Genomic DNA, 72089 nt, shown 5'->3' on the forward strand with positions numbered 1-72089 from the left:
AATATGTAGTACATATTAATATTAATTTGTGCTAATTAATATTAATAGATCTATTTAAGAAAGAAAAGAAAAAAACTATAGTTTACTAAGAATTTTGGTAAATTTCATCTCTTACTAAATTAAAAAGGGTGTCCAATAGCCATGCCGTATTACTTAAAAATAAAAGGCTCATCTCCCTGCACAGTAATGTACTTTGTTCCATCCTTGATTTCACAGGCTAAACTGATTAGCAGCTCACCAAGAACTGTGAGAATTATTCAAAAGAACTAGAAAAGGGAAAATGGGATGTTGTGAGAAAGTCACATAAAGAACAGTGAATTATACTTAGGTACTTTCCCTCCTAGAGCTATAAAACGAAAAACAAAATCCACTGCTTTTTCTCTTAGCTCAATGAGAGGGATACTTTATCAAACATTTCTGAAAGTAAAGCATCCCACCGGTTTTATTTTATTAAACAGGGAACAAAACATATTGCTTTATTAGAGTCGTTTCAAGCTTCAAAGCTATGGACCATCAACAGAGAAATCAAAGACCAAAAAAAAAAAAAAAATCACAACTGCCACAACTTCCCCCCCATCAAAATATAATTGACTATAATTAACATAAAATTGGAAGATGACTGGTAGAAATATGACTAAACTGCATGCCAAAGTGATTACATATTTAATAAATAATAACCATGCTATCATATTATGATCATTGAACCATTTACATTTCTCATTATATAATAACACTTAATTGTTGGGAAATAACTTCTGGGTAGTTTAAGAACTCTCCGTGAATCATAAACTCCATCTAAGCAACTTCTCCCATCAGTTTTGCTATATGAGACTCGTACCTCAATCATCCTTTTATTCAGTTGGGTTGCAAATGCGAGTTCAAGCAGAGATGAGTTCAGTCTCATTTTTTTTCCTGAGGAAATGAGTTCTGAGCAGATCACAGAGTTGGGCTTTGGAATCACTGGCCAGATTACATTTCCCAGGGGCAAATCCAATGCACTCCCACAACCTTGGCCCTGACCTCTATCTCCAGAGTCCCACCCTGGTGAGCCTGAAACCCTGAATGTGAATTGATCTCTCATATTTTGAGCTCCTCTCTGCCAGGTACATGTGGGTTTTTGAATTCAGCACATAAAGAAATAAGCAGCTTTCACTGTTCACATATCTCCCTTTAGTCTTGATATAGTCAGTCACCAGGATATGGTTAAACTACTTATTGTGGGATAAACAATACAATGTTGTGATTAAGAATATAGGCTCTGAATTCACATAAACATTAAAATCCCCTCTGTCACTTAATAGCTATGGCACATGTAGCAAATACATTAATGTCTCCATACTCAGTTTTTCATTTTCTAAAGTCAGAATAAGGAAGATCATCTTTTTAAAAGACCTCTTTGCCATATTTCCCAACCATTCACCCTGGTATTATCTGCTTCAAATTTTTAATGGGTTCACAAATATAAATGATGGGAAATGAAAATAGAGGTAAAGAGGAGGAGAGAAATCATCCCCTCAATACCATAAATTCTCCCTTAGACTCCAAAAATGAACAAATGGGATGACACAATTTCTGCTGAATTTGGTTGCCCCCACTATTCCTATCTTATATGTCTTCTGTGTTGTGCTTTCTCTAAATTTTGCCTGTGATTCATGGTTTTCATTCCTGTACCTACCATGGCCTGTTAAAATACCATGCATACACATTCACAAACTGAATTAATTTGAGACTATATCGATGACCTGCCATAAGCCAATCTACAGACATCCCAACTTCTCTAGGGGACCAACACTCTCAAATGCCTTGTGAAGCTGAACCCTAAAATTCACCATGAGGCTGAGGAGGTATTTTGATTCAGTCTGTGAACAACAGCACCCGGTTCAGGTATCTCAATGATCCTTGCCAGGAGTAGCTTCAGTGGTCAACTGAGATATCACCCAGGGGGCCCTGATGAGCCTTGGGTGATGCTATCCTGTTAGCCTCGTGGACTATTTCAAATGCAGCCACAACAAAGGGTAAGTAACAAACATACTCCCAAATTACAACTGTGTCTAACATTAGGCCCATGTCAAACTGTCTCACACAATACATAAATCTTCAGACTCTAGAAAATAGTGAATCACACACTTCAGGAACAAATGACACATTCAGCACAGTAACAATGCCTTCAGTTTCTAAAGTTTTTCATGGTAACGCAATTTTCTGAATCTCCTTTGATTATTCCCTTTCCTTGAGATGACATGTGATAAGAACTTCCAAATTCATGATTTCCTTAGTTAATTCCCAATCCAACCTGGAAATAAAAAATGATAATAACAATCAAACACAGAAACAGACACTTAATATCATCTCAGTTCAAGGCAGTCAGCATTACCAGCTCCTGGTGCAAGGTTGACAATAATTTGCTTTGTTCCAGATTTTGCTTCAATAAAACAGGACCATAAGCAGTTAACTATGCTATTTGACCTCTCAGGCTGTTCATTTTGGCCCTGTATTCTTTTCAGTATCATGCTGTTAAATAAAATTTATGGGAGACTATTGTTTTGGACTAGCCTTCTGCATTAGACCCCAGTAGACAGGACAAACCAGAATGGAGTCATTCATACCAGGTGGTATCTAATCTCTGTAATCACACAGTAATCATACTGAATTCAGAAAGGGATCAATTAAAAAATAATAATAAAAAGGAAACTCTCAGCAACCAATCAAAAGGGGTCCAGTTCTCCCTAGCCAGCCTATTTTTGCCTGTTTTAACCCTATAAGGATAGCAACTTTGAAATCCTCTTGTTTTTCCTATTTCTTTCTTCAGTCCTTTTCTGTCTAGAAGGCCAAACTCTCTTGCCCCATTTCATCGAACACTCCTTCTATTTTATAGAACTAGGTGTTACACAATTCTTGAATGGCAAATAATAGTTTGTTAAAAATCTTAAAACTAAATTTGTTGTTATTTTGTCCTTTTGACAACTGTGATGTGTGAAAATAATAAATTCATTATTTCAACCATTGCATGTTTAATGACACTAAAGTAAATAAAGAAATGAGAAAATCTTGAACAAGGAGCATGTTTGTTACAAAAATAGAAACTGGGTGAAGAGTGCTTTTCCTCAGTTAAGTGTTCACAGCTCTCAACAGAAGTGGTTAAGACAAAACACTGGGCCACTTTATGTCTTCTAGCTACCCCTGGGTATGTAAATGTTTTTTAACCCAGAGCCTGACTTGGAAATAATTAACACAAAAATACAACTTCTGTCAGTAGGAAAGGCTTGGAAGCTTATGGTGCAAAAATTAAATGAAATGGAATAATGATAAAGATAAAATGCCTTATCTCTTACTACCAACCAAAAACAAATTTATAAATTGTGAGGGGAAATGTCCAGGTGAGAAATCGTGATAATTAGGGTAACGCTTATCCCAGCTCTGCACATAGCATTTCATACAATAACAGGGAGCAACAAACGCAAGTGAGAAATGTTTGCTGTAGAGGAAGAAGGGCATTCAGCAGAAAGGTTGTTGCCAGAAGAAACACCACACAGGAAACACCACACGGTGAGTCTGAAACACATTTGCTTCCCTGTCTTCTTCTCCCCATTCCCGCCATCTCCCACTTCCACCTCTAGAGTATGAAGACACGAATTGGTGTGAACATACTTTGTATACAACCAGAGATATGAAAAATTGTGCTCTATATGTGTAATAAGAATTGTAATGCATTTCGCTGTCATATATAAATAAAAAATTTTAAAAAATAGAGCCAACATCTATGTCAGCTTTTGTTTTCATTTTGTGTAATAAAAGCCAAAAAATAGTGAAAATGATTATGATGCAAAAGTGTCTAGTTTTGACCAGAAATGACATTACTCTCCTTTTTCCAACTGGATCTGGTTCAGCAAGCAAGAAGGAAGCGACATGAGCTTAATTGAAATATAAAGTGAGGAAAGGGTATAATGGTACCTTTTCTTTTCAATGACGACAACATTTACATTTTTCTTTCTCTTTTTTTAACTCAAAACAGCTAACATTTCAGCAAACAAGCTGCTTCTTGTTTTTGTCCAACCATCTTGAAAAGCAGTGCAGAGCAGACGTTGCTTTCTGAATGAAATATGGTAGATTGGAAAATGTTTGCCATCCACAGGTGCATTCCCAAACTACCCTTATACAGATTTACTTAGACTGGAGTTAATTTTAAATTCTCATCCTCTCTACTCTGCTACAATAATTGACTCAGAATCTTCTATATCACCAAATCATTGCCTTGTTTACAAGTCAGTCATCATTTAAAGCTCCGTTAACTCTGACAGGCCATGAAGGAAGCCCTAGTGTCTTCCCCATTAACCTTTGAAGAGGCAGTAACTTAGTGCCTCCCATCTATTAGGTTGTAGTTCAGGATGTCCACACCCGTACTCCAGTCTTAGCCACTTACATCTATACAGTCTTAGACAGGCCTATCCCTCAAATCTTCACCTATAAAATTAAGAATATTGTTGTGTGGATTAATTGTTTGTAGACTTCTTTAAGAGTTAGTTTTAAGCACTTGAAGTATAGTGATCAAGAACATAGACAAGTCCTTGCCCAGTAAACTTAGATTCTAATAAACAAAGAAATGAAAAAGATAATGTTCATGGTATGTGTTATGAGTCAAATAAAGGGAGTGGTATGTTACAAAGTGAATAGGTGAGGGGGATATTGTGGATGACATGGTCAGAGATGGCCTCTCAAAGGGGGTGACAATTGAGACCTGGCACAAAGGGGTGACGGAAGCCAACCAAACCTGGACTGGAGTAGAGCATTCTAGACACATGGCTCAGAAGAGTTGAAGGCTCTAGGGGTTGTGGAAGCTTGCATTTTAGAAAAACAGGAAAGCCCCCAAGCAGAGTTATCAGTCAAGTGAAGCAGCAGACCCAGAGAATATAAACTGAGCTGCCTGTAGACTCTGTTTGGAGAGCTTGGAGAGTATATGGGTGTCTTCTATTGCTTCTCAAATCTGCACACCACCCCTGTTCTTCCTGCTCTGTGACCAGGAGACTGGCTTCTATTCCATGAAAGAACCCTTGAATTGGTCAGTATATGCTACCCACAAGAGTTCAGAGTTGAAGGACAATAAGGAGGAGTTCTATTCTGCCAGCTGGTTTCTTGCTAGGTAGCTTTCTTCTACAAAAGCCACAGCTCCATTAGTGTCCCTCTTCATACAGCTATGGTCTCCAGATTCTTGTAAAGTCCTCCTTTCCTTAAATTTTCAGGCATCAAGGTAGAAATGGCTTCTTACCTTTGCTGGCCTCAGTACCACACCACAGGTTTCCATAACCCTGCCTACAGGGTTCAGTCTCTTTACTATTCAGCCCTTTACTATTTTAGCCCTTTACTATTCAGAATGACTGTGCCAACCTTTTTCTTGTAGAGCCCTGAATGATGGGGACAATGGAGTAGTGATCTCTGGTTAAATGCTGAAGGACATAACATATGTAAAATGATGAAGAGTGTGTTTAGTAAGCACACTGTATATATTAACCCTCATTATGATCATTCTGTTTAGGAAAAAGGACTCACTCATCAGTGCATTTGAATGTTGATTAGCATTATCAGAGCTGCACTAAGTAACCCTGTTTTTGCTTTCTTGGCTAATGATCAACAAACAGTGGCCAGAACAAGATATGGATCTGTGGCCTTGGGACAGCAAAAAATGAACATGTTCAAATAGAATACTTGATTATGTGCTTCATACTGTTCACATAAAAATGCAGAATGACATATCATGAATATGTGAGTGAGACTGATTAAGAAGCTCAGATTTAGGTTAAGAAAATGTATAATTCCATGTAAAAATTATGAGATGATAAAGAACACAATGATATAAGATTAGTTTTGGTCTTGTTAAGCATGGCCTCAATGAATTGTATAAACATAAAGCATCTGTTAACTGAAAAACTGTAACATGTTCACAAAATGTACAGTGAGAATGGTTGAATTTATTGTACCTAAAATGTTGCTTGCAATATTGAGTTCTTATTTTTTCTCCTAAAAGGAGGATATATTGAAAAGTGTACAAAAAAATATCAGACCTGAATACATACCATTCATTTGATAAATACATGAAGCTTCTCTCAAGACTATTTAAGTGAAATTTCTGATTTCTTCATCATAAAATATAAAGAGGAAGACATTTAATAAACTATATAAACATAAAATATATGTAGGCACTCTTCTCCAAGACTCTAGTAATTTTTTCTCATAGATTTGCCTCTAAAAATTATAAATTTTATGATCACCTGGGAAAACTGCAGCAGAAGTTTGAGCAAGAATCTGGTATTTATGATCATTAGAAACAATTTCAGCACTCACTTTTCCTTCCACAGGAGTTTGGGTCACTGTATAATCACAGAAAAATAATCAGCTGGTAAAATGGATGCTTGACAATTTTCCTTTGACTTTGCCACGTGTAGGGAAACTTAATAGTTTTCACCTAATTGAATTATTCAGTCTCAAAATTAATATTTTACCAAGTATAAAGTTAAAAATTATGTGGCAGAATTGAACTGTATACCACTTTTTACCAAGTCCTTGAATTCAAGCTTTATCATTCTTTCCTCTTACCTTAAGGGAATAATGTTTTGTTTATAAAACACAAGCTGCCTTTGGGAATGAATTTGGTGAAGCCAGTAAGCAAGGTTATTGGAAACTTCTGTCAAATGTTAAGCATGAAAAGAGCTGTTCCAGGGAAGAATGGCTGAGTTAGATAGTGTTAGGGAAAGAGAAAAGGTTTAATTTTTATTATTGGTATGGGGGCTCAAGAATTTTAGGCCTAAACCTTCCAATAAATCACTTTGTTTTTATTCTAACTGTAATGGCTATTGATTGAAGTTCTGAAGAATAAAACTACTATGTGTTCATTCTACCAGAATCTGTTTGAAGAAATCCTGGATTTCCCTGTTTATAAAACTTCCTTCCTCAGGCTGATCTTCACTCCCAGCCTGATCAGTTGCTTATCCATTATCTATTTACTTAGTAAATATATATTTATAGAATTCTCAAGTGCTAGAAATAATTTCAAATAAAAGGATATGAAAATTTATTAAACAGACATGGTTTTCCCATGAATAGTATTAACACCTCTAACTGTATGGTACTCACTTAGTATTCACAGGCTAAACAAAACAACCATCTCATTACAGTCCCATTAAGATTCTGCAAAAGAGATGAAAACAGGGTTCCTCATCCTTGCCACACCTTTATTTAACCTGGTATTTATACCAAGTGTCAAGGAGACCATCAAGATCAAAAAGAATTGAGAATGCCATGATATTAATATCAGATTTGATCTATTGAAAATTTGCCTTACCTGGGAGGTTAAATCAATTGCAGCACAGCAGGAAGATTCTTCACAAAAGGAATGGGAGAGGCAATTTTTTCTGGGCAAGGGCAGTAGTACTCGTGCACTGTTTGCCGCAGGTAAACATATCACGTCTCTTTAAGAATGTACTAAATCTTTCATTATTCTCTAAATACTTTCTAGAGTATTTGCTTTCTTTAACTTTTTTTTAAGCTACTTCATTTTTTTGCAAAGCACTTGTGCCATCCAGGGTTAACTTTTCAGCAAATGACAATTCTTAATGACCCACTTTCTAAATGGAAAATGAAAAAAGAGAAAAAAAATCTCACAACAAATCCTCAAAGCACAGAAGCAATGGCACTTCTAAAAGTAAGCTCCCATTCAGCTTCAGGGTATCCTAAATACTCACAGATCTCCGTCTTCTTATGGATTTAACAACTGTGCTTTAATCTGCTTAAGTTCTGGTACTCATATCTTCCACAATTCCTTTTGATAAAACTAAATAAGCTTATAGAGACAGTGCTGTCCCTGAGATTGCAAATTAAGGAGTTACCAATCAAAAGAGGAAGATAAAGAAGATTTGTGACAACAGCAATGCTTTTAAAAGGCAATTCTGGACTTGTTCTAAGTCAGAGATTGAATATCAAGAAAGAGAAATAAGAAAACCTTCACATTTCCATCCCAGGTACAGAGACTAGAAAGTGGGGGTTTGGAACAAATGAAGGTGACAGTTACCCTGGTGTCCTAGCTCTGCCCCCAGCCAGAGCAGGGCACCTTCAGACATAGTCCCTTCCCTATTTTTCCTCTAATGAGGTTTCCCACCAGTCTTATCTGTTTGATCACTGCCTCCTTTATCCTCAAAGCATTTCTAGTCAGAAGATATATTTTGACTGAACGTTTTAGAACACTGGAAAATATTTACATTGATAAATCAAAATTCACATTATTTTCATTCAAAGACACATGACAGCTATTATAAAGTCAAGTGTACTTTATTAAAATAATTTCTAATAATTTAATCTGTATTTCTGCAAAACAGGACTTTATTTTTAAATATGTTAAAAGTCATATTAAAGCAATAAATTGCATTAAAATGAAAACATCATAATGCTCCAAAATTTGTTGCTCAAAATTCCTTATTGTTCTGTGCATCATCCCAAGCTTTTAAAAAAATAGTTCATCAAAAAAAAAAAAAAAAAGAAACAAGTCCAGCAAGCTTTGGAAAGTCAGTGCTGAAACTGAAGGAAGCAAGCTATAGTACAGAAGCTTTATTCTCTTTCCAAGATGCTCAAATCTGGGCCAGTCAGGGTTTAGAAAACCATGGTAGCCTCTTGGTGCAAATGAATAATGTACTTTGGCATGTGGCTCAAGTTGTTTGAATATTGCACAGTCCACTGATAACAGTGGAAGACAATTTATGGACAGGTAAGAGGAGTGACTATTTGGAACTTTATGCATATTCCAATCTGATATATATATCTCCAGATATATATCAGAGAATCTTAAATGAGTTTTTATAAGTATTTATTACATTCTAATTGCCCAGGACTTTGAAAGGCCTCTGTTGTTCTGTCCAATCAGGTAGCCACTCACCACATGTGGCCATTTAAACATAAACTTAAATGAATTGGCAGGGCGTGGTGGCCCATGGCTGTAATCCCAGCAACTTGGGAGGCTGACACAGGAGGATCATGAGTTCAAAGCCAGCCTCAGCAAAAGCGAGACCCTAAGCAACTCAGTGAGATCCTGACTCTAAATAAAATACAAAATAGGGCTGGACATGTGGCTCAGTGGTCAAGTACCCCTGAGTTCAATCCCTGGTACCAAAAAATTTCTTTTTTTAATGAATTGAAGGGCCCATTGGTCACATGCAGCTAGTGGCTTTCATATTAGCATCAATTTAGAGCACTATTATCATCACAGACAGTTATAGGGTGTCTCTGTCATCTTGTGACTCAAATAACATCTGGGTATGTATTAAAATTTTAAAGTTGCAGAAGTAGATTCTGAGGTGATTTGTATTCACATTGAAATTTCAGACATGATGATTTTTCTTGAGAATCCTGCTTTGGTTCAGAAATTCAGAAGGAAGTCTTGAGACTCCACATTTCTAATTGACACATTTCTAATTCCACATTTCTAGTAGACACCAGGGTTGCTGGCCCATGGACCACACTTGGAGTAGCAAAGATGCAGAGGAAACAAAAATAGTTCCAAACATGTAGACCCACCTAAGGTATAAGAGCTGATTTACATCAGTGAAATAGCCTTCCTGAAAGAAACAGAAGGAAATTTCGAAACCTCTTGTTTTTATTGTCCTTGAAATTTGAAAGAGCATTATAGCTATATATCAGAACAGTCTGGGATAAGAAGAAATTGTTCCCAGATGGAAATTATGTTTCCAAATATTGATCAATAAATAAAAACCGTGAGCAGCAAATACTCCTATTGCTACAGAAAATAGGAGTATAATCCCAAGAACTAGTCAGAACACTTAGAAGAAAATACGAAAGGAACCAATATTGTAATATTAGATAATAGGAAGACAAATGTTCTCCTTTGGTTCTATTAGAATTCCAAAAGTAAAAGTTTGGTGAAGAATAGCTCTCTGTGGAAGATGAAGAAGTAGCAAAGAAAGTGGAATGAGCCTGCATGGTGGCCCACACCTATAATCCTCAGGGACTTGAGAGGCAGAGACAGGAGGATGGCAAGTTCAAGTCCAGCCTGGGAAACTTAGTGAGACCCTGTCTCCAATTAAAATAAAAAGGGCTGGGGATGAAGCTCAGTGATAAAGGGTACCTGGGTTCAATTCCCAGTAAGGCAAAAAAAAAAAAAAAAGAAGAAGAAGAAGAAGAGGAAGAGGAAGAAAATTAAGGGAAGTTCACTAGCTGAAAAGAGCTAAGAATCTAAATTGAAAGAGGCTACCTGAATATCAATAAAAACAGCAACAACAACAGGCAAGACCTGTTGTCCTGTTGTCAAGACAATTACAAGAAGGAAAAAATCAAAAACAAAACAACTAACTAAAACCAACCATACAGAAAACTAACCAACACATGAAAGAAAAGAGAGATGAAGGTCATAATTATTCTTCACAATTCTAATTTTCAAAAACAAACTGTTCAACATCTCTTAAGTTGACTATCAGTTTGAACTGAAGAAATCTCTTCCCAGGCCAGCTATCACTACTCTTTGAAGGCAATAAAGATACTTTCATATCCAAAAACTTGGAAAATATCTTCCCCATCTATTTTTTTATTCCAAATGAGATACTAAAGCAAACTACAAAATAAATTAAAATATAAGGATTGTTGCTGAACAGTATAATCTGCAGTACTTAATATCATTGCCTAAGTAGTTGTTAGTTTAATCATAACAGCCACAGAATATAAATTCTCAAGATATGTAGCATTCAACCTGAAAGTGCAAAGATAGGAAAGAAAAAAGAGAAAGTATGGGAAGGAAGAATATATATTTTCTCATATTAAACAGAAGTTTCAGCCTGTGATTAATTGAAGACATAAGTTCTAGTACATTTTATTTAATTTTACAGTAATATAAAAATAGTTATACCTAAATCATCTTAAAGGTAGCAAGAAATATTAAACAATATATCAGAATATGAGAGGTACAGTCGTTGGAGATAAAAGGAAAATACTTTTTTAGAAATCCCTAGGCAAAAACTTTAGAAATACATGCTTTAGGAAGGTGCTATGGTCATTCCTGTAGTTATTTGTAAACTATTGCTTTTCTCTGTGATAAGGTGTATAGTCCACTCCCCTGGGTGCATTTCACTCCACAGTGTTAGTTTAGAAATTCTCAGCAGATCTGCTATGTCATCGTTAGCCATCCACTTGGCATTCATTCCTCTAACCCCTGTGGTTCTGAAGAAGTTGCCCACTGCCCTCCCTGCACCGGCTGCAGGAAAGGACCTGTTTTTGGCTTATGCTAAACAATTCACTCTACTCACCCAGTTATTTCTACATGTTCAGATTCAGAGTATACTGAAGGCCTTGCTTGGTAATCATGAAACAGAAATGTTCACTACCTTCCTCTGAATTGTGTCCTACAATTTACCGAAACTACAAAACCTTCTTCAGTAATTGTACCATTAGATGAATAGAGCCAGGGAAAGGGCAAGGAGCTGTGGCCAAAGTCACTGAATTGCTAAACTTCTGGACTTGCTGTTGTATGAACCCATCAACTTTCTCGACCTTTGAGCACTTTGAAATGAGTTTTCTTTTGATTGTTCTGAAAGGGATCCTATCTGATGCATTCTCTTTCTGTTACCCTTTTAAAGTCTGATCTTCAAAGAACACTCTTTAGGTGTTACAAAGCTCTTGATAGGTTGGATCCACTCAGAATGGCTTTTTTTCAATCTGGTGCCCAGATGGGGAAGAACATTTGTAGATTGAGGGTCCCAGGGAATGATTTCAATTTGCTTAAGCTTCAAGTTTTCAATACATGGAAATTTACTGACTGTGTAATCTGTGAATGCCACCAAAGACATCTTTGCGACATCCCAAGACTCCTAGAAATGTGTACATCAGAACATTTTTTTATGTGTGTGGATGAAAATCCTGGAAAATACTTTTTCATAGTAAGACTATCTTAAATCTTAAATAATAAAATTAAGTAGAAATAAACACAGCCGCAGTCAGCCTTCAAAAACAAAAAGTGAAAGTAAAAAGTTTAATATAACCACTTTATATATTGAGGGGGATAGTATGTAAAACATTTTTGTAGATTTCTCTATTTTTCAAATAATTTAGTCATTAAAATTAAGATCTATGTTTGCTTGAATCCTAAATACGATGTTACTTTGGTTTTTCTCTGTATCCAGAGCCACATTCCCTAGCATTAAAAGAATAACTTAGTTCGTCAGATGACTGTCTCTAGGGCAGACTCATGTAACTTCGTCCACTTGGGCTGGTAATTTTGCTACAACAAAGTTGCCATAGACTGGGTAGTTTATAAACAACAGAAATTTACCACTCATGGTTCTGGCGGCTGGGAGGTCCAAGATCAAGGCACCAACAGATTTGGGGTCTGGTAAGGGCTCACTCTCTGCTTCATGGATGGCACCTCATTGCTTTCTCCTCAGATGGCAAAAGAGACAAACAGCTCCCTGAAGACTATTCTATAAAGACACTAATCTCATTCATGGGGTCTTTACCCTCAAGACCTGGTTACATCCCAAAGTCTCCATTTCTCAATGCCTACATATTTGGGATTTGATTTCAACATGAATTTTGCAGAGACACAAACACTCATACCAGAGCAGGTGACACACCCAAGCTTGACCATTAAAATGCAAAGAGAACCACTTTGCCAGACTCTGCATTTCTCTCTCCTATATCCTGGATTAGATAATCTTCCACCTACCTGATAATTGGTCCCAAGATAGTTAGATTTGCAAAATGTCCAAAATTCTCAACTAGAGATGGATCCTTGATAGAAACTGCCACCGCTGTGCAGTGGTTCCCCTAATTAAGGAGAACTAGAAAAAAAGAAAACCATTTGTGTGGAAAAGTAATATATGGCAAGGAAATAGCAGTGCAGAATAAAGAAACCTGAATTTTTGCCCCAGGCATCCCTATTTTATTCTTTCAAAGCAAGTTACAGAATTTCTCTTCAAATTACTGCCATGCATTCAGAATTTTAAGGGTCAAATGCAATAACATATATGTGGTTTTTAATACTATATGTATTCCTACTTCAGGTAAGTGACTTCTGTCTCCATCATTTGATTAGGGCTCATAACTACATTATTTTTTGTTGATATGTTACCTGCACCCTCAAATCATTTGCATAAGGATGGTTTTAAGTGTAGAAAGGATTCATTGGAGACATTTTAAGAATTTACTTTCTTCTATAGACTGTGATCTTTATAAGTGTAGAAATTAGTATCAGATAGTCTATGAAGGATTTTCCCACCTAATAATTCTATGATGCATGAGGGGAGAAGTTTCTGAACCTAGGAACTGGACTCTGAATTGTATCTCAAAAAGCAAAGTTGACAGTGCAGTAAGTGCCTAAGGATGAACCTCTTTTGCATGGTTTCTGAACTGTTATTCTCACACTCAAGGCTCCATAATAACCAGGAACTTGCAAAGTATAAAATACTTATGGAATGTGGTCAAGTGCATGTGACTGTTTCCTAAAATAGCTAATGCTCTGCATGTAATTTCTTCAGGTAGAGCTATCAGATATATTCCATGTGGTACACAGTAAGGCAACTTTTCCTGAATATAATCTGTATTCTGCCATTTTTTTGAGTTTTTAACAAGAGCCTTTACAATTCAAGGGTGTGGAGAATTGACAGATTTTTGCACATTTTAGTGCTTTTTCACAATGTTTGCTATGTTCAGCAGAATATAAGCTTTCAGATTTAAAATAGGTTTTCTAGCTTATTCCACTGTGCAAATCAGTACATTAAGCAAGCCTAGCAGAAAACCATAAGCAGGCAGACAGAAAAGCTGTGAGAAGCTTTCCTATCAAATGTGATGGGAAATAAGATTTAAATATTGGTTTGCCCACAAGGGTATGAACCAACAGTCACAGTCCAGATACTAAAAAAAATAAAATAAAATAAAAATCACAAAGCAAGGTCGCCAAAGACACATAATAGATTATGAAATTTGGAAGAAAGCACTTAAAATAATCAACACTAAAACATACTGCATTAAGTCTGCTGAATTAAACACACTGTGTTAAAACACGCCACTAATGGAAGACAAACTGTTTTAACAAACAAACCCATGTAGTGTCTTGCTTCATGGTAGTCCAGGCAGTGTTCCTGGATGGCAGGCAGCTCTCTTCCATGCAGGGATCCTGAATTCCAGGATTCTTCCACTGAGGATACTGCCATCATCTAGAGAATTGCCATTGTCCTTTTCAGATAAACTGTCCTATCAAGTCCAGAAGTAAGTGGCTTCTATGGTTCAGATCTGGAATGACCTTCAGTGACTCATGTATTGAAGGTCTGGTCCCTAATGCAGCAATGTTCAAAGATGGGATTTTGAGGAAGTGATTGTATCATGAAGGCCTCGACCTCATCAGTGTATTAATCTGCTAACAGATTAATAATCTGAGTTTATTAGTGGGAAGTGGCGAAAACTTTAGGAGGCAGAGCCTAGTTGGAGAAAGTTGAGATATGCTCTGGAAGTGTATTTCTTGTCCCTTTGTTCCTTATACTTTCTCCCTCTCTCTCTCTCTCTCTCTCTCTCTCTCTCTCTCTCTCTCTCTCTCTCTCTCTCTCTCCCAGCTGTCATGAGCTGAGCAGCTCTCCACCACCATACCCTTCCACCATGATATTCTGCCTTACCTCAGGCCCAAAACAATGGAGCCAGTCAGCTATAGACTGAAGCCTCTGAAACTGTGAGCCTTTACAATACATCATTCTTCCTTTAAGCTGTGCATGTCAGGCATTTTGGTCACAGCAACAAAAAGCTAACAGAGAGGCAGAGGGGTAAAGACATGGAGGAGGCCCATCCCCTGGGAAAAGGGCCCCACCCTGGAGGAGCGGTCTTTCCACACTAATTTCACTAAAGGGACAGCACTGACTGCAAAGCCAGGGCAAAAAATGGTCTTGGTATGTACACAAGAAGAAAAGGGATTTGGTGCCCAACAAATAACACAAAATAGAGAGTATATAATATTCATCACCTCCCCCAACATTCATGCTCTTATAGCCATTCTAAGAAATTGAATTATTGGCAAGATAGACTAATTATGATACAAAGCAACAAAAGGGTAAAGACAATTACAATTTATCATTTTGCTGTCCCATCAAAAAGACATCAGTTTGAGAACACAAGTAGCAACAAATTTCAGGATACTGATTTTGTGGCCTGAAGGCACCATCACCCAAACATGACATCAATGCGATTTAAAAGAATTGAGAAACTTAATGGAAAAATAGAGAAGAGAAAGTGAATTGTCCTAAGACTTGAAAGTATGATTTATTATTAAAAATATGAGATTAAGTGATAACCTCGGTGTATTTCAATTTCTCATCTTTAAAGAGGTACTGAACACATCTCACCCTAACTACTTTCAGGATTTCTATGGTAGTCAGACATAAAATGAGATAAAACAGAGAGAATTCTTTGATGTTATGTGACTGTCTATACTAATTCTTTTATTTTACTTAGTTTTTAAAATTCTATATATGAATAAAATTTTATGATCTATAAATTCAATATGAAAATTCTTTTTCTAATTTAGCAAACTATTTTCTTTTTAAATTTATTGCTTACATATATAATAGTGGAATGCATTACATTCATAATTATCCATTCACACACAATTTTTCATAATTCTGTATATAAAGTATGTTCATGCCAAATTATGCCATTATACATGCAAAATATTTTCAATAATAATTTGTTCCATAATGAATATCTCCATTTATACTCTTCCTTGGAGTTACTATTAAAAAACAAGTAATCTTGTGACTTATTTTACTATTTTGCAGGTTCCTTGAAGAGGACTATATTCAATTTTATTCTTTGACATAAGGAGGAATTTCCTTTTTTTTTATACTGCATAACTATCAGTACAATTCTTACGCTTAAAATATATGTTCGCATGTAAGTGTGTGTATGTATAAATACATATAGTTCGTAATTGATGTATTTCCATTTTTTATTAATATAAGTGTTAAAAACAAAATAAAAAATTTACTAAACATAAAAATGAAAATCATTAATTTTAAATTTATTAAATGTAGAAAACCTTTTTGCTATTATAAATAATTGTTAACATATTCAATAATATTATTAAATAAGAAAAGATTTTATAGTGATTTAATAACAATTTCAAGAGAGCTACATGGTTGGTTTTGTTTGCTTTGACACTTTGAGATCCAGCTATTGAAAGGTATAGTTCTCAGTTCGGTTTATCTTTATACTGATTTTCATGTTTGTCACATTTGAAAAAATAGTTCATAAATTTGCAATATGCAAATATGCACTTAAGGGACAATTTGTTGCTAATGGTCATAGATGTAAATCCATATTTTAATAATCATGAGGATTCCTAAATTCCACCCATTTATTATAAGATATGATTAGATTATTATGTGGTTCCATTCTGTTTTAACCCATAATTAGGCTTAAATATAAAATTTGGGGCTTTCACCCAAAGAACATGAACAGGTGAAAACAACATTGTGGATCTCCCCTGAGCTGTTAGGAGTACTCTCAGGATATCCTGGGTATCCTGGCTACCTCATATCAGACCATGTCAGGGCACCAAAGTCAGCAAATATTGTAAATATTCATGAGCCTAACTCATTTTGGCATGTTTTAAATAATTTTTTAAATTTAAGTATATCACTTGGACATCTTTCTTTATCTGGAATGTATTCAATCTTACTTTGTGATACTGGCTGAGAACAGTGTATTTAAGTTACCTGGGTGTTTCTTTAAAATACAGTTTCCAGTTAAATAAGTCTGGGGAGGGACCTTAAATTCCACATTTCTAACTAGTTTCCATTTGTGTCCATTCTTTTGATACAATGACATCAGGATAGGCTGCAGGAAACTTAGAATACACTTGTTTTATAAGTCTAAATACAGGTGGCAAATATATTATGTGGGCTTATGGTGAACAAATCTATAATCTAAGCTCTATTTACATATATCTGGAAAAAAAAGACAATCAAGAACAGGAAAAGAAACAACTGATAATTTTGGCCTAACCAATGATTTCTTGGAATGTAGCTCCATTGCACCTCTTCGGAGACCTTTGGACATGTTTCATACATTTCATACATTTGGACAATTTCTCACATTGTCTACAGAGATTCTTAAGCTTAAGCTTACCTATAGGTAAGTTCAACAGCAGAAGAGAAGGCAAAGATTATATAGCCGTCTTGATCATGGGACCAGCTTTTTCAGTCTTGTCAATGCAGTAAAAATAACCCTGACCCTGGCGATGGTGTTGAAAAGATTACAGAAGATAATGTAGTCAAGAATATCTAGTGTGAATTGTTCCTGTCAATCTCTCTGTGCTGTTGTGGTTAGGGGTTCTGTCATGCTTCCCTCTGTTCTCTAGCTACCTAAAAACATCTTTACTGTCTCAGAAGCACCCTAGAATATTTTAGTATAAATTTGGTTGAGACATTGTGATAGAGAAGGGAAAGCAGTAATTAATTCCCAAGTGTTTCATGGAATAGTAAAAACAAAACAAACTCAGAGTATGCATCCTCAAAGTTCTTGACTACTTTGAATTTAGTATACTTGCAGGAAAAAAAAATAGCCAACCTTATTTTAAAAACTCCTAATATTTATATAAGAATACTATAAAAGAAAAAAATCTAACAATTAACAGGGAAAATTTATTTTAAAGGAATGTGTCAGTCTATAAAAGAGAAAGAAATGGAAAAAATGTGTTCTTATTAGAGTTTTGAAACACACAAAAAAACTTGTGATCTTTTCCAAAGTCCCCTCCCCCATCATAATTCAGGAGTGTGTACATTATTTACATTATTATTTATTTATACTAAAATATTCCATTATGAATAAGTAGCTAGAGTCTAAACATTCAATCTTTTTATAACTCTGCAATCCCAAATATGTTAAGGACAATAGTTTTTCATAAATCTTACTAAAATCCCAAACTGATTATTTTAGTTTTTGTTCTGAGAGAGAAAACGAGGAGAGAGATAGAGAAAAAAATAAATTTAAAAAATTCTTTCTAAAGTAGCAAAATATGTGTCCTATTTTCAAAGAAACTTTTAGAAATATTCATTCCTGAGGTAAGGCACTTATAAAAAATACACACATATGCATGCCCTTTAGTCTTGCAAAAAACAATATATGTAAAAAAGGTAACTATCCCAAATGCTTCCTTTTTTATGTGACTAAAGAAATATTTAACTTTATTTCCTGAGTAGAATGTTAGCAGCACCAAAAATCCACCACTGTGAAATCACAATGAAGAGCGAGAGCAAATATTTCTCTGGAATAGATGACGGCGACAAGTTTCAAGAACTAGAGTGAAAAGAATAGCTGGATTAACACAGAGTAATTCCTCTCCTTCTTATAATATTAATAAAGAATTACAGCTATTTCCTCTGAGCAATGTATCATAAAAATAAGAAGTAATCTGTTGCAGTTTATAAATGGATTATACCAACATGGGAAGAAGAATGGGCATCCGTTGAGCATCTAATATGGATTGAACTCTATGCAGATGTCTCAGATACATATGATTTAGTGCTTTTCAGAAGTGTAGGATGTAAGTAGAACCGTTGCCACTTTATGAAGAGGAAAGAAGAGCTTCAGAAAGATGAAATCACCTTGTGGGTGTCAGAAAGCAAGTAAACTACAGGCAAAAAAAACAAATCCCAGACACATCTCATGGCAAAGCCCTACCCTTTCACTGGTAAAGCAATAATAAATGTATCTGGTCCATGGGCAAAATGCATGGAGTCATTCCCTATTGCTACCACACCACTAGTTATATCTAATAAGGACTATGAAATAATGGATGTGGGGCACACTGACACCTTCCTACAACTCCCCACCATTTATGTGTGTATACACACAAATTAGAAAGACCTGATATCAACAAGACTGAAAGCAAATTTTTTTGAAATAGGATAAAACATACAATAATAATAATACATAAAACTGTCTACTAACATTATAAAATGGCAATCACACCTGAATTTGTGCTACAGCAGATTAAACACTAAATTTTCTTGATAAAACCAAATAGGGTACAAATATAACCTAAAGGAGAAATCTAAGATTTTTAATTTTTTTGGAGTCTTCCTATATTGTCCAAGCTGGACTCAAACTTGCAATCCTCTTGCTTCAGCCTCCCAAGTAGCTCGGATTACAGTCATGTGCCACCACTCTTTCATATGAAATGTGGCTTGTCAGTTTCAGTGTATTCACTTACAATATACAGGGATCATTAAACTGCAGAAATGGAAGAAAAGAGGACTATGTGTATCCCCAATGTAATGCTGCTAATGCCAGAATTAACTAAATTTTTTCAATCAGCTAAACAATTCATTCAAAGTAAGTCTAAGATGAGTAATTTTTTTTAATCTTAAAGAATAAATAAGAATGTCTCTTGTAAAATCTCAGTTTCTCAAAATAGTAACCACATATGACTGGCTATCAGATGCCAAACTTCAAGGCTTTGCACATTACTTAGATCTCTACCAAGGCTCATCCTCACATGGTACAAAATATCAAGTCAGTATCCCACGCAAGATACAGCTGTCAAGGTTCACAGTGGATCTGTTAGCAAAGGTGGTGAAGCTTTTAGTGTGAAGACAAAATAAGAGCCAGAATTCACTTCTTCTGCTTGTTTCTTCCTGCCCTCAATGTAGCTGGAAGACTGAGCAGGATCAGAGGGGGTTCAAGAAATCCACAGCCCTCTTGAAAGTGTGGAAGTTACCTTATAAGACAGAGGAGGGCGGAGACATCCTCAGAGCTCACCAGGTGAGCTATCACCTGGGGCTTGTATGTTTAGTGGAGGCTTCTTGCCAAGATCTGGTTCTCTTTGCCGGGGGTATCCTCGATTGTATCCTCCCTCTTCACCTACTCAGCCCTTCTGGACATTCAGATCTCTGCCTGCAGGTGGCTGCTTCTAGGAGTCCTTCTCCAGTGGACCTTAGATCAGCTCCCGTCATCACATGCCTGCCTTTTCATGCTAAGAATTTTACATGTGTATTTTATTAAATTCTTTATGATTGAATAATTATTTTTATTAAGGTTTGGGGAAATGGCCAAAAAAAATGGGCAGGGGAAATCGCCACTTTTGTTTTATTGTGTCCCTGGTTATTAGCAGAGTTCCTAGCACAAAGTAGGTATTAAGAAATTCTTTTCAAATGTGTACTTGTCAGGACAGGATAGAGTCAGCTGACATCCAACGTGCCCCGTTCATACCAAATGGGTGATTCTAAGATACAGGTATTTATTTTAACATTGTTTATTGTTAGAAGTTTATTTTAATATTGTTTATTGAATGAGCTTGATGCTTTCTAGGCTATATTACTCCTTCTAAAATTAACGTATTTCTATACCTTGATTTAACTTTTATCTTTTATTTTTCTTTCAGTGGCATTTAGTTTTTTAAGTTTTTCTGTTTTGTTTCTGCATGATTATAAATTTATTTTTTAAATCAATGCCATTTTGTTGTCACTCAATATTAAAATATTGTTTTTCACTTCTGAATAAATATCTTGCCTTTAATTCTGTAATAGTCAAGGTGATCGTCTGCATCAGGAATTAATGTTTTGGTGGGAACTAGCAAGTGTTATTCTGCTCCTCTCCACCCCTAGGTCTTTACTTCAATTAGTATAATATGCTCATTAAATTAAAACATCTATTATGGTGCCAGCATTCACATAACAGACAGAAAAATGTCTCATATGGGTCAATTGGAATCATTTTGCTAAATTAACATTGTAGCCTTTTATAAGAGGGTCTTAGTAGATACATTTATTAACAGAGATAGGGCACAAACTGAAATGAGGTTTTTAATGCTCTGAATACTCTGAGTAGATTTTTTTTAAAGAGAGAGTGAGAGAGGAGAGAGAGAGAGAGAGAGAATTTTTAATATTTATTTTTTAGTTCTCGGCGGACACAACATCTTTGTTGGTATGTGGTGCTGAGGATCGAACCCGGGCCGCACGCATGCGAGGTGAGCGCGCTACTGCTTGAGCCACATCCCCAGCCCCTCTGAGTAGATTTTAATTTGACAAATCTGTGTGGATAGTATCTGAGTTTTCAAAATATGCCTGACTTCTGTATCCATGTAGCCATTTGCCAATTTGTACAGTATTAAGGATCACGCCTATACACCTGGCTGAGTACCTAATCAGGCACAGGAACAAGCTTATGGTGAATTGAGAAATGAATGCTACCTGGTATTATTTACCTGAATTTCTTACACGTTCTCTACATCTTTGGGGTCAAAGATATCCTTGAATAAAAGGATATATAAATATATGTGTCCTACTGAAATGTATATGCTGAGACCTAACTCCATGATGATGGCTTTAAGAAGTGGGATGTTTGGGAGGTATTAGGTCATCCTTTGGGAAGTGATTATGTTAACCCTCAGTGCCATTGCAAAAGAGGCCCAGAAGAGCTCCTTCATCTCTGCACCATGCAAGGACACAGCTAGAAGCTGCTGTCTGTGGTGAACAGGCCTTCTTCAGACAGTGAATCTGCCAGTGATCTAATCTTGGATTTCCCATGCTCCAGAACTATGAGTAATAAATTTCTACTGTTTATCAATTACCTTGTTCAAGATATTTTAGGATAGCATCAAAGACACGAAGATAGCCTCTGATCTACCTTTCACAGATATCTTGGTTCTTTATGATGCCACCATTACCCAAGGTAACTGGTTCCACTTTGCACTGATCAACACATTGTATTCTCTCGTCAGCTCACTGGTCAAGCTTCAGTAACAGAAATACATCTAGTTAATGATAGCTAACTACCACCTGTACTCCCACTCCTGCCAGACTTTAGTACCAGGTGTGTGTCCTTGAACAAGTCCTGTGCTCTGTTAGCCCAGCTTTCCCAACTTTAAAGACTGCCCTGACTCACTTAATCATTATGAATATTTAATGTACTTATATGACACATTTTTATAAAATAAAAGCATATGATAAATATAGGATTTCACACATGCTGTCACCAATATTCACTTGCAATCACTAGTTGGATTGCAATCACTAGGACCTCTTGAGACCACCTGAGTGTAGACCTCCCTCCCTGATAATTCCCAGTTGATTATCCTTCCCCCAAGCGCTACTTGAGTTGTGTTATTCACCAATGCAGAACTTTCTATCATGCTCTGTAGCCTAACAAGTGAGTTTAAACCCCACATTCTAATAATCCAGGTCCCTATGTAGCCTTATTGCCTTGTATCTAAAGGATGACAAAACCTTGACACAAAGGGTGAAGGTAGTCATTAGGATCAAGTGGGCTAATTTCACAATTGGCATTTCTTAATACATACTTTTCTGTTTTGATGACTTTTGCTCATCTTTTGCTGGTCACTTTCCCAATAATGAACTGTGGGTGGGACCTGGGAATATATCCATAAAGTCTGGTGAAAGATTATCTGAGAACAGAAAACAGCACCTTATTCAAGAGTTCCTCATTCCTACCACACAGTGAGATTTTACTATATAAATTTAAAATGACTCCATGAAGCTTTTTAAGCAAAACCAATGTTTCACACATGGCAACTAATATGAATGAACTTAAATGACCAGAGAGAAACTGAAAGAGGTGCACCAAGACCTCCTGAGGACATTGGTTGAGGGAGAAACCTCCTTCCCCATATAGGTGGACAGTACTCAGCATAGATGCACCCAGGAGAGTGTGCCAAGTTCTTACTTAGAGACCAAAACCGAAGGAAAGCAACCATGCTTCACCAGACAGGGAACTTTAGCTACAAACAGGAAAGTCTACACCTCTACCTAGGCTGGGAGACACCTGCAGTCAGAGAGGAAGTTATCTTAAAATAATCAAGAATGCTCACCACTAGCACTTTAACCATCTGACTTCCTCTTAGTGGTCCATCCGCAGAAGATGTCCACTCATTCAAATACAGAATCTTACAAGAGATCAACTTTACCCTTCCTGGATATGAAAGGGCTTTAATTGTTCATCCTCACCACATAATTTATTAAAGACCTGATATCTGTCAAACACTATACTAGGTATTAAAGATGTGATCAAAAGCAAAGTATGTTTTGGAAAAGAAATAGTCCATCTCTCCATAGGAACAAAGCACAACAATAACACATATATTTATAATAGGTTTTTTGTCAGAAAAAGAAAAAAAAGAAACGCTCTAAATTTTCATAGCAATTAGCAAATTGCTTTATATTTTTCCACTTTATTCTTTGATTAATATTATTAAATGTCAAAACTAAAAATAACTGTACCAGGGTAAAATAGAGGAGACAGATGAGGGAGTTTTTAAAATGGGGAGAACAGGATATTGGAACTTTCCATGAAACTGTCAGATAAAGATGCTCACATTATTGTGTGATTCCATTTAGAAATCATCCTCCAAATGACAAAATTATAGAGATGAAAAACAAAGTAGTGGTCCTCAGGGGTTAGAAACGGTGGGGATTGGGGTGGGGGATGACTGTAGGAATAGCCCAAAGGAGATCTTCGAGGTGATGGAATAGCTGGTGCCTTGAGATGGGTTCTACATGAATCTGCATACAGTATGCAAAAGCTAGCTTCTCAGTTTACATTCTTCTTATGTCAATATCAAATTACTGGAGTTGATATATACTACAGTTACATAAGATGTAGGCATCAGGGAACCTAGATGAAAGGTACCTGGGACTTCTCTCTCTACTATCTTTGCAACTTCCTGTGAATCTATAATTATTTCAAAATTGAATTTTTTTAAAAAAGGAAACAAGCATCAAGCACTGGGGACTTTCCATGAAACCCTCAGTTAAAATATTTGTATAGAAAACAAATACACTTTTAAATGGCTCCAGAGGTAGCTCCATCACTTCAGTTCTAACCAGGGAAGCATAACTGGCTCCTATAATTATACTAGTTGCCTGGTCGACTAGTTGGTGTTACGTGATTGGGTAACATGAGACCAGGGCTAATATTTATAAAGGAAAGCAAAAACCCTGAAACCAGCCAGCTAACATCTATCTAAAGATTATGTTGCTCCTAATTTATAACATGTGGCTTCTGGTTATTATCTTAAGTTAGAATGAGAAATATCTCAATTAAAAATTCAAACACTTTTCCTCAGGAATTGCTGAAAGCAGTATCATTAGAGTCATACGAATTATAATCGATACAAAAAGTTTAAGATACGTAGTGATTTTTCATGTTAATGGACTCAAGTACCTCTTGAGTCTTTCTTATCACCAGTGTCTACAGTTATATTATTTCTGTTGAGGTAAAATTATCTTTATATTGTCATTACCTGGGTCTCCTGTGTATAAGGATAATGGAAAGTGCTTCCAGACTTTGCAAATGCATTATGTTCTGAAGGAATTTTCACTTTTTTTAGCTTATACAAGTTTTTAATGAGAACATTTATAAAACACTAAAAGAATCACTCAAGATAACTTTCTACTCATAATGACAACAAATTTTATAAAATTACAGATTTTTGCAAGACATTACTATACATTGTATCTTGCATTAAGATACTAGACATTCTGATTCATTTTAAATGTTCATGTTTATATACACATTGGTTATCTATGATCAGAAAATCAGAATGCCAGGATGATAAAATACGTCATGGAATAAAATATTTAGTGCACTCTGCAAAACATTATACCTGGTACATTTCAACTTCAAGTAATTATATAGTGGCTCTATCCTGTAATATACTAGCACAATTCTGCACTAACTACAGGACATAGTATGTAGATCCATTTTCATGAGCCACAGCCCTTCAAAACCAACCTCTAATAGCTTCCATAAGTGAAAATTTAGAATGCAAGAAAAGAAATACAACAGTGCCTCTAATATTAGGGCTACTTGGAGCATGTGGGTGTGGGAAGCCAAGGGAAAGAATTGAAAGGCTTCATTCTAGCCTCAGGACCAAGCCTCACTCTCCAACATGTTTAGAAAACACCTTTCATATTTTGAGGTTAAAAGATGAAAAAAGTTAATACTATGCTTCCTCACCATGACATTCTGGAGTGGCTATTGTTCCAATAGGTTAAAACACTAGGAAAGTAGAAATGTCAGTTACTAGAATTAGCTCTCAAGTCCCTAAACCCTCCTCCTTAAGTATAATCGCATACATGTAATTTGACAATATCTTTGAGTCATTTGAAACATAATAAAATAGAAACATAATAAAATATATTAGATAAACACTTCAAGTTATGTATTAGTCCATTTGTGTTGCTATAAAAAAGTGCCTAGGGTTGGGTAACTTATAAAATAAGGAGATTTAGTTGGCTAACAATTCTGAAGGCTGGAAGATTCAAAGAGAATGGTACTAATATCTGGAGGCAGCCCCCTGCTATGATATCACACAGTGAGAGAGTAACAGGGAGCTCATCTACACACAAATGGGTCTAAGCGTGTTTGGGTGACCTAGCTTTATAGTAACCCATCACATGAGACCAGTATTAAGCCCTTCTGAGTGGTGCCCCATGCCCACTAGACCCTACCTCTTATTGGTTCTACCATAACTGCCCAATACTATCATACTTGAGACAAAGATTTTAGCACATGAATTTTGGTGAACATATTCAAACCATATCCAAGTCATAACACACTTTATTGTATTTAAACTCTTCCAAAAAATGGTAATGCCTATGCATAACACAGGTAGAAGCTTTTCATTGATTGAGCCATTTTATTAGAACATCCCATACCTAGACTAGTACACAAAATTCTTTTTATAATCGACAAAAGAAGTAACATATTTATGACGTACAACATGATGTTTTCATGTATGTATTGTGTTTACTCAGATTTTTGTAACTTTGATGAAAATACCTGACAAAAAACACTTAGAGGAAGGAATGCTTACTTGACTCAGGGTTTCAGAGGGTCCATCATGATCAACCAACTCCATTGCTCTGAGCCTGAGGTGAAGCAGAACATCTTAAAGGAGGAAAATGGTGGAGAAAAGTTTCCAAGCTTCTGGCAGCCAGGAAGCAGAGAGAGAGAGAGAGAAAGAGAGGAGCTGAGGATAAGATATAGTCCCCAAGAGCACACCCCCAGTGACTTACCATCTGTAACTGCACTCCCTGCCTATAGTTACCATCCAGTAATCCACTGATGAAGTTACAGTTCTCATAATCCTGTCTTTTCCCAAGAACTCTACCTCTGAACTTTGTCTCATTGGGGACCATGCTTTCAAAACATGAGCTTTTTTCAGGGGGACATTCTAGACCTAAACCATAAGTATACATTTTAGAATAACTAAATCAAGCTGATTAATGTAACTATGATCTCATACATTTATCAATCTTTGTGGTGAGAAGAAAATCTGCCCTCAACAAATTTCAAGTATATCATAACTTGTTCTTAACCATCATCACTATGTTGTACAAGGAAAAAAAAAATTAAACAGATGTCAAATCAATAAATTCCATTAAGTGGTATGCTTTTGTCTATGTCACACCAGTGGAGAAACAGAAAAATAAAATGTGCCACATAACATGATAGATTTCTTCAGGAAAATTAAAAAAATAAAATATCTATATCAACATGAGTATAACCCCAACATAAAAATACATACATAATGCATATTTCAGAATAAATTAAAATGTGTATAATTTGTGTGAAGTTTTAAATTACATCAAAATAATATTTTACACTGTTTATGAATACTATATTTGTGTAAGCAATGAAAAAACAAACCAGAATGATAAATGTTAAAATTTTGATGAAAGTGTCCTTAAGAGAAAAAGGATAAGTAAGAGATGGGGGTTTAAGGGCACTTCAGATTTATCTCTAATGTCATTATCTATTTTAGTAACTTAAAACATATGGCAAATTTTTTTTTAAAAAAATCAAAATTTAATGACTGGTTCATCAAAAAATGCAAAGGTTATCTTTTTTAATTTGGGGGGTTTGATTGACACAATGTTTGTACAGTATGATATATTCATGAGGTACAATGTGTTTTGATTCGTGTATGTATTGGGTAGTGATTAGCGTATCTATCACCTTAAACTTTTATCATTTTTTACATTAAGTACAAACTCCTGCCTTCTAACTGTTATGAGGTATTGTTAATTAATCACTCTGCTGCGCCATAGAGCACCAGAACTTATTCCTCCAATCGATTGATAGCACTGAACCCCTTGACCAGACTGTCCCTAGTCTCCTCAGGACCTAGCAATAAGTTTCTTTTACTTGGGCACCTGGCATCTGATCTTACTTTTTAGTTTGGGAAATCATTCCCTGAGTACTTATAAACCAAAAAAGAAACAATATGATTTATAAACTATACAGATAAATAAAGACTGCTCTGAGTCTACATTTTCCATGAGAACACAGACTAAGTGGACAGAATTGGAAATATGTGAAGTGATTTCTTACTATAGTTATTTCTACTATTCTTTTCGTACTCTTAAAATGAGTCATTAAAACTGTCTGGATAGATGGAATTCCTATTACTAAACTTCTACAAGTAAGTAAAAAATGAATGTGTGGTCTATTAAAATGGAAACTGGTGAGTCTGCCCCTCCCTCCATTCCCAGGGAAGACCGAAGCTGAATCCAAGGTATTGCATAGCTCATCACCCCCTTTGATGTCACAGGTGGAGAGTCACAACTGGAATTTCATTTCCTCCTACCTTGAGAGCAGACTTAGGAGGACTACAGTGCTACAGGGTAGAGAGCAGCTCATTTGGAAACAACTCACATCATGGTTTTCTACGTTGTAGAAATTTCTATGAGGTTATCTTCCAATCCACAGTTAACCCTAGACCCTGAGTCTAGATTGAACCATGAGTCCACAAGTTCTGTTTCAGGTTTGCCTGTGTCTTCATAATAAGCTCTTTCTATTTAGACTCCACAACTGATTTCCAGAAAATTCTTAGCTGATTTTCAAATCTTGAACAAAATGTATTCCATACAACTCATGTGCCATGTTTTTGACTGTATTAGTATCCTCTGAAAATTGGTTGCATTTAAAACTTGTAGAAAAATTCTCTCCTAATCAAGTTATTTTGAAAAACATTGCACGCATTTTTTTTTCAAAATATTGCACTCATTTATGATGCCCAAATTGTGGCTGACTAATAAGCTAGATGTAGGGTAGAACCCACCTAACCAGGCACAGCCCCAACTCTCCACAAGTGCCCTGCTTATCATCCCGTTTGCTCTAAATCTAGCCCTGGATATGACCCCATTCTGCAGTCTGACTCTATTAGCTCCACTTTTCATCATATGTCTTAGAGTCTTATATAAAAGAGAGAATCTAGAGATATATCAAAAGTATCTTTATCTCTGGCTGAATATTTAATAAAACTGAAGGTGACATCTATTCCTATCAAACATATTTATAAAACATACTGTGTATATGAAAATATTCTACACTCCTTTTATCCTGAAAGCATTTGATTGCCCTCAATGAAAGGAAAAAGGTTTCTGAAACAACAAACCCCCTTGGCCATATATCCCTGTTCCTTAATAAAAAAAATAAAGGTTTAGACTGCAGGAGTGTCTTGGGTAACTCAGCTGTCTGGAGAGGCATTACCGCAGGAATAGCACACAGATAGACAGCACAGTCATACCCTTGGCAATGGTTCAGTTACATGAGTTTCCAAAAGGCACATAGAGGCTCCCAGCTCAGACATTGGCCTGCATCTTACAGCCACAAAGGCCATTCTTATGACTCCTAAGACTTCCTGCTTTTTAGAAGAATCCCATAAACATGCACTATTTCTAGAACATTAAAAATATTACCCTAAATTTTAAATATTTACTTGCTACTGTGGCAGATACAGAAATGCCACACTTAGAGTCAGTATCAAGAAAGGACATGCTGCTCAGCTGTGAGCAGTGACCAGCTCCAGCTGTCAGCTTCTTCCCAATCTGCTTCAGCTTCTGGCACACGGCCACACTCTGCAAGGGGGCGGTAGTCATGATGGTGTATTTTTCTCAAGACACTCCCAGTCAATGACCAAGGAAACAGAGGCATGTAGGACCTCACCCTTTTCTACAAGGGCTCCCCCAGTGGGCAGTCTTTGTTCTGGGGCTGTCCACTGGCCTGGCAGAGACCCTGTCAGATCTATGCAATCCCACTTCCTCCCCTTTCGTTCACAGTCATTGCTTCCAATAAATTTATAATCCAAACTCTTAGTTTCTGCTTCCTGGAGAACTTTGCCTGGAACAGACACCCATGTGTCAGTTGGGATTTATGACAATGATGAAAAAACTGAGACCACCCTTGGCTGGGTCATAAAACTGTCGGTGCAGGCAAGAAAGAAAGGACAGTCCAGAGGGCTGCTGTCATTGCCAGCAGCAGAAGGAAGATTCCATCTAGAACTTGGTGAGTACCTACCATGTCCCAGGAACTTAAAAAAAGTTATCACCCAGCTCTTATGATCATATTTTGAAATAGATACTGCTATTCATATTTTGTGGAACCATTTTTTTCCACAAATATTTATTCACACATTCCTGTGTGACACAGGCTGTGCCGCAAAGTTACCTGGCTTGAAATATAAAAGAAAGAGGTAGATAGGTAGATCAGGATTTGAAGTAGAATCCATGAATGACATGTAGTATGGAGAAAGGTATCACCTATCAAACCCGAAAATTGAGAGTAGGCTTCCAAGAGGAATTAGCATCTGAGCTGACTCTTGAAGCATAAGAATAATTTGGCCTGGAATCAGATAGGTGGAAATAATGTGTCAATGCAGCCCAGGAATTCCATGTGCTAATGAGAGAAGAACAGAGAGTTTAAATTCTAAGTCCCTTATTAAAGGTGAGACCAAGATTCAAATTCAGCTTTGACTTCAAAGATTAGGTTCATTCAGTTCCTACCAAAATGTAAGAGTGAAACTGGTAATCGCTGTATATAAACTACCTCTCCATCCTTCACCCATGGGTCTCCACCAGCCCCCACTGTTCTGATTTTCCAGGGCATGGTTCTCTAGTCCTGTTGTTCCCCTTAGGAACAAAACACAGTGCAAACAAGCTGACAAGAGTAGCAGAGAGTTGTGAAGGTCTTTTTTGACTGCTGAAGCTCCCCTGATGGGAGTTGGCAGCACAAATACTTTCTGGGTTAGAAAATCACTCTTGTGAAAACCTCTAGAAGGTTACACCTCACCTCAGCTATGCCATTGCTCACTCTAAATATTGACCTACCCGAGAGTGAGGCAACAAAGAAGTGTTTTAGTTAGTGACTGAGTACTCTTTTAATACAATATTACAGTCTTCAGTGCTGCTAACAATTATTACTTTTGTTGTTTTGAAATGCTAATTTTAAATGATTGTTTAAATCTGGGAGAATAAAATATGTTTTGCCTTGCCAGAATAATGGAAATAGTTTTATGATTCAGTGTTTAGCTAATGCAAATTACCTCCTGAAGACTCACCACCAAATGATGCAGAGAGGAATCCAAACAATTTTTATTAGGAAATGACAAGTTACTAGAATGTAAAATTAAGAAACTTACAGGAAAGCAACCTTCGGTGTAATAACTTATTTAGCAGCTGCTGGATTCTATTAGCTGTCATTTTGGCACTGGTTTCCAGGTGGGGCTTGATTAATCCTGACTCCTGCAAGGCACTAATTCATCATTAACCCAGAAAAATAAATATTTTTACATCTTTAATTTCAGTACCTAAATCAACCAGAAAGAAATTATTCTGTTTACTTGTGGATGAAAGATTGCCTTTGTAGAACTAAAGAGTGTTGTTGACCAGGAAAGAATTCATACCAGGTCAGGAGCATCGCATGGGAATGGGTCTCAAGACAGGAAGCAGAGGTCACAGCCCTGAGAGGTCCTGAGAAGAAACTGGACAGAGCTCCGAGTATCCAGGAGGCTGACTGAGAACTCCAAGTACGGACATGGGTTAGGAGTCATCATGAACAGGAGGGTGTTGATGTCATGCTCTCTCAGGTGATATGGTATCAGTGGAAGGGCCTGCTGGCTAAGTGATGGGCCCCATGTCAGTGGAATCAGGCTTGGAAAGGGCAAGCCAGGCTGCTAACAGCCAGATACTAGATGTCATCTGGGGCAATGGTGCTCAACTTGAGCATGTGTCAGGATGAACTGATCTGCTGGTTAAAAATGCAGCTTCCCTGGACCAAACGCAATATTTCTGATTCAATAAGGCAGGGATGCAACCCATAAATTTGCATTTTCAAAGTGCCCAGCAATTCCTATGCAGATTTCCTAATGAGAAACCATGGCCTAAACTACAATTATGAAATAAACAAATAAATAAGTTATCTATTTGGCAGTATGAACCATTACAACTATGGCTTAATGGCCTAAACAGAAAGATAGAAGTTCTGTGTTACCCTCTCTCCCTCTGGATTTATTGTAGGTAAGTATAACCCTCATCATGTTGCTTCCAATTCTGAGAGGCTATTAAGTAATTTCCAAAACTATTCATATTCACGTTTTACTAGTGCATTTTAATTGCAGAGAATAATACATTTTGTTGTGGCATATTCTCACATGCAAAAATTTACTTTAGCCTACCAACTGAGTAGTTAGTTGTGTTACAGAAGATAGGGTAATAAGGGCAAAAATTGGATCCACTTCCCAGTTCCATTTCCAGCTGAACTTTTATATTAACATGTTACTAATGCCTCAGCCTCTCGATTTGCTTGAGTAAAAATAATAATACCTCTGGAGAAAGATAGTTATGAGGATCAAATGAGAAGAATATGCAAGCCCTCAGCACAATCCCTGGTACAAAGGAAAATCTTCATAATGTATTCTGGCTGGATAAATGAACACACACACATCCTGGTGGATGAGAAGCTTTTATGAAATTAAATGCATGCTGAAAATGTTGACAAACATATGAGGCGTCAGTTTTCAAGTTAGTGACAAACATGTAAAACCAATTACTTTTAGTTATCTACCTACTTCCTTTCTCCAATGTACTTTTTTTATTCACTAGAATCAAAAGTGGGTCATTCTTTTTTTATTTTTCTCCTGCTTTACTTTGATTTCTTACACAGCTTTGGTGTAAATCATTCAAAAGACCACTTAAACCATAGACCAGCAGAGCCTAGCAGCCTTTGCATTCAGTGCTGTTGAACCGTAGAGGAAAAATAATTCATTCATTTGGCTTTCATTTTGTATATCCTGCCCACGGTCTTTGGTACTTTTATTAATTTCTGGAGCATGGGCTGCGAGTTGCTCCACAGAAGTTCGTAATTACGTGGCGCTGTCTTCCATGTTAGCTCTTCGAATGGCTTCATTTATAGGCACAGCTGTCTCATCTTGACTTCTCTGGGAGCGCAGCAGAACTGGCATTTCCCGTCTCACAGCCCATTTATTTTCAGACACGTGTTGCAGCATACATTAAGTTCAATTTCTCTGGAGTTGTTATTGAGGTGTAGAACCATGCACAGTCGGATGGCATCGTGCCCTCCAAATGGGACAAAGATGAATAATGCAGACAAAAGGACAGGCGAGGGAAAAGGTAAATTTTCCAGTCTGTGACATCCGTCTCGTACCAGGGAGATTTCCAAACCTTGCCCAGGAAAAGAAGCTGCATGAATTAGAGATGGATAGCGCTTTTCTATTTATAAATAATTCCGCACATATCATTTGATATTCTACACTATGACATAGGTATTCTAATCGTCCCTAATTTAGAGATGAGGAAGCAGAAGCAAGACGAGGTTATGTAAATCACACAAAGTCACACAGTTGGCAAACTGTGAGGCAGGAGCTAGAAATCACTTTTTTTTTTTTTTTTTTTGTCAAAATCAAATCCAAGATTCCTTCCAAAATGACAGAATTTCTCCACAATCACATGTGACTCTTCTAAGAGTCCTTAGAAGGCTGAGCGGAATGGGGGATACATCCAGGGTAGATGCAATTTTGCAGAGTCAACTTTGCATAACTGGATTCAAATAAACTCCCATCATCATGTTCTACTCAAGGGCATTCCATGGGTACCACCTTATAAATGTATTGCCAGTCACAAACCACAGGGGGTTCGCTTTTTCAGGTGGTCACTACTGCTTGCTTTCCCCTGTTTAACCACAGACAGCTGACGTCTGCCAAAGCACACACTGCTGGGGATCCTTAGCTGACTTAAACATTCCTCTATCCTACTTGGGTGAATCCCCTAGGACCGGAATACTGTGAACATCATTAGATTATAGCATTTATTTTTCACAGAGGAGCTGTTGCCTACACTGGAGACTTTACTTAGTAGATAATAGAATCTAAGTAAATTTTAAATAATTTCCTGTTCAAACTGTTCCGCAGATCAAATATTCCACAAACATAATCATCTCCCCACAGGAAAAAGGATAGACTTATTTTCATTTTGCAGTTCATGCAAATGACATGTACCTGCCAGAAAGAAAGTATTTACATGAGGGACTATGTACTCCTCGACCTCCTGTGGGTCCCAGAGGGCCCTGTTTACTCCATCTTACTGCAGCCAACCAAGGTCTGGCTACAAATTGACCACAGTCGTCTCTGTCCTCAGCTGGGAATCCTTTCCTGAACATTTGATTAAGTGCCTTAGATACATTTCCCAGGCTAAGAAAAATGCTAAATATGCTAGATACAATGAGCTCAAGCTGGAGACCAAGCATCAGAGGAAACCTCCAAACATATATGGAAACACAGCTAATGCTAACAGTTGTAGGAAGAAAGCTTCTCCACCTCCTGCTTGCAATGGTGGCCTTGCACTGCCACCTCTGTCCACAGAGGTCTTGTTCTTCTCCCTCCCAGTGTCTCTTCTACCCACTTCTGCTTCCAACTTGCTTCCTACTGACCCTTCCAGAGAGGACTTGCTAATAGTTAGAAATAGAGATGTTTGTGGGTACATTCTACTAAGTGCTTTGAAATTTTTGTGATGTTTTTATTTTTAGTTGATACATAATTGTACATGTTTCGGGGTATGGTGTGATTTTTAGGTACATCTATACAATGTGTAATTTATTTAGCATTTCCATCACCTCAAACACTTATCATTTCCTTGTAATGGGAATATTCAAAATCCTTTCCTCTAGCTATTTAAAGATATATAAAAATTGTTAAACTATCCTTATAAATATTGAAATGTTCCTTAAAAGCATCTGTGAGAACTCTGCTTTTTCTTCCTACTTCCTGGATTCACGTCCTGTGTAGTACCCAGGAAAAGCCTGACAGCCTAACCCTCCAGAATCTGTTCAGTTTCCCACCCCCATGCCATCTCCTTTAGAGCATGCAGCTGAATAGTATTAGATCCAGGAGGGAAGGGGTCCTTCCTCAGGTTTACCTAATGAACCTGCTTTGACAGAGATTAATAAGTTGACACTCCACTGTTGATGGAATGTGTATTCTGCATCTTTTTGGTCACTAATCCTTGAGTTTGTTGTTTCCTTCATCAGATATGCATCAGGGAGAAGTTCTAAATGGCAAAGCTGTGTCCCTCTTTCTGGGGACTCCAATTAGTACCTTCAAAACAGGCACCAAACCAATAACCTTCCTCATAATCACCATACTTAATTCTACTCCGTCAGTGAGCCAACTGCTAATGTGAAAACTGAAGTAAACTAAATAGATAATGAATGATGGCAGATTGCTGGAGGATACTGAAAGGCAATTCACCTGTATCCTGAGAACAGCCTCTCAATTTCCCTATCATGATGGGTATTACCTCTGCCACTTTCTCTCCAGTGTTATTGTTTTTTTCCATCAAAATTTGCTCACAGGATGTTTCAGGTTTGTCTTAGCCTGTAATCCCCAAATGCAGATCCTGTGGCAAAGTCTTTGGTGCAGTGTTTTATTTGGGAAGTGACTCTCCTCGGGAAGAGGATTGAGGGCAGAGGAAGTAAAGAAAGGAAGGCCATTTGATACAAGAAGGCTTTCTATCAAGTGATGCTTTGTGTTTGATCTCCTGAGACCCTTTGAGGACTCTTATGAAATGTGCCTCTGAAGTACCTGCCTGAGAAAAGAAAGCAGAAAGCATTCATCAATTGATTCCCATCCTTCATTGGGCAAGTGTTCCCTGGGACATTATGTCCCCAACAGGGAGGTTATACACGTAGGATAAGGGAATCCCTTGGCAGGAAGTCAAGAGGTGCAATGAAGGGACAAGGTGAAGACTCTGCCAGACTCTGGCATCTGTGCAGAGCTAGTCAAGTCCAATATGTTACAGAGTGCCCTTCAAGCTATGACCAGCCCTAATGTCTACAAGGATTGATGGGCCAGTCCCTGCTGCCACAGCCAACTTGAGACCATAACAAAAATCCACCATCAATCTCCTTCACCATCCATTTTCAATTTACCTTGGTAAGCTTATTGGCAGCTATAGGTGGCTTTTCTGGTTGGGTGATTTAGACCTTGGTCCTTTAGAAATCTTAGTCTCTATTTGTCTTGTCCTCCTTAGGCTAGGATTGCTAAATTGCCTACTTAGAGTTGTCACGGGTCATGGAAGCACCCAAAGACACACAAGCGAAATCCCAAATTCCAGAGATACTTCTCCCTGATCTCATTACACAGACCCTAGGGATGGCTAGATTCAGTTCCCCATCAGGACAGCACGTTCTCTCTTTGCCTGCCGGTTGTCTGATGTAAGGATCCAGCATGACCAGGGACAGTGTGGTTGCATTCAGTGGAACTGTTATTGGACTCCTTATTGATGTGCTATGCATGAGAACTAGACTTTCTATTCTGGAGAGCCTAAGATTATGAAGACTCCCCCTAAATGAGTCACTAGGAGCAATACTGGAAAAAAAAATAACCTACTTCTATGCCTTGATTCCCAGACCCCTGCTTTCTAGCCATGGACAAATGGGAATTCTATACAGTACTGGATATTTTCCTTTGAAAGAAGCATCTAAGATAGAAGATCACATAACATGTCCAGAATTTTTTTATCACCCCAAACTGAAACTCTGTAACCATTAAATAACTTCCATTATATTTTCCCCAATGTCCCTGGTAGACACACACACACACACACACACACACACACACACACACACACACACCCTACTTTCCCTCTCTATGAATTTGACTAGTCTAGGTGCTTCATATAAGTATAATCATGCAACATTTGTCTTTCTTTATCTGGCTTCCATTAAACATAGTATTGGAAATTCTAGGCAAAATAAAAAGGGGAATAAAAGGCAGCCAAATGGAAAGAAAGAATCAAATTTATCTCTTTACAAATGACACAATCTTGTATTTAGACAACCCTAAAGATTACACACACAAAAAAAAATTTTTTTGAGTGGTAACGGTTGTGTTCCAATGTGAATGCACTTAATGCTACTGAATTAAACACTAAAAATTGGTGAAGGAAGCAGGTCCCTGGGGATGTGTCTTTGAAAGATATGTCTATCCCTAGCTACCTCCTCTGCCCCTCCCTCCCCTCCCCTCCCCTCTCTCTCTCTCTCTCTCTCTCTCTCTCTCTCTCTCTCTCTCTCTCTCTCTTTCCTCTTCAGTCCCATGTAATGAGAATTTTGCTCTACCTTGTGCTCCCCACCATGATGTTGTTCCTCAATGCAAACCTCTGAAACCATGAGCCAAAATAAATCTTTTGTCCTTTGCATTGATTTTCTCAAGCATTTTGTCACAAAGCTGAATTTCAAAGTAAGCTTTTACATATTTTAATTATACCTATTTCTTATAATTATGTCAATTCAAATAATTATATGTATTTTTTCAGTCTTCTGTCTTAGATCAAACCATAATTTAAAAAGAAAAACTGCTTTTGATTTTCTTTACTGCTAGGAATTGAGAAAAATGCCAGACCAATAGCCAAAAGCCAGGGTCAGAAGTTTTGAGACCAAATGCAGCCCAGCAGCTCTGTTAAGGATACCACCTGATACACTCAGGGCTGCAGTATAATCTACAGTATAACCTCATCAGTTCAGGAGGAGGAAAGAGCATTTTAACTCAAAGAGTCAGGAAAATAATTATGGAAGTGTCATAGGATAGGGACCTTGAGGACAGTAGGAATTTCCACAGCAGAGGATGGGGAGGAGGTTATTTCAGGCTTCTGACTGCAGGAACAAAGACATTGTTTCTTCTGCCTAAGGAATATTGAAATCGTTATTCAGTTATATTTGGGACCTACTCTGAATAGTTACTAAGGTAATTTACATGTTATGATTGTTGCCAAACTGAGAAGAAGCAAAGTCCCTCAACTACAGTAAATATTTGGTATCTGGACAGAAAGAGTTACCCAATGAAATCGGGGGCCTCCCCTGCTCCCACTTAGCCCTTCTGGAAGTACTTGCCCAGCTTCTCAAGCTCATCAAATGGGATTAAAAAAACCTTAGATTTCCAAGTCCACCAGGTTATTGGAACAAAAGTAACTATAAAATTGAAATCCTCTTAAGGTTTTCGACACCTGGAATTAAAGATATTTATTACAAAATAGAGTTGAAATTAAAGTATATGCATATTTATCCAATTATTACTAACCTATATTTCATATAGATAGTCCTTTACAGCAGCCCCAATTCCCTATGTTTTTCCCTCATGTTTTCATACTTTTAAAAATCTGTCTTCTTTGCCTAAGATCAAGTACAAGATATACCCAAAGCCTTTCAGTGTTCACACACAAGGTCACTGGGTGTCCTTGTAGCATCTTTGCCAGTAGCCTTATCCGGAATGCACTCTTTTACACCTCCTTTCATAAGCAGCCTTATTCTTTCACAGTGTAGAAATGAAGAATCTACAGGATAACCTCATCAGATTTCTCACACAGACCCAAGTCACAAAGCACTGTCTCAATGTCATTCTCTTGGCATCTGCAGAGTAAAATGGTGAGCTGCAGCCTGCTCTGACTTTGTCAGCTCCTTAGTAAATTACATTCAAGGATAAAGAGGACGATGCTGCCTGCTGATAAACCATGTTCTTTATTCTCCCTTTTCTACAATGTGGTGAATAACACCACAGAGCATGTCATTATATATCTTACATAACAAACATATAATTACAACACACAAAGCCAAAAAAATGAGCTACAAAGAATTTCATTTCCCAACCGAAAATGGAAAGATGTTTCTGAACAGTGAACACAGGTTTTAGACTCTAAAATCTTTTAGCAGCACGTTGTTTTTGAACACCTGAACTGATGTCAATTGTGCTAGTTACATGTGCATTTCAGCCTTCTGTCTTGCATTTAAACACAAGTCTCAATGAACATGAGGAAATTATGAAAGAGGAATATTTTTACTTTTAAAATTCTGTATATGTAAAGCACCAAGTTTGTCTCTTTGCAGAAAACTTCTAGAGTATTATTATCTCCATATTATGACAGAAACTGAGAGGTACTAATAAACTTACTCAAGGTCAACCTCTAAGGAGCTGAAACCATATTCATACGACATCTGTTTGAATCCAGTAGCCTTTGACTCTTCAAATTTCAGCACACAGCCTTTCGTTGAATTTTGATGTGTAAAAATTACCATTAGAACTTTTAACTTTGTGACAGCAAAAATTCAAGTTTTCCATAAGAATAAATTTAGAATGTGCAGTATGCATTAACAGTATGCCTATAAATCTATGCTCTGAAACTTGCTTATTAAATGCTACAATAATATTTTATAGTAACTTGACCTCCTAAAGTTTAGATTTTCAGTAAATTTTTTTAAAAATAACAACCAATCTAAGAACAAAAGGATATTTAATGAAATTAATTCTGAATATTTACTAATATGATACTTTAAGTATTTTTCTCCTCTATAAATTTTTTTCATATTGTATGTCTTTTAAGAATGTTAGCACTAGCTCTTTTTAAAGGACTTAAACTATATATAGTTTAAAATATATATATTTTTAAAAACCAATAAAATAGTGAAACTCAAGGAAAATTAGGTGGAGAAATTAGCAAGATAAATAAGAAAGCATCAAGAAGCTTACAAGAATGGAGTTCTTCTGCCACCTTGTGGCTGTTCCATGTCATACCCAGAGTTACTTTAAAACCTACGGGGAAATTTTTGTCTTTATTTTTTAAGAAATGTTTTAATATATATCTGTTTCCAAAAGATAGGATATTCACTCTGTGCTTTCTAAATACAAATGCCCAATATGGTCACCTACCGACGTTCGTGGGACCCACCCTTGTGTATTTTGTTTCTGTATGTGTTGGAAAGTTCTGAGATATTTTACCCAATTATTGATAACAATGCACTGATGGATAATGATGTACCTAGCTGATTCTAGATTGGACTGTCAATGCTAGCAAGCTTTTCATAAACCACCACAGTCCTCTACTTTCTGGGATAACAGTTGTGCCTTTCTTCAGTGGAGTTTGGCCACATGACTGAGCTCAGACCAATGGAATCTGGTCCCCGTCTTTATTGAATGTGGTAGTTTCCATTTTCTTTTTCTAAGGATATCTTGGCTAATTTCAGTATTGGCATTAATCTCTTTCTTGAAACTTGGTCTTCTCTTGGGTGTGGGTTTTCTCTCCTTGTTTTCCTCCTGCAGAACAAATGACATCCTCAAAATAACAGTGGAGAACCTCACTGCACCCTAGCCAAGCTGACCTCTCCGCTGCTCCAACACTGACTTTCTCCCTGACATCCTTGAACAGCCCAGTGTCTTCAGCTGAAATGCTTGTGTCTCTGAAACCCACATGGGACCGGTGCCAGCTTTTTTAAGGACTTATTCAATTATTTTTTTCTCACTGAACACCATATTTATAAATGCAACATCCTTTAGAACTCCTTATTCTTCTTATCTTTCTTTGATTTTCATCCATGGCATTATGATATTCTAACATACTACATAATTTCTTATGTTGATTGTCTTTTTTTCCGTAGTTTATAAAATCCATGAGCATGGGGACTTTTGTTTACTTCACTGCTTTGTGCTCAGAAACAAAACAGTGACTGACACATTGTAGGTGTCTGAAAAATATTTATCCAATGCTTACATGAAAGAACGAGTGAATGAATAAGTTATGACCCATTCTGTCAATAAATAAAGACATGGGACACTGTTCAGCCTCACAAGTGTTCAAACAAATCAACACAAAAGACAATATTTTTCTATTAACCAGTCATTTATATTGATGTTTCAATAGAATTCCTAAACCAAATGAGAATGCATTGAGTTACATACTCATACATTTTTGTTAAATTGATGGCTAATTTCAAGTCAATTTACATAGTCATAAAAACTTCATAAACTTTGACATAGTAATCCAAATTTTGGAAATGTACTATAACATACACAAAAAAATAAAACCCAGGCTTCATTTCGACTGCATTCAACCAGCATCATTAATAATGATAAAGAACTGAAAAAACTGAACATTTAATAAGAAAATAATTAATTAATTTATGCTAATTCTATTCAATAAACTATTTTACAGCTATTATAATCATAAGGATGGTGCTAAAATCTGAAAAAAAATCTGTTTATGTTAAATGCTATATCATTATGAAATTTAAAAGTCTGTCATTGTACAATTTTTATAATGCTTTTTGAAAAAAATTATAAGTGTGAAAAAAATATAATTATTATGTATATGTAATGAATTACATTTTAGGCTTGTTTCTATTGCCCAAATGTTCATATATCACTATAGTTTCTAAAGATCCTCATTGTTTGAAAGAAAAAAAAAAATAACTGTCTTATTCCTAAGTGCGTAATGTTAGGAATAGTCCTAAAATGAATATATTCTGATTTCCAAAAAAATGGTTACTACTTGCTATTATTATCAAAAAACAATCTATTTCTGTATGGAAATACTTTAGTTAGAATTCTTAGATTTAGAGTCTTTATTTAAATTTATCTGCATAAAATGAGCAATTTATTCAGTAAGTTCAGGCTGAGTTTAACATTACTCAAGAATTGAAGTGTTCTCTTCATTTTTAAGTGTGCCTGCCCTACCTAAAAGGCTGCGTTGGTTCACATAGTGATCTCTTGGTGTGTAGAGAGAGGATCATGTACATCATCCTATCACATTTTAATAAATAGGGGCATTTATAATTGTCCCTCTTCTACATACATTATGCTTATCACTGCATAGTCTATTCCCCAGGAATTCATGGGGGGTAAAGGGCTTAGGCAGAAGAATTCAAGGCTTAGTGTCCTGTTCTTCAGGAATCGCCCCTACCCCTTGGTAATGGAACTGACCTTCAGCCTCCATCAAGTCTTGGTTTGCATCTCCTCGCTTGATCTGTCCTTTCCTACCAGCTCTCAGTCCATCTTAGCTCTTAGCTTCTGTCTCGTGTGACCTGATTTACTGTTGAGATAGATTTCCTCTCAGATGCCTTTGGCTATGTTTGTATTTTGTTGAGTTTGGTTTGAGCTGGGGCCTCATCCCATCCTTATTGGTCATTATAAGAGGTTAGTGCTCTTAATTGCATGGCCTCCCATTTGCAAGACTGACACCCTGTCCCCTCTACCCTATACCTACAGCCCAGGAATTAACTTTAGGAGATATAACATTAGCTTCTAACATTAGCTCCTTGCTTTGAAATAAAATCAAATCAACCATTCATTTATTCTCTTCCTTGTAAAATTAAAGAATCATATAACCAAAAAGAAAACTTCTTCCTATGGGTGCTCTGGTCTTCTTATATTAAAGTCCCTTCATGCAAGAACATCATGCTTCTTACCCCATTGACAGGCTTGGCATGTGACTTACTCTGGATAAAGAAATGTGATAGTAATGCATTCTACCTTTAGCTGACAAGTTATCATGTAGTTCTTCTAATGATTTTTACTTTTTCTGCCAAAAAACTAACAATATTATAGAGAGGGGCTGCTTCTTCCATCTCCATCAAGGAATAAAGCAAAGCACTGGATTCCATCACTGGAATCCAAAAAGACAAAAATTATTATGTTGTTCTACACTACTAAGACTTTTGGAGTCATTTGTTACCACATATAATCCAACCAACACTGCCTGATATAACTGTGTCGCCAATCTAATAACATTTTAGGAGGCAGTGTGAGATAGCATGGCCTGAAACAAGTTACCTAACTTCACTGTGCCCCATCTATAACATTGAACTAAAATACAACTTCGTGAGCTTTTTGTGATAAATAAATGAATGAAACTGACAGACTCTTGTAGAGTATCTGGTATATAACATATGCTTACTAAATTTTATCTGCTGCATATCAATATAACTACTCTGCCTCAGACATGGGTTTTATCCTAATTCTGTGTGCATAGTAACTAACAGAGAGTCAGATTTATTTATTCCTCTATCTGGGTCAATTTTCCAAAGTTTTTCATTGAGCAACTACTTCTCTTTTGTTAGGACCTCTTATGTACATTTACACTTCCATTTACATTCTTTTACCATCATTTTTTCCTCTTTTTCTTCAAACCAGCAAAGATTTTATAACATAAATTTAAACAGGATCCAAATACCTTCAAAACATTTATACAGACTTCATAGATTTCAATTTGTTCTTTGCCCTAAACCCATCTCCAAATAAATCACTTTAAGTACAAAAGTTTTTGCTCAAAGGACATTCTAGGATGTAATATGTTCAATTTGTAAACATTTAGAAGTACCTGAACGGTCACAAGTTATAGGGTCACGAGCCTCAAGGAAAAACTCTCTTTAGAAAACATCTTTCCTGCTATCATGTTATCAGGTGGGGAATAATCTTCTTGTTTCCCTACATGGACAACTATACACAAAGGCAACCTTTGTTTCTTAGAAATCCTATAATTGTGTGTCCTCAGTCCCTTTACATTCTTCTCTTCTACCCACACAAAGCTCTTTAATCATTTGCGAAGTGATTTACAGTGTAACCCATTTTCCTGAATTCTATAAACAGAAGACACATGCTTTAAAGTATCAAAATCTCACTGTTCAAAAACATCTGATGTTTCCCTGCAATGAAATAAAATGGAAAGGCTTTTTATTTTATTTTTTTAAGCAAAAGTGCTTATTTTCTTTTCTGTTGCTTTGTAGATACTGGGGTTTGGGATTGTTCTTACTCCCTGATTTCTTAACTGATCCCCCACCCCAGACTTCAGCTTTTCCCTCAATCTGATCCATTCTTTATTTTGTTGCCACCCACAATTGCCATCTTAAAACTTAAATGTGATCATTTTACTTTCTGAGGTAAAAATCTTCATACATTTCCCAACAGTAGTAGAATAAAGACCGAGTTACTTGGATGATTCTATTCGCTAGCTCCTTTTTCCAAAGCTCCTGCCTCCTCATGCTCCTGTGATACCAACTTCATCTTCTTCTTTATTTTCCAGCTAGTTTCAGCCCCCTCCTCCTTCTAGATCTGTTGTAGACTTATAGAGACTTCTCAACCATGTCGTCATCCCTCTATACTTCTCTTCCTATATCTTACCCCAGAGATCTTGGCTACTTCACGTTGTCCCTGATGGCTACTCACTCTTTCTAGACCAGGGCTAGCCAACAGAAATATAATGTAAGCTGCAAATATAAGCCCCGTGTCTCATTTTACATTTTCTAATAGCCACATTTAAAAAGTAAAAAAAAAAAAAGAGCTAATGAGATCAATTTTAATTATATATTTTAATTAACCCACTGTATCTAAAATATTATGATTTCAATGTATAATCAATATTGTAAAATTGAGATTTTTTTTTAGACTAGGTCTTCTAAATAAATATATACTTGACACTTAGAGTACATCTCAGATAGGATTAGCCAAATTTCTTTAGAGTCCTCAATGGCCACATGTGACCAATAGCTACTATATTAATACATGCCCTTAACCAAAATATGCCTCTAGTGATCTATTTAATATATCATCATTAATGCCTTACCAGTGCTTCAGGTTGGCCAGATCTAAACAAAATAGATGTTCCCTCTATTCCCTAGAGCCTCAGAGGGGTACTAGCTTTGCTCCCTGATTTTCTTGAGCTATCTGTGTCCCAAGAAGATATCTTCACTGTGGATCTGTGACTTTTTTAACATTGAAGAAGCAGAAAGTACCTTTCAAGTCATCCTGTCCAGTCCCCAGGATTTTTCTCTACCAAAGTACCCTTAACCTTTGGCTACAGTATCTGAGTCTCCTAAGAGAGTAGACAAAATGTATATGCATGGGTTTTTCTGGAAGATCAGCCTTAGCATAAACAACCCTTTTCTTTAAACAAAAGTTTAAACACCTTGACCCAGACCCACCTCTGCCTCATCTGTCTCCTATAATAGCCACACCCAACATATTGCTAAATCCTAGGCATACAACCTTCCGGATAGCTCTGTGGCAAACCTATTTCTCCCATCCCACTACCAGTAGCTTAGATCACACCCACATCTCTCTAAGTGCTTTAGCTATGAGATCAAATGGCTTCCGGGATCAATAGGACCTATATGTCACTAGGACAACAGTAACTATAGCTCAGTCACACATGAATCTTCGTGACAGGGTCAGGTAGGCAGAAATGGTTAGGAAGTTGAATCAAAACCAAATCAACGGGAAGATGAGCTATGACTTAGTGTTGTGGTCAGGACATACCACATGTTGTCTGAGTGTCAGCTTTTGTCATTATGACAGAATACCTGAGGAAATCAATTTAAAAGAGGAAAGATTTATTTTTTCTCGTGGGTTCTGATGTTTCCGTCCACGGTCACTTGGTGCTGATGATTCTGGGCCTGTAGTGAAGAGGGTGTTGTGGAGCAAAGTTGCTTACTTCATGGCAGTCAGAAAGCAGAAAGAAAGGTGCTGGGAACAGACATACCCTTCAAGGACATTTCCCTACTGACCTACTTCCCCCAACTAGGCCCCACGTCCTAAATTCTCCACCCCCTCCCAGTAGTGCCACAGGCTGGCAACCAAATCTTTAGCACGTGGCCTTCGGGGGACATTTTATACCCAAACCATAACATTGAGCCGTGGAAGATGCCACGTTTGAGACACCACTGGAGTTCTCAGTTATAAATCTGTGTTCTGAGAAAAGACCGACTGTGGTTGTTCTGGGGGGATCCCCAATGTCACCCTGCCCAGACACCTGGAGCAGGCCTGCAGCTAGTGCTAGCCTCTTTGGCTGCCCTAGCCCATGCCAATGGATTTTGTTCCCATCAGCAAAAGCCCTTTCCTGGAATCCTTAAGTCACACTGGGGATCAGCTTAAGGAGGCATCCTCCAGGTCTGAACAAGGGTTATTTCCTTCCAGAATCTGATGATCCCTCCCCCTCTCTGCCTTTTCCAGATCTGGTAACAGGTTTCTGGAAGCTGGACTTCAGGCTAAAACCCTGAGAGGTGATGTGGCCTCTGCGGACGACACTTTGTCTGGGTTTCGCTCCCATTGCATTCTGTGAACCTCTGCCATATTAAACATCCTCTTTTAAACCTACAGTGGCACTCCTCTTCTTAATTGTTCTTTTTAGTGTCCCATAGACAAGGAATAAAATCAAAACTCCCTAGCACTGAGTTCAAGGACCCCTTGGGATCTGCCCTCAAAACTGCCTTTGAATTCAATCTTCCAGAGTTCTCTATCCATAACTAATACTCCAGAGGAGAAATATCAGAGCTTTTAATCCTCATATAGTCATTTGCACCAGGTTTCCAAAAGGACAATTTCAAAACTGCATAAAATCGATAGCATTAGGTAAGATCACTGTGCCCAGAAGCAGCCTCCCTGGCAGCCACAGCATGCTAATGAAGGCTAAGGGACTGGTCATGAATCATTTAAACTTCTTAAGTTGTCAGAACTGCTCAGGCCGTAGAAGTCCTGATTCTGAATCCCAAGCTCATTTATGACATCCTTCATCAGAGCTTCTTCACCTTCCACACAAACCCGACTAGCCAGGTGACAAGCTACCACTGCTCAGGCCAAACTGAAGCTGAAAAACACCCTGGATTCCCATTAATGCTATTAGTTAACGCTGGCCTGATGTGAATGCCTGTATTGACATCCTGCCATCTTCTCACTTCTACAAAAATTAAGCTGCCTAAAAAACTTGAGTGTTTCACAAGTCGAAAGGCAGAACAAACCTCTGCTCTGTGTCCCACATGAAAAGGAGGTTGCCTCTGAGATCAAACCCTTCAGCAACTGACTGTAAAACCCTATACCAATCCTATAACTAAAAGCATTAGATTTATTTCTCCCTCACACTGCTCAGTAATCACAGTACAAACTGCTGTCGCATCATTAAAATCCTCATCTCTACTCACTGGTGAAACCAGAATAAAGTTTGAGAGACTATTAAGGGTATTGGGTGACCCATGTTATTCATCAAAATGCCTGTCTAGGAAAAAAAAAAAAAAAAGAAGCTCATTGCTGGAAGAAATAATGCTTTGGTGTTCATACCTCCTCAAAGGGAAAATATCCAAGGCTGCCAGATTTAGAAGCCTCTCCTTGGCCTGACTCTAAGATTCCCTAAGCCTATAAGCCGGGACCATGCCTCCATCCTTGCTGGGTCCACATCACGCAGTTGTAGCCAGAGTCCTTCAAAGTCAGTCTAGTGAAAATCTCCCGCCCTCAATATCTAGTTAGGTTCCTCATGCCCCAGGTGCTCAGGTGATATCTGATTACCCCAGCCTGACTTCAGCAGGAACCCTATCAAGTCAGTTTAATCAGGACCCCTTTGCCCCTGATGTCACCTTTTAGTAATGTCCCATCCATGGACACAGTCTCCTTTTTCCCTGATTCGGCTATATTCAGAATGAAACCCATTTCTACAATGAAATCACTTTCCCTTATTACAACAGGTCTTGAATAAAATCTGCTTCTGACAGATTCCATTTTTCTTTAACATTGCCAATAATCCATCTCCCAGAGCCTCCTGTTCAACCTTAAGGATTCACAGAGATCATGAGAGGTCCTGGGAAACAAACGGGAGGTTGCTGATTTCTACACAAAACCTCTATTGAATTGAAATGGCATTTACTTTGAAAAGCATGTTGTATCGTTTGACAGTGACATGTTTTTTTTTTTAAATTACTTAAGACCAACATACTCGTTTAAATCTGCGCTCAATATGATAGATGAAACAGTAATTCAGAATGTCCACGCTCTTTTCTACAAAGTAACAAAAACTCTTTTTATCATGCAATAATATTACCGCTAAATGGCCTCTCTAAATTTTTACAAAATAAGGAAAAGAAAGGATATTAAGGAATAAGATTGGTCAAATTATGTTATGTGCATGCACAAATATGGAATAATGAATCTCACTGTTGTATATAGTTATTATGAACCAATAAAAGAGAAAAAAATTCACAAAGTGAAATAATGGAGGGAGGGAGAAAGAAATGGAGAGAAGAAAGGGAGGAAAAGAAGGAAAAAGAAAAGTAGGAGAAAAGAAGATACAAGAATAAAAAGAGAGAGGAGAGAATGGGCAAAGTCACATGTTAATAATAAATACAATGCTTGGTTAATTATGTAGAAAATTAGATCAATTAATCATCATTTGTGGGCTTTTCCCTGTGCAATCAAAATACTAAATGATTTTGATCATGTTAACCATGTCCATTGAAAAACTACTAACATCACTCTTTCCATAAATTTTTATTAATAAGTCCAGGGAAAATACAGGATTATTTGAAAAGTTAAATAAATGCTTTCCAGGTAAAGGATCATAATTTGAAATTCATTGCATCTGAGATTTTGATTCCAAAACACAATCAGAAAATGGGATCTTTGTTGCCGTCATACTATTCCAAGTGCTCTCAGGGAGGCAATCATGAGGTTCTCCAATTCTAAATTCAAACCCCATACTCCCAAGGGAGACCTGGAGTTCTCTGTTTGCTAATAAAGGCACAATTTACTCCCACAGTCTTATTTCTTAACAACCGCAGCAAAATGTGCCTAGTAGGTATCCTAGTACTTCCTCAATGCTCCTCATTATGTTGAAAGCAATTATTGTCTGTGCTTTGAAATATTCCCCATGAACTACAGATGAGGGAGAGACTCTAATGAAAACAAAAATAAAACCAGTAACTACCAAAAAAGGACTACAAAAATTCAACTTACATATTAATATTTGTTTGTGTATTAACAATATATTAATATGTGTATTTAATATTTGTTCATTTTTCAAAAAATCTGTATTTGTAGGAATTTGGAGGAAAAGTCAAAATGAGCCTGTATACCAGGAGTTTGTTGAGTGTCACAGGGGGCGTTCTCATGGAAGTGGAGTTGGAGGGGGAGTTGTTCATGAGGAACCAAAGCCTTTGAAAGGTAGGAAGAGCACTGTGCAGAAGTCACTGTGGTATGTAGAAGCCTCAAAGATGGTCCATGGGCCTTGCTTCTGCAGAAGGAAATATCCTAGGAATACTTTGGAGACATTGTATTTTAAAATTGGAATGGATCCTTAAAATGTCCCATCTCATTCAACTTTCTTAAGCAATATTTGTAAAAAGTTTTTATTTAAAAAAAAAAAAACTTTTCAAAGAAATTTTTTTAAAGGAAACTTTGCATGCTAAGTGCAAATGAACCATGACTGTGGCAAAGATTCTCTGCTTGGCCAAGCTTTAGTGAGGTTCCTGAACCTTCCTTCTGCTAAGCCCATCTGTGCAGTTTTTTGTAAAATCCAGTTTTAGCAAATAAACAGTTGCTAAGTCATTTGAGTAAAATCCCACGCCCCCCTCTCCCCAGTAGCTGATTAGGCTCCTCTCCGAGGTGAGGTTTGCTTACCCTGGCCTGTCTTCAGCAAGAATCTTATTATCTCAGGTTAGCCAGAATCTGCCTTACTCTTTGGGTTTTTTTAAGTACTAGGGAATGAACCCAGGGCCTTTGGGCATGCCATGAGGTTACCTCCTGGTAATTTTCCATCCACCCTCTTCTTTAGCTATAGGTTTTACTTGTCCATGCTGTATTTGCAATTGAGCCTAATCTTACCTTCACAGCAAAATCCTCTTGCAGTGATCCCTACACCTATTGCAATGATACTGAGTAAAGTCTTCCTTACCACACTTTACAGAGGGTCATTGAATAATTTTTTTCTTTAATAATTTGTAGGAAAATGCACAAAAATACAGATGATCCTTGACTTACAATGGTTCAGTTAAAGATTTTGGGACTTTATGGTAGTGTCAAAGCCATAAGAATTTGGTAGAAAATGTGCTTTGAATTTTGATCTTTTCCTAGACTACCAATATGTAGTAGTCTTTCCACATGCTGGACAGCAATGGCAAGCAGCAGCTCCCAGACAGTGAGAAACCACCAACATTCACCAGTGTACTACTGTGTTGCTAAGCTAGAATGGATGTTCACTAGGCTAGGTATATTCAACACATTTTTAACCTGTGATGGGTTTCTGGGCTGTCATTTCCTGGAGATGGAGAAGCATCTGCATTAACATTTTTCCCTGCTTCTCTATATTTTTCTTCATTTATAAGATGATCTACAGTGAACATGTTGTAATTTGTAAGAGAGTTACAAATATATAATAAAATCCAGCACTGAAAGGGATGGGACATTTGTATTAGGAGAGGTGGTATGGGATGACAATGTTTGGATTAAAATAAATAAAAATTACCAATGGCTCACTTTGATTGAGTGTAACCATAAGTAATTTTTATTTTCTTTTTACTCTTCCAACTTTCCTATAATGAGAAGTTTCATGAAAAAAACAAAGCAAGTCCCCCAAATCCTTCTGAGTTTCAAAATAATATTTATAACACAAGCTAATGAACCTGGCTGGAGAAGTTAACCTGGAGAATTGGGGACATACTTGTCTGAGCTGAGAGAAGGAATTTAAAAGCAGAGACAGGCTCCCTGGAATGCAAGGTGCAGTAGGAGGCAGCACAGTTTCCAATAGTAGGAGGAAACGGCATTGGGGTGAGGAAGAAAGTTCCAGTGCAATGAACAGATAATATTTCGGGATTCTCAGGACTTTTGATAATGAAAGTGCCTTACCATGCTGGTGCTCCCTTTGAAAGAGACATCAACCTATCTTTCTTCCATGCAGGGGGCTTTCCAAGAGCATCATATGAAAATTGCAGTAAGCGGCATCTGAGTGAGAGTCCTGTTAACACCACTTTCCCAGTGAGTCATTCTGGGGCTTATCACACTTGCAGACCCTCCAATCACACCCTCACCTCTCACCTTCGGGAGGTTTTGTGCAAGGTGTGACTAGCAGCCTACTGGATTCTCTCTTCATCCACCAAAGTGTCTCTTAGCCATCTGGCTCAGCATGGTGTGAACCACCCCAGGGCTGCACATTCTGCCCCAGGGGCTCAGAGACTCTTAGGGGTGGTCACAGAATTAGTCAACAGGAACTTGACTCTACTGGGGGAGCTTTCCAGGCCTCCTCTCATCTCTCAATTCCAGAGACCGAATTTGAGCAACAAACTAAAACTTCACAAGTATTGCTGCTGTAAAACCAAAAGGAAAATCACAAATGTAGGAAGCAAAAGCCTGATGCCATTTCAAATGCCAAAAAAATACCATGTTTCCGGTCAATTGCTTGGTTATATTCTATCTCATTCAAATCAAGCAGTGGTAATCTGAATAGGACTGCATTCTACATGAAAATACTCCTGAAGTCGAGATTAAATGGATTCTTTTTTGAATTTTAGAAACTTGGAACAAATTAATTACCTCTAAAATATATACCTCTTTCAGAAAATGACTATGACTAAAACTCTCCAGTGAAAGAACTACAAGTCTGTACTGTAACTGATATCGGAAATTTCTGATTGGCTGTGTGATGTAATCTGTTAATAGTCTTAATTATAATAAGTGTTTCGTTGTTCTAAAAGTCTGCCCTTTCATTTTTTAATTTAGAAAATTTAATCATCTTATAATTTAAGTATTCTAAAGATCATTTTAATCTAATATTTGATTTTATGGAATTAATTTTTTATTTAAAACAAATTGAGTCTTAACTAATTTCAGGAAGAATTATCTGTTAATTTAACCCTCAAATTAAAATTCAAATAGTTATAAGCCTTTAAATGTCTGCCTCACGAGGATATGGAACATTATTTATGAAGGAAATCTAGTGGTCAAGCCCTAGAGACCTGCCCTTACAAGGACACAAAATTTCTACTAACTGAAATGAAAAATATATTAATGAGAGTATTAAGTGAGCCAAGACATAATGGGTAGGGGGTGTTCTTTATTTTCTGCAAATATTAACTCATATTAGTTGTACAAATTAATGGTTTCACTGTGACATATGTTAATTGCGTCCACTTTCCCGACTACCCTTTTGTGCCCTCCTCCATTCTCCACCCCCAATCTCCTTCCTTTGGGGATGTTCTTTAATAAAATTCAAAGGAGATTTGTTCTAGAATGTACATATGATTTGCCAAATAGAACTGGGATCTTCCAGTGGGATTTTGAGTGGTACACATACTGATGCCAAGGAAAAAAGTTTGAGGAGAATGAAAATACCTCCACCCAAGAACATGGGGTGCAGGTGGATGGGCGTGGCCCTGCAAGAGAGTTAAGGGTTTATTCCAGGTTTCAACATTTCCTGGCAAATAGAGGAGGAGAACAGTGTTTGGCATGCAGTGGGTACCACTTGGTGTTATTATTGACAGGTCAGAAGACAGAAAGAACATTACGCAGCAGGGGCTAAGACATTACTCAAAAGTAACACCTAGTATACTTGAGGTGATGATTCTAGGTATATCCAGAGCCAGTCTTGCAAGATATTTGTAACTCATGTGTGGTTCATTGCTAAAAAGAAAGCAAATATACTTTTCAGTAGCCTTCTCCCTAATTTAAATTTGTCATCGTTAATTACATGAAAGTTATTCGTAGCATAGACACAAGAGCAGGTGGCCAGGTACAGAAAGACAAATGCTGCACAATCTCAGTTATAAATGGAATCTAAAGAAGTCAAACTCATGGAAACTGCTGAGGGTGAAAGGAGAACCAGGGAGATGTTGTTCAAAGGCTCTGACATTTCAGTTAGGAGGAATAAATTCAAAAACTTTATTGCACAACATGATGACTATAGTTAATAACAATGTGTTATATGCTTGTAACAGCAAAGAGGGTAAATTTTAGTATTCTCAACACACACACACACACACACACACACACACACAAGATAGGTATGTGAACTAGTACACATATTAATTATCTTGATTTAGCCATTCCACAACATACACGTACAAAAACATTATCTTATGTATCATAAATATGTACAACTTTTATTTGTCAACTAAAAATAGGAAGAATTCAGTTAACACAAATTCTCATCTGAGACACTATCCAATTGAATTCACCGTTATTCACAGTTATATCCAGCCTTGAGGTTTTGCTGTATTCTTAGGATGAGTGATTTCAAATCCCAGAGCCACAGAGCCCTGGCTTGAAGGAAAAGCCCAAGGGGAACCTTGGATTTAACCGAGAGGGCAACAGATCCAGAAAGTCTAAGGGTAAGACACAAAGAGCTGGGGAGAACAAGCAGGCCAGGCCAAGGGTTAGCTTTAATGGGAACCTTTGATTAAATCCTATTGCATGTGATGTGACCATAAAAGAAGGAGGAAGATTTGTGATTGAAATCAGGGTGCATGAAGTTCACTTTATGTTCACACTTATGTGTGTGATATTAAGTATATTTATTGCTGTCTTCTTTCTACAAAAGGGCAAGGGACCTCTTTTTATGAACCTGCTTAAAAATATATAAAAATCCAAGGCAGCTTTCTTGGTGTGGGAGTTGCTTTATAGCTATTGAATAGAGATGATCAGTCCAGTGGAAATTCTGCACACAGGCAAGTTTGAAAATTTCCATTGAAGCTATATGTAAAGTAAAACAAAGGTTCTCTTGTGTCTTATAGTCCTCAAAAATGTAGGTAAATTCGAGAACATGGAGATAATATTGTTCTTTCCTTGGGTTGGATTTATGTTGAATATTTAAGAATCAGCTAAAAAGACAAACTTTTTAGGATTATAAAGCAAGATACTAGTCAAGAACTTTTAAGAGTGCTTGGAATTTTGAGGAAAATCAAAAGTAAATTCTATAACTGCAAAGAAATCACAATCTTCTCCAAAAATGAACTAACAATTAAAAATAAAAGTTTCAAAAGCAAGTTTTGATTTATTATCTTATTTTTCTTTGAGTTCCATGTTTACCCATTTCATTAGTAAAAACCACCTGATAGTGTGAGGACTAATTTTCTGTGTGCACTGGAGTGGGCCACAGGGTGCCCAGATGTGTAGTCAAACATTATTCCAGGTGTGTCTAGGAAGGTGCATTTGGATGCAATTAATATTTAAACTGATAGATTGAATAAAGTGGATTTCCCTCCCTACTGCAAGAGGCACTCATCCAATCAGCTGACATTAGGGACAGAACAAAAAGGCTGATCATTCCATAAGTAAGAGGGAACTCCACCTGCCTGACCGCCTTAAGCTAGGACATTGATTTTCCAGCCCCTCTGGATTCAAACTGAAACAAACATTGGCTCATTTTGGATCTTGAGTTTGACAACTACAGATATGGAGGCTTCACCACCTCTGTAATCATATGAGCTAACTCTTCTGGAGAAACCTTATTAATAAAACAGTTACCCCATGATCTTGATGAAACTATTGGGATGTGCCCAGATAAACTGCCAAGCCCAGGTGATCTAACACAACCCAGTACCTGTGTCAGCATTTAACCTATTTCTTGAATGCAGAGGTAAATGGATACATGAATAAATAAACACTTGGCTGCATAAATAAATAAATGATTAATGTTAAAGTGATAGAATGGTTTCTGAGAAAACCCGTCTGTGATACTTCAGTCATTCAGAACTCCGAAGTTTACAAAACCAGTGCTCAGTGAACACCCCATTTCCCTCATGATTAAAAGAAACACCAAATAACCCAGAGTGGTTTCTGGAAACTGCAGGTTAGCTATGTCCATGTGAATCAAATATCCAGTTGAAAATTCACTAATACAGTCTATCTTCCAGATTGTTGGTATCAATCAAGAACAGCCAGTGTGTTCCTACAAAGAATGGTTCCCAGAGGTAACAGCAATCAAAATCTGGGCCTTGTTAGGCAATTCCTGTCCTCTCTAGTAGCTCAAAGTTGACTTGCTCCTGTTTTATTTGCTGTATCCTTTCTTGCCTATAATACACGGCCATCCCTTAAAATCTCAAAGTGTGAAACAAAAAAATGGAAAGCACACACAAAAACCCGAAACACAATTTCCATCATACTAAAGAGAGGAGAAAAAGACTTTCATTTTTTAAAATTAGATTATCATTTCCATCATACTAGAGACCTGGAGAAAATGAAATCATTGCATTTAAAAAAATGAAATTCAAAACCAAGTGGAAAGCCATGTTCTTCTTACTATAAGCTCTAGTATATGTGTCTACATTGGTTTAAAAGTGTTAGAAATAGAAACTTATGTGTCTGTGGGTTCCACGTCCACAGATTCAACCAAACAAGGAACCAAAACATTTAAATTGTGTGTGTACTAAACATGCAGAGATTTTTTTTCCTTGTCATTTTTCCTGAATAATATAGTATAATAATCATTTGCATATGATTTACTTTTATTAAATAATATGAGAAATCTAGATATGATTTAAAATAGACAGGAGGATGTACATAGGTTATATGAAAATACTACACCACATTTTATAAGAAACTTGCACACCTGCAGATTTGAGTTCCCCATGGATACTGAGGGATGATTGGACTGAAAAAATTCCTTTGAAAGATTCCAAAAGTTATTGAGTACAAAATTTGTGTCAGGTAATTTCATATTTCTTTTCTCATCTAATCTTTAAAATAATACTTTTCAAAAAGTATCATTAGCTTCATAATAAAACCAATATTTTCCCACATTTAAATTAATTAGTGTCAGGGTCCAAATTCATCCTGGTCTCTTTTGACTCCTAAAATTTGAATTATATCATTCTGATTTTAAATACAATTGTATAGTAAGGCTTTTGTTAAAGTTCTAGTACAAATGTAACAATGATTTTGACCTCTGCAGATGCTACTGTAGATATTCAAGCAACTGACAGCTAATAAAAGGTTTTCTGGGATAAGCAATTTGGAACTGTGTCCCTTACCATTTTCTAATGCTTCTGATGAAATCCCTAACTCCTTGAAAACCTGCTTTAGGATCCTAGGTAAACATTCTTAACTATAGGACCAACATCAGACAGTCAGACACAGAATTCAAGCAAAATTCATGACGCCTCCCTCATGGATTATATCATGGGTCTGAGTCGGGAAGAAAATAGAAAAATTAAATTCTAACCTTTTGAAATGTTGATCTGTTTGAATTACTTCACTCTTGCTTCTCAAAGTCACACCAAAAATCAGGCCTTCAAGTGTCCTTGGGAGGTCTCCAAGTATTGTGTGCATGCACGCATACACACACACACACACACACACACACACACACACGCACATTCATTGCTCAACCCTTTCGTTATTTCATTGTCTAAGTGTGTGATCTCCAACTTAAGGACACTCTCAGGAATTTCAAGCAGTTATTGACTTCTGAGTCTTTGTTAACCAAACACAATGAAATAAAACCACAGCTTCCTGCCCCTGACACTTTACCACATGGTATTGGTGCAGTGCCTAGCCACAAAATGCCAGATGGCTCCGAGACATCAATTGTTGAAGAATAACACGGTACACACTCTGAGGATAGGTAATTTTAATGGTGTCTCTTTTGCTCTCATGGGCAACAAGTCTGATAGCCGCTTCATTCTTGAGCTTTTGTAACTGGCACAGATCAGAAGCCTCTTTAGAAACGCTTTCCAAAAGGTTTGTACTACTCGGCATTTATTAATTTTTCCTTGCAGCACTGAAGGTTTATGCCCAAGGCCTATGATCAAATATTTATTTGAACGTTTTAGAAAAGTAATATTAAACACTCATGTCATGAGTCATCACCTTGACAAACTCCAATTATACAGTGTTGCATCATTGAAAATGTTAATGCTAAAACATATCCTACCAGTGTCTCCAGAGGATGCTAAACTATCTAAAATTCAGAGTAGAGAAGACATTTACCAGTGAAACTACCTAAGGAGTAAAAACAGCTACCAACTCAGATAACACTCATTAGATACGAAAATTTGCTACCAAATGGGACTCATCCTGGTAGGTAGTTTATTATACATGGTCCAGATCAGGGATTTATTCCTACAAAAACATTAATTAAAAGCAGAAATCTAGTGATCTGTTAATTTTTATATTGAATAAGATTTTAAATAAAAATAGATAGTCTGTGGTATATTACTTACCACAAATCTACCACAAGTGACTTTATATCCTCAAGAATTAACCAAGAGACCTTGGGCAAGAATCAATATTGAATTTTTAGCATACTTCCAAGGGATTCCAAGTCTGGATTGATGTAATCTACTTTATAAAATGAGCTGTAAGAACCATATCATTTTAATATACTGTCCCTCTGGTTTCAGTTCCATGATGGCCAGGCACTAACATCCCTGCCAACTAATCTGAATTTTCAGCAGTTGAGCTAGAGATATTTGAGCAGAATTTTTCTCCAAGGCAATGAGCATGAAGAATGCATGTGAATATAAATGTACTGAAGTGTGTTGCTGGAGGAAAATGACCAAGTCAAAATAACAAATGTTGGGTCTTCATTCATTCACACTTTGTGAAGCAAATTGCAAAGTAATGCTTCTGCTGTTGTCAACAGATATTAAAACGTAAAACAGATTTTTCCCTGAATCTCCCACTTTCTCTTTCCTACCTGCTCAGCCAGTTGAGACAATTTAGTGCATTCTGAGTTATTTCCTGAGAATGTGGGTGTGACAGAGTGGGGTGGAAAACCAAAACTTCCTATTTGTCTCTGATTTATGTTTTCAACTTGAAGGGGCAAAAATGAATCTGGAGGGAAATGATCAAGATGTACACCGGGAGGGATTTTCCCAGAAGATTATGAAAAGTACTGCACCAGATTGGGGGATGGCAGAAAAAAAGAAAATGTATGGTGGTTTAAGAAAGAGAGAACATCGGCTCTACTTTCCAGATTAGAACTTCAGGGTGGGGGAAAACATCAATGTGTTTGGGGAAATAGAGAACAAATTTGGATATTTGTTCCTCTCCTTAGATCATAAACCCAGAGAAGTTATAAAGCCACAAATTAGGTATCAGGGGAAATGGGTTCACAGAGATGTATAGGAAGGTCCCTTTCCAGGGAGCAGCATGGAAGTAATAGAATAATACCCCAGTTCTCAAGCCTGGTGTGGAAGTAGCAGAAAGATTCGCTGGACCTGATGCCCTCTTAGATGAGAATAAGAGATGTCTCAATAGCTTATTGCATGGATCGGTAAGCAAGGACCAAATGGCACAACAGATTGGACAGCAGATACTGGTGTGACAGGGAACTCACGGACAAAAAGGGTCACACAAGCTTGCAATTACGTAAATATCTTTTGAACTGAGACACACTCAGGGGAAAAAAAAGTTTTAGCATCTGATATGTTGGAAGAATGGAGGAAGCAAACACAAAGTTAGTTAAAATACAAAAAAATTAAGTTAGGATTTTTACACACTTGACATATTTTGTACTGAAATCTGTGCCTTTTATGATAAATAATATAATTAAAATTCATATCTTGAATTAAAACTTATAAATTACCTTCAAAATACCCAGTCCTCTCGATTCCCCTAATATTGTGAACATATGAAGCCTTTATTCAGGACCTGTAGGTCCAGCTAATTTATAAAATATGTTCTTGTAGCTTCAAATATTTGCTCACAGAGCATATGTCACTTCTCTTTTATTCCTGCTTCCCAGTTTTAGTGCTTCCCAGTTTTAGTGAACACCTATTATGTGCAAACATAATAGCATAATAGTCTTCAAAGCCTGTAACCTACTAAGTCTTTTATATGAACTATCACTTATTGCACATCAACCATATCAGCTTTATAAGACTCGCTCTTCTTTATAAACAAAAAAATGCACTATCAGCATAACGATCCTCTTTTTACAGAGAGAAATCACAGGCGTGAAAAATAATAATTTCCTCAAAATAAGGGAAGCAAACTTCAAAATCTTTTCCATCTCTGAGGCTTCAGCCTAAATTGATCTCTACATGGTAACCTATTGAATGCATTGTCCATTCTACCCAACCATCACCTCAATATGTACGACTTCCTTTTCTTTCCTAATATGCCAAGACACTTAATAGAAGTTTCTTTGTTCTAGTCATTACTTAATATTAAATTTGCCTTTCAAACCAAATTGGAAGTAATTAAAGTTCACAGATGAGGCATCATTTTAGAAAATGTCTGTGAGGATGGCCTTAGGCCTCAGCCTAAGCAACTCCATTTTTAAAACTCCAGTTGGAAACCTCCAGTCTCACCAGGCATGCCTAACAGAGCCCTCCAGTATGGCCCTCAGGCACAAACAAGTCACTTCTCTCTACCCTGATAAACTCAGAGTAAAGCCTCTGGCTGGCTGTCCTCACAGACAGGGAAAAGCATAAGATAAGAGAAAGTAAAAAAGATCAGGGTGGGGCCCACCAGACCAGATGTTTTAACCCCAGGGTGAATGATGTCACTGAAAGATCTGGTGGCAGCTGATAAGGATTGAAATGGGAGTCAAAAGCTCCAAAATTTGGTATAAATAATAGAGCAAATGAACAGACATTCAGCCAGCCGATACTGATGTCCTCGCACTGAGAGTCTGATGAGGACTTGCACTGACATCCCAACACTTCTCATCCTTTGCTGATCCTCTGCATCTTCCTCACTGCTCTCAAATTCTACAGCCACACCTTGACCCTGGTGAGAGACTCTACTTCTCCCTAGGACCCTCTCCTCAGCCGGCTGTCAGCTCCACCCCAGGAGAAGCCTACCTTGGTTCCTGACCTGATCGCCACGGTCTGAGTGAGTGTGCATCTGCTGGACTTAAAACCTAAGGCTTTTGAGACTTTCCATCTGACACTTGAACTCAGCACGCAGAGGGAATGTCTGTCATAAGCCTGTCATGATGAAGTGTGTTTGCAGTGCTTAGAATGAATCTAGAATTTTTTGCTGTGAATTAATTAATCTATAATTGTTTGCTGTTAATTGATTATGTCTATTGCAGTGCCTAGCATCAAGGATTGTCATTTTCTTGATCAAGAACCTATAGAGTGAAATTGTATTAAGTGATTTGAATGAATAAAGCATTGAAGCAGAAGAAGAAGGGCAGAAGCAGGTGGACATTCTTTATTTCTCCCCCTCGTCTGCATAAGTAGCACCTTTTGCCCATCACAACAGCGTCTTTCCTTTATTTTTATCCTTTTCCCTAAGTAATAGTGCCCTTCCAACAATGGCTATGTTTGCCACAGTCTCTCCTCTCTTTTAAAAGAAAACTTCCTTTACTTTTCTTTTCTTCTAGGTGCTAATCCTCCTCCTCTTTCACCCTCTACAGTAGGAGTGCCGGCATTCACTAGCTCACCTCTTAAGTACACTGCAATCTCACTTCCTCCCCCACGTGCCACCAAGGGCTTTTCAAGATGAACTCCTGTTGCTCAACTCATTGAACATTTTTTGCCTTTGTGTACTTGATTGTTGTAGCACAAATACATAGCTTTGGGGGAACAAGAGGGATTAGCTGCCTTGAACACTTTTTCCAAAAGTGAAAACTTTGAAGTATCTCATATTGAAGTAATATGGTCAGATAACTAGGACAATTGTTAAGAAACGATGGTGCAAAGAAGTAGAAGAAACCATGTGAACAGTAGATAGCCAGACACAGAAAGAAGGAAATTAAGGGTTTAGCTCCTTTTTGAACATCTGATTTCCCCATTACCATAGGGTAGCCACCATTAAACTTCTCTCTTGATGCAAGAACTTGGAATCCTCTTAAACTCTCTCTGTCCCTTGACTCTGGAACACCTCTCAACCACAAGTCTTCCCCATGTAACACTTCTGTTATCCTGGTTAATTTCTACTCATTTTTCAAGTCTTCACTTCAACATCTCTACATCATAGAGCCTTCCATGAGTCTCTAGGATTAACTAATTCTCCTTGATTCAGACAGTTTTATAACCTCCTGTAACACACATGACTGTTAGAATTACTCATTGAATGTCTTTGCTGACTGTAATCTTCAAGAAGACAGATACAGACCATCTGTCCTATTCACTGACTTCACTGATGCAGGCTTAAGTCATAATAAAGTGTCTAGCACATTATAAGTGCCTGGTAACTGTTCCTTCAAAAGTTGAATTGAATTGAACTGAACCAACATCTTAAATAGACTTTGCCATCACATTTCAGAAGATACATTTGTGATCTAGGTAGCATGGTAGTCAGGTTGGGCTTCCGTAACAAAGAACTATAAACTGGGTGGCTTAAACAATCAACTTTTATTTCTGAGTTCTGGAGGCTGGAAGTGTGAGATCAGGTTCCCAGCATAGTGGGGTTTTGATAAATACCCTCTTCTGGGTTACAAACTGCCAGATTCTACTTGTACCCTCACATGGTGGAAAGAAAGCAAGCTAACTCTCTGGCCTCTTTTTTAAAGATACTAATCACGTTCTTTAGAGTTCCACCCTCATGACCTAATCACCCAAAGGCCCTGTCTCCAAGTAACATCATAATGGGGATTAGATTTCAATATATGAATTTGGGGTGGGGAAGGTTACAGAAGCATTCAGTCTATAACAGTGCTGAATAAAATGCCTAGAAGTACTGTCAGCATGGAATAGTTGAGGGGCCTGGGAATATTGAACCTATAAGACGAACAGGCATTTAAAGCTTACATGTGTTTATCAAAGGGTACAAAATTTCAGTTAGACTTGAGAAATAAGTATCAGTGATTTATTATGCAGAAAGTCTACTATGATATTTTGTGCATTTCAAAATTAACAAAAAAGTAGATTTTAAATATTTGCACCACGAAAAATTGATAAATATGTGAAGAGATGAATTTTTAGTTAGGATGACTTTATCACTCCACAATGTAAACATATATCATAGCATCACATTGTACCTCACAAATAGAAAACATATCCCAACTATTATTGTCAACTAAAAATATTTTTTTGGCTAGTGTATATGAAGCCTGAATTCAATCCCCAGCACTACAATAATAACGTAAATAAATAATAAAATTTTAAACATGCTTTAAAGAAAGTGTTTAGAGACAATTAAAGTACTGAAAAAAAGGACTGTATATTAGAAAACAGTATTCTATCAGTGTTGAATTTCTTGAGTTTGATTACTGTACTATAGAAATGAGAAGAATATTTTGTTCTTTTGAGAAACTAAGTATGAAGGAGTAAGGTGTCATAAACTATGTAAAGCTACAGTGACAAATTTTCAATGATTAAGTAAAAAAAATATGTATATGTAAATGTAAATAAATAGAACCCATCAAATAGAATAGATCTTGGAAAAGAATCACTCCCTAAGGTAAAACTAGAACAAGGAGGAACAATTCAGCTCAATATGATGAAAGACTTTCCATCAACCTTGTTGGAGACAAAAGTGGCCTCTGCCCCAGCTCAGACAGACATGACTTAAGAAAGGACTTCCTCATTGGACAGGCCGGTGAAGGATATGAGTGCTAAGGTCTTTCCATGCTTTTAGGTTTCCTCTGTGAGTGAATGAAAACTAATATACCAATTCTTCTTCTTAATCAATTCCAAGTTTAAAAGGAAAAGTTGCACAAAGAGAAAAGATAGACAAGACCTTTCAGACAGAACTGTGTTTAACACACACTCTGGCTCATGATTCTTTTTCCTCCAGGCAAACTGGACTTGTTCTAAGATATAATGAATTTGTTTCATACTCAATTTGTTTTCGTTTGAGGTTTGATTGGCTGCTGGGTTGGCTGGTTTGTCGGTTGGTTGATTGGTTGGTTGGCTGGTTGGTTGGTTTTTCTGTATCTCTGTATGTATAATCCATTCAGTGACTTCATGAATTTTGCTCTTTCTTCTGAATTCTTTAGCCCCAGTTTGTGGTTCAGCTAGGAGCAATTGCTCAACAATCATGGAAATAATGATTTTTTATTGTTGGTATATAATCTTATTATTCAAAAATTCAATAAACATTTTTATAGAGGTTCAAAATTTCCATTCAGTTCACATCCCTTGAGACATGGCTGGTAGAACAATGAGGCTTGACAGAGATAGTTAAGAGAGAAAAAATTATTTTTGAAAGAAAATCATGGAGCCATAATATTAGTGTAATTGATATTAGGATTCTGGGGTTAAACACACTCTCTGCATTAGTATCCATTCTGTTCGGCATCCTTTTTGTATGTCTTTTCTTGACTTTCAATACCCAGAAAAAAATGGTTAATGATGGTGAATACTGAAGGATCTGGAACTAAAAATAATTATACAAGCAGTTTTACTAAGACAGAGACAGCATTTAAACTGATATTTTTTCATGTATTTTATTATTTAGTGTTTCTCTACTATTAAGCAATAAACTGCACATGCATGTATGTGCATGCACACACACACTAGTTTTCTTACAAAGAGATTTAAAATTTTTTATTTTGGAAAAAATAGCTATTTTATAAAATTCAAAATAAACCCATTTGGAAATAAAACCATTAAATGATAATTTAAAATTTTACATAAATATGTATGCCAAATTATAGCACAATTTAAATTATTTTTATCCTTTTTGGTACTCAGATTATAGAGAATTTTAATGCAGACCTTGCAATACAGGGCGGATGGAGTGGAGGTACAGGCCAGTAGAGCATAGGCAAGAAGAGCACAATCCTAATACAGCCAGATAGATACCCCATCATAGTTCAGAATTGTCCTAAAGCAGTCACCAGCCAGAAAGTAAGTGTGCTCAGAGCCTACTGAACTTCCAGAATCCCAAAGGATGGTTAGATGGGGTGTTAGCCCAAAGACTCCAAACCATTCTTTTTTATTTCCACATTTTTATTGGTGCATTTTTAGGTGTGCATAATGATGGAATTTGTTGCTACATATTGGCACATGCACACAATATAACAATATAATTTGGCCAATGTCATTCCCCAGCACTTCCCCCATTCCTTCCACACCTCCCGACCCTTGTTTCCTTTCCTCTTCTGCCTCTCTTCTTTGATTTTTAGATCACTCTCCAACTTTCTTTTCTTTTTTCCTATCTTCCACCTATGAGAGAAAACATATGACATCTTGACCCTCTGAGTTTGACTTATTCTGCTTAGCATGATGGTCTCTCTTCCAGGAAAATTTGATTTGTTGTAAGATATAATGAACTTGTTTCATGCTCAGTTTATTTTCAGTTGAGGTTTGTCCATTCATCCATTGATGGACACCTAGGCTGGTTCCATATTGTGAATTTTGCTGCTATAAACATGCATATACATATATCATTAGAGTAATATGATTTAATTCTTCAGGATAAATATCAAGGAGTGGTACACCTGGGTCATATGGTGGTTCCATGTCTAGTATTTTGAGGAAGCTCCATACTGATTTCCATAGTGGTTGTACTAATTTATAGTCTCCCAATAGTAAAGCACTCTATCTTTAAAAACATCAGAGAGAGAGTTCCATTTCTGAAAAATGCAGTGTATGGACCTTTTTATATTCTTCCTAATAAGGACAAGATTTTTTTTAAAAAAAAAGGCATTGTATACAAAATAAAACTGTGCAAAGTAAAAAGAAATTAGACTGCCTAGGGAATTTGCAACCTACAGAAACATTGTAGTGAGTTTACTAGGGTTTTGTTTGGAGGGAGGGAGGGAGGGAGGGAGGGAGAAAAGAGGTTCTTGGCTTCATAATGGGCACTCAAACCCTCCCACCAGAGTGGTATCAGAAAAGACTGAGGTGAAAGCAGGGATTTTCATTACGGCAGGCAATGAGAAGACCTCATCTCATCCTCTGGACTTGCAACCCTCCTTTCACCCTCCTATTGAGTGACATCAGAGGAGGCTAAAGGAGAGTTAGGACTTCCATTACTCCTTAGTGGTAAGCAGGATCCCTGCTTACCATGTGAAGAACAGTGATGGGGCATTCCTGCCTCCCCAAGCCAAGAGTGATATCAGCAAAGAGCTAGGGGAAAGTCTGCCCTCCTCCCACACCCAACACCCAGTAGTGATAAAAATCACATGCTTTCTGGGGCCTGGGAAGAAGAGGCTATGACTCTCATCACCAGAGTGAGGTCTGGGGAGGTCTATTATAACACAGATGTAAAGAAGATGCAGAGTCTCAGAACATAATATCTCAATTCCAGGATTCTGCTAAGAATCATTCATCATACCACACATCATACTCAACATAAAAGAAAAGATCATCAACAAACACCAACATCAACATGACAGAGGTAGAAATATCTAATGATAGTTGTATAGTAAAATTCCTAAAAATGCTTTAAAAAACAGTGATGAATATGATAAAAGCTAAGAAAACATAGAAAATTTCAAGCTATAATAAAGAACCAAATGGACATTTTAAAATTTAAAGATGTAATAATTAAAGCAAATGAAAATAAATGAATGACCTCAACAGCAAAATGGAGAGGATAAAGAATCAGTGAACTTGAAACTAGAACAATATAAATTTCCCAGCTTGAACAATAAAGAGAAAATATATTGGAAATAGGAAATTGAACAGAGCCTCGGGGACCTGTGGGACTATAACAAAATATCTAACATATGTGTCTTTGGAACTCCAGAAAGGAAGGAGAAAAAGAGTGAGGCTGGAAAAGTATTCAGAGAAAGGATGTGAGAGTTTGACTAATACTATGAAGTTCTCACTCCACCTAGCCTCAGAAGCTACAATCAATTTAGGAAAATTATATTGACCTTCTGATGGAACATCAGGAGGGCACTCAATGCAGCATCCCAAGTCCAATCAGAGACGTGTTATTATAAAGGCTGTATAAATTTAAAAATTCCTGTCTGACTCAACAATGTCAGTTCACTCTCTAGTTTGGTTCCTTACTTGGAAAATCACCAGAGGCAGAGTGGGGTTGTCAATGGGGCCACACCCCAAATTATGACTATGGAGGAGAAACAGGCAGGTGGGATAAATTATCCTCGGATTTGATATTGTGAGAAGGATTTTATAAAGAAGGTTGTTGCTAGCCTGCTTCCTGCAACCTGGTGTGGGAACCATAAGAATTACTTCAACCTTGAAATCACGAAGAATTTTATCTTTAAACAGTTAAAGAAATTTCAAAGTTTTTACCAGTTCTTGGATTATTAAATGTGTATCCCAAACTGTCAGTTTGTTTGAAAGAACATATTACCGGGACTTTTTGTTATAAAGGGTAAAGTCTAGGTTAGAGTCTAGAATGAGAAGTTTGGAAAAAATAAAAGAAGCTAAACTTATTCCATTGAACAAATTATCAGTAAGACAGTAATACCAGATGCAGTGATAGTGTCCATTTGGAATTGTTTCCAAATTTGTGCAATAATTGCTTGCCACTGTTACTGAGCCTTCAGATGATTTTCTCTGTAACTGATCTAGGCTGATGCTACTTGAGAATTTGGAGGATGGTTGCTCCTTTCTGGCTTTGAGTGAACTGGTATGGACGGGTACCAGAGGAATGATAGATTTAGAAATAATAAAAGTGAACTAGGAAATGGGTACTAGGAAGCATGAAAACCAGTTGAACATATGAGCCAAAAGCAACCTGTATCCATTCCCTTTCACCACTTTACTCCAGGAAATTTTTTATATCATTTTCTTAATTTGAATTCAATATACCAAATTTCTATTTGGAAAGACAGGGTAACTGCAGAAGGCTAAGGACTAGGAAACATTTAGCTGCACATATCTTCTTCCTGAAGATTCTTAGAATCTTATAACTTATTGTACCTACCACTGAGCATCAAAAATGTTTCCAAGATCTGGGTGATATCTTCTCCCTCAGGCTATTGCAAGGTCTTGTGTTTTTTTCTTGCCCAGGTTTCTCTGTTGACAAATGAGACAAAACCAAAATTGCATAAATCTTGCCTACCTGAAAAGTAAAAGATACCCCAAGACTTAAAAAAAAATGTTAGGTTGCCCTTGACTAAACGTAATCATCAATAAGGAAGTACAGGCAAGCTTTGAGGGAGATCATCACAGGTGGGGTACTGTATGGAATTCTAGAGTAGGGAAAGTATTAGGTTACTACCTAACACCTCTGACACGAAGGCTGCTCTCTTGGTTTGACTCTTCTTGATAGCCCAGCCTCAGATGGAAACAGACTTGAGTTCACGTGGTTATTTGAATGAAGATCACAGCAAGCAGGGATGAGGAAATGGAAAGGTGAAAAGGAGGAAAGAATTTACAAATGGGGGTATAATAAATGGAGTTTGATTCTGCCAGGCCCACTGAGAAGTAGACCAAATATCCCACAGAATCACACTCCCAAAAGATAGGAGGCTGAAATACTTCTAAAATTGCTTGTCAATGTCCTTGGTTAAGCATTGCTCCCAGACACAGAAATCCCTGCCACTTCCACTAGGTACTTTCTGAACCAATTCCCAGGAAAACAGGAGACAGCTACCAGCAAAAAGGTAAGTCTGAGAACTCCCAGGGAGTGTCCTTTGGCTGAAATCAGGGTGGACTAGAAGGAAGAGATGCAGTGTACCAAAGGCATCTGCCACAACCCAGCATCTGAAGCAGCCACCCAAGTTCATGTGATGTCCCTCTTTTCAGCTCCTACAAACTTGTTAGAGGCAGCCTCAAAGTAGAATTCAGTCTTGTCCCCAGAAAGAGTGAAACTTCTCAACTTGCCTCTTCCAAGAATTCAGCGTTTGTCAAATCATCTCACCCACTTATTCAACTGAATCATTGTAACCAGGTTGGCAGAGAGATAATGTCTGTCACTGCCCTCAAGAAGTATATGATTCATCAATAGCAACAGACACATAAAGAAATCATTTTTAACAACATGGTGAACACAATGAAAGAGATATATCCATGGGCACAAGAAACTAAAAGAGAGCAGAGATGGGCCCTTTAGCCTCCTTGCCTAGGGATTGCAACTTTGCTCAGTGAAGTCTCCCTGAAGGGGGCATTATAGTTGTATGGAAGAGCATTTAAAAGAACATGTGTAAAAACAAACCACCAGCTATGGTCTGGACATGGTTTGAACTCCAAAGATCCATGTACTGGACGCTGGCTCCTCATTATGGTAGCATTGAGGTAGTAGAAACTTCCAGATGGGGCCTAGTGTAAGGAAATTAGGTTATGGGAACTCCCCCCTTAGGAATGGGTTAATGGTATCTCATGGGAGTGGATCAGACCTCATGGGACTGGGTTCATTCTCCATGAGAATGGGTGTTATCAAGTGAGTTTAGCCTTCGGGGCTCACTTCCTTGATTCTTCTCTCATCATGTGATCTTCAGCTTGTACTCCTGCCACATGATGCCATCCACCATGTTGTAATGCAGCCAGGGGCCCTCTCCAGAGGCCAGCAGCAGGCCAAAGAAACCTCTCTGCTTTATACATCCATGGTATCATGTTACAACAAAACAGACTAAGCCACCACCATGCTCTGAGCTTCTGGTTTCCTCATTTGCTCCCTCCAACATTTTTTTTTTTACTAAAAATTGTACATACTGATGGTGACTTGATTTTGTTACATATACGCATTATGGAATAACTAAATCAAGCAATTAACATTTTAACTACCTCACATACTTATATTTTTTGTGTGTGATGAGAACACATAAAGCCTACTCTCGGCAATTTTCAAGTACATAATACTATGTCGTTACTAACTGTAGTCACCATACTGTACAATAGGTCCCTTGAGTTTATTCCTCCTATTTAACTAAAATTTTCTTTCCAATTGTTGCATCTAAGGAGAGCTTTTCCTCACAACAATTTTTATTTATAATAACCTTTCATTTCATTCTAGGCAGTCAGGCCATTTTTATCCTTTTTACTTCTCTACCCACTTTACAAACCTAAAAGACTCTCAATATTTGATGAATTGTTTAAAGAATGAATGAATGAGGAAATTTTCATAATCTCATTAAATTCTATAATCTATAAGGATATTAAATGCATGTCTTCATAGACAAGACACAAATTCATCAATTAAGGGCAAACAAGTTACACAGGGGACCTAATGTTACATCTCTGAGACATTTTATTATCTACCTTCTCTGGAATAATAGGGAATTAATGTTCCAGAAAAAGTTGTCCACTGTATATGCACTTTCAGAATCTAAAATGTGTAAGTTCTGAATGGGTCTTTGGAATCAGCTGAATATATATGAATATTAAGCCTTTATCCATCACAAACTTCATCTCTATATAGAAATGAGGGTGGGTATACGAGTCCAGTAACTCCTCCTAAATTATTAACCTCCTTCGTATGTGTTTGTTGGTCCTTGAGCCTGTATGTGTTTTATGGGGGTAGGTGGTAGGCATGTCCATCTAATCAGGATTCTTAACGCATAGCTTATGGGCATTGATTGTTGAATTAAACTGACTTGGCAAGTATTGTCAACAGCACAATAGTATTTCTGTATTCTCAATTCAATGACAGCCATTTGCAATAAACTTAGGTGTTTTATTTTCTCTCCTAGTTTTGTATACTTTGGTAAAGTTTATTTTTATGTGTCCCTTACTATTTAATTTGAACACCAACTAATATATGATATATTTATCCACAGAAAATAATCCTTGGTCAATTTTTAAGTCATTTTTGTAGAACTGATGATGAATTAGTTGAGATACATCAATACTTAAGAAGCCTGAATTAGACTTAGAGAAGAAAACTGCAAAATACTATATAAGTTTAGGAAAGTTGTCTATTTTCATGGTGCAAATTAAAGCTAACCAATCAATCTGGAATGGTTGATTTGAAAGTTCTTTGCATGTTTAGTAGTTGAGAGTCTACTACTGGTCAAATATTTTACTACCTGTCAGTTCCAAACATCAAGAGACTCACAATTAAATTTGCTATTTATATTACACTGGAAAATATTATGAAGCTTCTAAACTCATGCTAGGTCTACAAATACACTAGTATGAAGGACAATAGTCAGACAATGTGAAATCCATTTTTGTATCCAACATCTGATTGAACCAGGAAGGAAGAAAGTGATGTTTGAATTCATCAATATGTGCTATGGTTTGTCTTCTGTAGCTCATGTGGAAATTTGATTGTCACATGGTGTTGTTGGGAAGAAGGGCCTTTAGGAGGTGATTAGTTATTAACAGATCAGTGCCTCTCCCTTAGCAGGGGGTTTGTTCTGACAGAGACCAGCCCTTGTTTGTCCGTCCTTGTTTGTCACTTCTAGTTATGCCCACTTGTCCTGCTTGCTCATCTTTTCCATGATGCTGCATGAGACACTCTCTAGAAGCCATACAGATACTGACGCCATGCTCTCCGACTTCACAGCCTCCAGAACTATGAACCAAAATACACTTTTCCTTATAAATTACCCAAATATTCTATTATGGCAACAGAAAACAAACTAAGATGATACGTTACATATCTGTAGGAATCAGAAATGAGTTCAGTTCCAAGTCCTACTAGCTTAACACATTACAAACCAGAGAAAGATCAACAAAGGAAAATTAAGTAACCACATACAGAGGGATGAAACTAGACCCCTATCTCTGTCCAGCTACAAAAATCAACTCTTCATGGATTAAAGACTTACATGTAAAACTCAAAAAACAATTGAACAAGTAGAAGAAAATATAGGTGAAATATTTCAAGACACTGGAATGGGTAAAGATTTTTAGACAAACACTAAAAGCACAGGAAATAAAAGCAAAAATAAAAATAAATGAGATTGTGTCAAATTAAAAAGCTTTTTCCCACAAAAGAAATAATCATCAGAGTTAAGAAACAACTTACAGAATAGGAAAAAATATTCTCACATTACTTATCTGACACAGAGATACTACCCAGACTATATAAGGAATTTAAAAATTTCAACGGCAAAGCAGCATGTAAACTGGCTTAAAAATGGGTAATAGACATTACAGACATTTCTGAAAAGATGTACCACAGGTATATGGCCAACAGGTACATGAAAACAAAATGTTCAACATCACTAATCATCAGAGAAATGCAAATCAAAACCACAGTGAGCTGTCATCTCACTCCAGTAAGAATAGCTATCCTCAAAAAGACAAAAGATAACAAGTGGTGGCAAGGATGTAGAAAAGGAATGATTCCATGGAAATTTAAATTAGTTCCACCATTATAGAAAAACAGAATGAATGTTTCTCCAAAAATAAAGTTACCATGTGATCCAGAAATCCCACTTCTGGGTATACACTGAAAGGAAATGAGATCAGTATGTCAAAGAGACATCTGCATAACCATATGTATTGCAGCACAATTCACAATAGCCAAGAAATGGAAACAGCATAAGTGTCCATCAACTGATGAATGGATAAAGAAAATTATATATATATATATATATATATATATATATATATATATATATATATAATTAAATTTTATATATATATAATTAAATTTTATATATATATAATTACATATTATATATATGTATATACATATATATATAATGCTATTAAATTATTTTTTTAAAAAAAGAGTTAAATTCTGTCCTTTGTAGCAACTTGGAATTAGATTATTATGCTAAGTGAAATAACCCAGGCACAAAAAGACAAGTATCTTCTGTTCTCCACTCCTCTGTGGAATCTAAAAATGCTGATCTCATAGAAACAGAGTATGGTGGTGGTTACTGGAGCCTGGGCAGAGCAGGAGACAGAGAGAGATGGGAAAAGATATGCAAAGGGTACTAATTTTCAGTTAGACAGGAGTAAGGACTTCTAGAATGTGATTGCCCCGTAGGATGAATATGGTTAACTGCAATTGTGCATTGTGTTTCTGAAAAAGCTAGTATAAAAGATTTTGTTTTCATCATAAATAAATGATAAGTGGGTTTTCTGGTTTTGATTTGTTTTGTTGTTGCAGTGCTGGGGATGGAGACTCATGCATGTTAAGTGTTCTACCACTGAACTACAGCCCCAGCCACATGGTAAATGTGTGAGGAGATAGATGTTTAAGCTGACTATACAATAGTACATGTATCAAAATATCACATGGTACCCAATTAATATGTACAATTTTATGCTTTTATATATCAGTGTAAAAATAAGTTTTTAAAAATCAGAGAAAGATTTTTTCTAGGAAAATTATTTTTAAATTTTTTTAGTTGTAAATGAACACAATACATTTATTTTATTTACTTATTTTTATATGGTGCTGAGGATTAAACCCAGGGCCTCACACATGCTAAGCAAGTGCTCTACCACTGATCCACAACCTCAGCCCAGAATATGATTCTTATAGGAAAATAAATGTATTCATACAAATTTTAATGTGAAAATAATAGTTTCAAATTTGGCACCATCTTGGCCCTATCTCTGTAGTTACTTTATTTTTCATTATTTTATGGTAAAACATTCAAATAGATTTACTCTTAACTACTTTAAAACTTTTTAGAGAATTATTCTGATCTAATTCATTGATCTAATATTATTATAAATAATTACATCAATGTTACTGAATCATTTTTAGCAACAGAGTGACCACTTTCATAAATGAAGGAAAGCACATACAATCTAAATAGTAGTGGATTGGGTTAAAAATTTGTGATCAGAATCTATTCTTTCTTGTTCTATGTAATCACAGAGCTTTTGGGAGAGGAAAGAGAATGTTTAAATTATTGTGAAAACCCCTTCCCATCTATTTCTTTCTCCTAAATATTCATTCAGAGTCATTTTTTCTCTTTAGGATTATTTTCAGCTGAATTTTATATTTTAAGTGTAGATAAGCATTTTTTATTCACCAAAAACTCTCCTTTCTCCTCCCTCAAATATTCCTCTCTCATTCTCCTATTCTCCTCCCCCACTGTCTGTCTGTCTGTCTGTCTGTCTCTCTCTCTCTCTCTCTCTCTCTCTCTCTCTCTCTCTGTCTCTCTCTCTCTCCCCCCACCCCCATCATTCTTAAATGCACACATACCACACACGATCTTCTTACTGGAGTCCTATGATCAATGAACCATGAAACATTTCTTCTTTGTCACTTCCCTTTTTCACTTTTTAGAAAAAGAGTGTTATGTGATTCTACGTCAGAAAGGCAGTGGAAATTTGAAGCACATCTCTAGATGACTATTCATAGTACACATTATTTAAAAGAAAAAAAAAACAGGAAACTGAAGCACGTGTCAATTTTCTACCATTCATTGTTCAAATTTTACCTTCGTTATGCTTACACAAAGGGACAGTTGTGAATCACAGCAACATTTTTAGCCCTTCTTTTCAATTATATCTTTATTATGGAGATGCTAGAGAGGGGGACAAAGAGTAGTACTTTCTAG

The sequence above is a fragment of the Spermophilus citellus genome, assembly GCF_964194105.1.
Source record: "Spermophilus citellus genome assembly, chromosome: 7".
Classification (NCBI taxonomy): Eukaryota; Metazoa; Chordata; class Mammalia; order Rodentia; family Sciuridae; genus Spermophilus; species Spermophilus citellus.